Below are 71,404 nucleotides of genomic sequence, written 5' to 3'. Positions count from 1 at the left end.
TCCCTGTCTGGCCGCGGGCAGAATAGGCCAGGCCAAAACTCCTTCAACAGGACAGTGATAACGCCGTTCGGTTTACGGCCCTTTCCGCGAAGGATCCAGTTACTGCAAAAGAATCAAAGGATTGCCATGTGTACAATAAGAAAATGTTGTCTTGTGTTGAAAATATGATTGAGAGGACGAGGTCATGGAATTGTTGCTCACCCTCCGATGTAGAGGATGTAGTCGACCAAAGAAGGGACGATCGTGGACCAACACCTCCAACGTCGACGGTCACTCCACGAAGATGGAACACCACAAATCCTGTTAATTCCACCGAGTGCAAAAAAATAGGTTAAGCATTGACACTTTAAACTATGGAAAAAAATTCATATTTCGTCAAGTGTCAAATTTTGTCCTTCAAAAAAATTTGTTTTGCATGCATATGTGAATAGACTTAGGGGCTGAATACACCATTCTTGAGACTCACACGAGACTCACAAATATAAACTTTTTTTTGTTAATTAATCCCATATGCTTGTGCATGGCAGCACAAAAGAAGATCCGGTTTATGAACATTATATGTCATATTGTCATAATCCATTAATTCCACATGCATATATTGTCATAATCCATTATATATCATATTGGTCCATACATAGTAGTTATCTGCAGCAAATTAACATAAAACTATGAATGTCACAGTAGGAAAAATAAAAAAAGAGCCTAGCTCACCGCGCAGAGGGGCGTCCGGCGGCGTCCGGCTGTGGAGGGAGGTACTCACTGGGGCGGGAGCGAACGACGATGGACGAGCAGGGCCGGCCGAAGCCGCGCCCACACGTGCTCGTCGGGGCGGCTTGCGGGCTCCGGGAGGCCGAGCCAGGGGCGGGGCGGCCTGCGGGCTCCGGGAGGCCGGGCCAGGGGCGGGGAGCCCTGCGGCCGGCGGCGGCGTGAGACGGGGTCGGCGCGGGGCGGGTGCACGACGGCGTTGTGGGGCCGGGGTGGGGTTGGGAGGCCGGCCGGGGCGGGGTCGGGTGGATGGCGGCGCCGCGAGGAGGGGGCCGAGAGGGTCGGGGTGGAGGCGGGAGGGGCGAGGGAAGGGGAGGGGCGCGGGCGGCGCCGGCGGTCGGCGGGGAGCGGCGGCGGGCGGCGGTGCGGGGTCGAGGCGGCGAGTGGATGAGGCTGCGGGTGTGGGAGAGAACGAGTGGAGGAGGGGTGGCCGCGAGTGGATAAGGCGACCTATGCCGACGGCTTAGCCGTCGGCATATATAAATCATGCCACGTGGCATATATGCCGACGCTAAGCCGTAGGCATAGGTATATTTCTTTTTTTATACATTTTAATTACAAACTGGCCGTATACATGTTAATTACACACGTGGCATATATTATTAACTGTCTTCAAATATATTTTTAGTGTATATTATTTTCATATGCATTGAAAAGTTTCGTATACATATAAAATATTTGTATGTACATATTAAATATTTTCAAATACACATTCTTGAATTTTTTTGAATGATACATGGTATATAATTATATTAAAAATGATACATGGTATACATATTTTTGACATGCATGAACATTATTTTTAATTACATGATCCTTTTTTATATTGTACAACAATTTTCTAAAATATCACGTATATTTTTTTCTGAACCGAATTTTTTCTATGGTCAGCAATATTTCTTTATGATATAAACATTTGCTAAATTGTACTAACAAAAAATGTACATTGTGTTAAAATATTTCGAAATAAATTGAGGGGGGCAACATTTCTTTATGATATAAATATTTTCTATGGTCTCGCGAAAGGTGATACATAGGAGAGCAACTGACTGAGGGGTACCGTTACCGAGTGCCTGATCCGGTAACTATGCGAGTGCCTGATCCGTCTACTACCGTGTCATCGCTGTCCGTGAGGGGGGCCACACTCCGGAGACGCGTGCCGCCTCTTCAGACATGCCACCACACCACCCCGCATGTATGAGGGCCCGGCGCGACGCTCCGGTGGCATTGCTACCCCCCAGGGCCCCGTCCCGCCTAACCCTGTAGCGTTTGACCACGGGATTTAGCCCTTTGACTTTGCACGGACAGGCTTTGACCAGTGGACCTCTCCACACGGTTGTGTCAGGTCAGCACAGAGGGACACCTGGGAGCAACATCCGGGCCAAATCCACAGCTACATCCCCTCCGTGTAGACCCGACGCGTCTGTTTCCCCCCTCCAGGTGCCGGCGACGGCGCCGTCCGTTAGGGGGGCCACGCCCCGGAGACGCCTGCCGGGCGTTTGCAACCGCCACACCACCTTCAGACTTGTGAGAAGCCGTGTACGCAAGATTGGCGGCATGCTAGCCCACGGAGGCCGCCGGCCACAGTCGTAGACATACGAAGGGCAATCCGCGTAGAGGGAATTGTTCGGATACTTCTCCATCACCAAAAATTATGAAAAATTACCATCGTTCCTATAGCACATGTGCCCACGTCGTGTAAAAAACTCATGATTTTATCGCGATCCGAGTATTTAATAATATTCACGCCGCACCGTTACCGCAGAACGACTACTACTGTGTCATCGCCCTCCGTGAGGGGGGCCACACCCCGGAGACGCGTGCCGCCTCTTCGGACATGCCACAACACCACCCCCATGTATGAGGGGCCGGTGCGACGCTCCGGTGGCATTGCTACCCCCCCAGGGCCCTCGTCCCGCCTAACCCTGGAACCGTTGACCATGAGATCTAGCCCTTTGACTTCCCACGGGCGGGCTTTGATCAGTGGACCTCTCCACCCGGTTGTGTCAGGTCAGCACAGAGGGACATCTGGGAGCAACATCTGGGCCAAACCCACAGCTACATCCCCTCCGTGTAGACCCGACGCGTCCGTTTCCCCCCTCCAGGTGCCGGCGACGGCACCGTCCGTGAGCTGGGAGGCCACGCCCCGGAGACGCGTGCCGGGCGTTTGCAACCGCCACAGCACCTTCAGACTTGTGAGAAGCCGCGTACGCAAGATTGGCGGCATGCTAGCCCACGGAGGCCGCCGGCCACAGTCGTAGACATGCGAACGGCAATCTGCGTAGAGGGAATTGTTCGGATACTTCTCCATCACCAAAAATTAGGAAAAATTACCCTCGTTCCTATAGCACATGTTCCCACGTCGTGTAAAAACTCATGATTTTATCCCGATCCGAATATTTAATAATATTCACGCCGCACCGTTACCGCAGAACGTCTACTACTGTGTCATCGCCGTCCGTGAGGGGGGCCACACCCCGGAGACGCGTGCCGCCTCTTCGGACATGCCACAACACCACCCCCATTTATGAGGGGCCGGTGCGACGCTCCCGTGGCATTGCTACCCCCCCGGGCCCCCGTCCCGCCTAACCCTGTAGCGGTTGACCACAAGATCTAGCCCTTTGACTTCCCATGGGCGGGCTTTGACCAGTGGACCTCTCCACCCGGTTGTGTCAGGTCAGCACAGAGGGACACCTGGGAGCAACATCCGGGCCAAACCGACAGCTACATCCCCTCCGTGTAGACCCGGTGCGTCCGTTTCCCCCCTCCAGGTGCCGGCGGCGGCGCCGTCCGTTAGGGGGGCCACGCCCCGGAGATGAGTGCCGCCTCTTCGGACATGCCACAAAACCACCCGATTGTGGTAGGTCATCCCATAGAAACACTTGGGAGCAACGTCCCCTCCGTATAGACCCGATGCGGCTGTCCGCCCTCCAGATGCCGGTGGCGGCGCCGTCCGTGAGGGGGGCACACCGCGGACGTGAGGGGGTCACACTCCGGAGACGGGTGCCGGGCGTTTGCAATCGCCACAAAACTTCTGTCGGCATAACTGTTTTTTATTTTAATAAAATATAAGGACCTATATTCAAAAGAACATGACGGCACATTATTAATGTGCTCGAAAAAAATACAAACTATATATATATATATATTCATAATCTATGAAAAAAAATTACAAACTACATATATATTCATATAATACATAAAAAAGCATAAAAACATATGTAAAAAAAGCAGAAAAACAAATGTAAAAAAACACATATAAAAAAATGCCGTCGGCATAGAGACGGCAGGGTTTAGGTGGGCGCCGTGCCGCGGATCAGTGACGTGGCTCCTGGGCGGGGTCGCCGGGCCCATAGGTATGCCGACGGCTGGCTTATGCCGACGGCTGCTGTCGGCGTGTCTGCATCTAGGTCGACGGCCGTTCTCTGCCGACGGCTGCCGTCGGCGTAGATCGGGTAGCCCGACGGCCAGGATAAGCCGACGGCCAGGACTAGGCTGTCGGCATAGCTCCAAGTAGGACCGTTTTCCGGTAGTGTATGACGAGTATGTCTGGGCCGCCGTCTCACTCTACCTTGACGTCATCAATCTGTTCCTGGCCCTGCTGACCCTGTTTAGCGCGGGTGACAGCTAAAGCGCATCGCCCTGCCCCTGTTCACGAGACCTCGAGTTAAATAATTGTATATAGGCTGGTCTTGCTTGCATGGTGAAAATGTTGCTTAATAGTTAATACTGTAGTTTAGTTGAGTTGATCCCTAGAGAGGAAACATAAGAAAACTGCTGTGCGTGGGTTGCATGGATGGTGGATGTGATGTTGACATGCTGGATTGGTGGTGTGCTGATGCGTTTATGATATCATTACAACGGTTTCTGATATGATATCATTTGAATGGCCACGTGATTTCTGGACGAGCACAATATTACTTCCCAGCACCTATGAATTAATTGGTCTCTTGGCCCGCCGTACGTTTGGATGGCGTTTGCCCTGGACTATGAAGTAAACTGACAATCAGACCGATTATCCACCAGAACTAAATCAAAGAGACGCCTGTTCTGATGTACAGTAGTACAAATAACCTGAATGTGTTTTCCCTTTGGTAAAACGTTGATACGGGACAGTTCAATGGCTAGTGACTTGGTAATGTGTGCGTATCTTCAAAGAGGATGGTGCTTGTAGATTTCATCCAGTTAAGTTTGATGTCAGCACTGATTAGAGGGACCGGGGCGCGACCGGTTCACCATTACCGCACGAGAGCAAAACCCCTGTGTGCTCCTCGGCGGCGAGCTCTGCAACTGCTCCGCTAGCTGGGAGCTTCTTGCCAACGGTGGATGAGACGGGGAAGTGGCGGCAGCGCTGATGGGTGGAGATACAGGGGAAATGATGGCAGCTAAGGTTTGAGAGCCGCTGGTCGGCTTTTAATAGCGTGGATGGGGCCGGGTTTGGAGGCCCAAGATAACTCGGGCAAATGGGTTGTGTAGCCAGGGAGGGGGGCGGCGGAGAGCCTTTTTTGTCCAGGATGTCAAACTATGGATTATATTTTAGCGATAATTCATAGTTTTGCTCATCCGAATTGTGAAAGTAAACTTGCCAAGAGAGGAGGGACTGTCCTCTTGTGGAAGGTTTTAGAGAGAATCTTTTTTACCAATCTTGACTCATGAAAAAAATGCACAACTATGTCTGCTACCTAGCAACATGTTGGTAGCTTCTCACTTGGCAATATCATATTTGAATCATTTTTGTTGGTATGGATCTTATCAAGTGTAGTAACTTCTTTTTTTGAAAGTTCACCCGGGGGAGAGATTCCCCACCTGAATTTTTATTTCAAGAAGGGGCAGACCCAAGGATATTGTTACTGAGAAGCGATAAAACAAAACAAAGAGAGGGAGTGGGCTTGGAGGTAGTTACATCAAACACTTGAGGATTTAAATGGAAGCAACCAAGTCATCAGTCGATCTCACCTCGGTGAATGGCTAGCATGCAAGGCCTCCAGAGAACAACGTTGTTGCGACAGTTTTTAGGAGAGGGGGAAGCGGACCCATGAAAGACAACCCTGTTCCGGTGCTTCCAAAGTTTCCAGCTTTACAGGCACACCAGCGCAGAGATACGTCACTAGGGAGACGGTGGCCGAGACATCTAGGATATGGAGCTACCGAATATCGACACCGTCCAGGACGAACATCAAGCACGTCCCAAAAACAACCGGTGAAGGAGCAGGAGAAAATCAGATGGTTTGCCGTCTAAATGACAACAATGCAAATGGTCTACCACCGGTACCATAGACAGATTTTCTTCCGGAAAAGGACATCTCGCATGTGGATTCTAGCCTCGACCAGGAGCCACCCAAAGTAACACACCCGCGAAGGGTTGCGACGGAGCCACACGAAGTCGGCAAATGGTCCGACTTACGCGCCAAAACAACACAGGCCGTAGATGGCAGATGTAGCCAACGCATCCAGCGCAACGAGTGAGGGCGGCACCGGGGGGGGGGGGGGGGGGGGGGGGGGGGGGACAGAGATGGATGGGCAGTGTTAGGTTAGGTTTTTGGCATGGAAGGTGTTAGGCGGGCTTCAGTGGGCTTTTAGGCATGCATTGTTTATCAGTGGTGGGCACATCTTTGCACTCGCCACTAGTAATTGATTATCAGTGAAGGGCGACCCTTCTGAACCGCCACTCGTAATCATTATCAGTTGTGATTACCATTGGCGGGTGTTTTCTAGGGCCCGCCACTATTTTTTGCCATTTTTGCAATGTCAGAATTAGTGTTTAAGGAATAGAACTCTATTCTTTCTATAGTGTAAGTATATCACTAAAAGTTGCATGTAAAATTTTGGCAATATTTATGATTAAGTTTTTGTTGTTAGGGCATTAAATGAATTTGTAGGTATTTAATGGAGGTAAACATTTTTTATTTTGTAAGTGAAAATGAAGTCTGCAAAATACGAAAGTTGGCATGGAGTCGTGGTATGACCTCGAGGCATTGTGTTTAATTTTTTAGTGATTTACAGAAAAGTTGTGATGTACTTCACTTAGAAATAGAAGCATCTCCGGGAAGAAAGTAGGTTTCAAGAGGGAATGAGCAAGTTTACATGTCAAGTGACCGGTGCTTCGCCGGTTGGACTTGAGATTGTTTTCACACTCAACATACACCATTACATGTATCATGTCGAAATTTGGCATTTTTGGGGTCTGTTTGCTATATTTATGCCATTAAATCCATTCATAGGCTTTTAATTGATGCAATTCAAACTTGAACTACAGGTACATGACATAATCGTTAGGAACAGGTTGAAAAAAATCTTATTGGTGATACATAGTGTATTTTTAGGCCTTATGTAATTAAATAGGATGAGTCCCAGACACCAGACCGAGACACACACCAACATGGTGGTTATTTAGATTTCAATTCCAAAAAATTCAAAATCCAGAAAATCATGAAATTTGGAATGGTGTTATGATATGCCCAATGGATGATGCTATAAAATTTTGGGAATGTCTCACAATTATTTCATGTATACTGCTTACAAATTGGAATATAGCAAACAAGTCCCGGGAAGGAACGAGTACGGTTTGCATGTGATGTGACTACTGCCTTGTCGGTTGGCCTTAAATTTTTCTTACATCCCGCATACACCATTACATGTATCATGTCAAAATTTGGCATTTTTAGGGGACTGTTTGTTATATTTAAGCCACCAAATGTATTCGTAGTCATTTTAATGGATATAATTCAGAACTGAATGTATGAAATAATTGTTAAAAATGGGTTGAAAAAAATTATTGGTGGCCTTTAGTGTATGTTTAGCCCTTACGTAAGGAAACAAGAGGAGTCCGAGACACCATGTGGTCGTGACTCAGGCACCAAGATGGTGGTTTTTGACATTTTAATTTGAAAAATTCAAATGAAGCCCAAAAATCATGAAACCTGGCATGGTGTCATGATATGACCACCAAAGGCCGTGATAAAAATTTGAGAATATTTACTCAAATTTGTCACGTAGTCTGCTTACAAACCAGACCATGTGCGAGAGTGGAACCATGTTTTGGAGAAGGAACAGACCATGTTTATATGTGGAGCGACCACTTCTTCCTCAACCGGCCTTAAAACTTTTTTCACAGTCAAAACAGACCATTACAAGTGCCGTGTCAAAATTTGGCATTTTTTCGAGCCCGTTATCTGTAATTAAGCTATTAAGTGCATTACCTCCATTTTATACCTAGAAATCTATTTAATGGCCTAAGAATAGCAAATTAACCTTACAAGCTGCCAACATTTTATATGGAATTTCTAGTGATGCACCTTCCATGTAGAAAAAGGTTTGGACCGTAAGTCTAATAAAAACACTAAGACCTTAAAATTACAAAAAAAAACTAGTGGCGGGCTCGCCAAATTGCTTGCCACTAGTACTTGACACCTACGGGTAAGTCAACCTAAAATTACCAATGGCGTGCACAAACATGCGCCTGATACTTGAGTTATCAGTGGCGGGGGTAGAAATATGTGCCCGCCGCTGGTATTTTTGGCCACTGATAACTCAAGTATCAGTGGTGGAGGTGGGTTTGTGCATGCCACTTGTAATTTTGGCCCATGGCCAATCTGAGCCGATGTTACGAGTGGCAGGCGTGACTTTGCGCCTGCCACTCTGGTACAGGTTCAACTATAAGCAGGTTTCTAGTAGCGTGGGTAGCAGTACCCAGCAGAGCTCGGGGTAGGAAGGGCTCGGCCGCTCAGGTGACCACTAGCGGCGCCGGATGCAGAGGAGGAAAGAGTCGGCGATCTAGTTGTCACCTTCCTTGTGTACCTCGGTGGCTTTGCCCGGTTAGCTACTCTGATGGCAACGTAGGCTAGGACGAGGGAGGAAGAGAGGTTGGCGGCTAGGGCAGGAGTCGTCCGTGAAAAAGAAAGCATGGTACTCGGACTAGGAGTGTGCTTTCCTATAAATTCCGCCCTTGTGGTCTAGCCGCAAATCTAGAGGAAGGAACTAGCTAGCCTTGTGAAGTTCTCATGTTATTTCATTTTGCCAAACGTTGAACCGTGAGATAGAATTTGAAAATCATGCAATCAAATATTTGTATTGGCCATTTGGTGGTTGCTTTTTGAATATGACCTATAGGTTACACTATTAAATATTGCACTTTTTTTTTTACATCGGTATAAAGATTTTGTTTAATGTTCACAAAATTGCACTTTTTTCTTTTCTCATTTGGCAGTTTTAAAGCATTTTTATTTCACAATTGACAACAGCTTCAGGAAGCCGCACAGGCCGACGCGTGGCCCATGTTGAATGTGCATGCAGGTACGCACCCTCCTGAATATGCCTCTCTGGCATGTTGGCGCATCCCAGGTGATCTCTTCCTTTTGCATTGTGGTAAATCCTATTTGGCCCTTATAGTGTCAAATCGAGTTCATTTCGCCCACATCGCTCATACCCCTCGCCATGGCTTCAAGAATGGGCCGGCCCATCACTTCGGTAGTGGTCCGACCCAACAGTGTTTTCTTTTGCACCAGTTTTGGGAAGCGATGGTTTAGTTTGCTTTTTTCCTTGTCGTGGTTTGCCACTCGGTTTCCTCTTCTGTTCGCGCCGGAACTGGAACTGGAGTCCATGCTTCCAAAACCATTACCATCAACCATAGAACATGCCAACTCAGTCCGGTCAAAAGGATGTACGTATATGCTACGTACACTGGAATTCCACGCCGCAGACGACGAAGCACAGCTGTTTCCCCCCAAGTGCTGTGTACGCACTCGCCACGATTGGTGGACGAGCTCGCCGTCGCCGGCGCGGGCGTAGCTTACGGGCGATGTTTTGCGCCGAACCAGATCGTGACCTTGGCGCGTATTCCATTCCACGTACGAGGCCAGACTAGCAAACGTCTACGTGCCGTGCCAGCAGCGCTGGAAAACGGAAGCTGCTGAAGAGCTGGCACCGGCGACCGCGTGCCGTGCCAAACTGCCTAATTACATTGCATCCTAGCTTGTGTTGTGCGTATATAAATAGGGGGTGAAGGTTTGGTTCATTTCATGCAAAACACGCGCACACACGTACGTACGTACCCCTACTGGTGCAGAGTTTGGTTGCACGAAGACGTACTAGCGGAGATGGCAGGGCATCGTGCCTGCATGTTTTCGGTGGCGTTGGCCCTTCTTGGAGTGCTTCTGGCATCCATTCCTGCAGGTAATTCCCTTCCCTTCATATTATCTATCGGGCAGTACGTACGTGCGCTATCGGGCAGTACTAACTCCAGTTGCGCGTTTCACTCTTGGAAACACACAGCGGTGCAGTCCATCGGCGTGTGCTACGGCGTGAACGGCGACGGCCTGCCCTCGGCCAGCGAAGTCGTGCGGCTCTACCAGTCCAACGGCATCACCGGCATGCGCATCTACTTCCCGGACGCCGACGCCCTGCAGGCCCTCAGCGGCAGCAACATCGACCTCATCATCGACGTGGCCAACGAGGACCTCGCCTCCCTCGCCTCCGACCGCGCGGCCGCCACCGCCTGGGTCCAGACCAACGTGCAGGCCCACCAGGGCCTCAACATCAAGTACATCGCCGCCGGCAACGAGGTGGGCGACCAGGGCGGCGACACGGGGAACATCCTCCCGGCCATGCAGAACCTCGACGCCGCACTCTCCGCGGCCGGGCTAGGCGGCATCAAGGTGTCCACGTCGGTGTCGCAGGGCGTGACCGCCGGCTACCCTCCCTCCCAAGGCACCTTCTCCGCCGGCTACATGGGACCCATCGCGCAGTACCTGGCCACCACCGGCGCGCCGCTGCTCGCCAACGTTTACCCCTACTTCTCGTACGTGGACAACCAGGCCCAGATCGACATCAACTACGCGCTCTTCACGTCGCCGGGCACCGTGGTGCAGGACGGCGCCAACGCGTACCAGAACCTGTTCGACGCCCTCGTCGACACGTTCTACTCCGCGCTCGAGAGCGCCGGCGCCGGAAGCGTCAACGTGGTGGTGTCAGAGAGCGGGTGGCCGTCGGCCGGCGGCACGGCGGCGACCACGGACAACGCGCAGACGTACAACCAGAACCTGATCAAACATGTCGGGCAAGGGACGCCCAAGAGGCCCAGCGCCATCGAGGCCTACGTGTTCGCCATGTTCAACGAGGACAAGAAGGGCCCGGCTGAGATCGAGAAGCACTTTGGGCTCTTCAACCCGGACAAATCGCCGGCGTACCCCATCAGTTTCTAGACGGCGGGACACATCTATACGCGTGCGTACGTAGCAAGACAACAAACATTTCCTTTTGCTCAGCTAGAATAAACTACTGCGGGCTTTGTACTTGAATAAGCTGCCTCTACTGTAGAATGCGAACATCGTGCTTTGCATGGATGGTGGAAAAGGTCCCAAATTATTTGCATGACGAAAACGCTCAAGTTATTCAACGGAGACAAAAAATAAGAGGCACACTGGCAATACTGTGATCTTTGTTTTACCACTTCTTTTTGGCGAGCCCTAGGTGCCGGTTGGGTAATAATTTCACTGGATCAACCCCTCCCTTGGCCGTCGGATCTGACATAAGTCACGATCCTAGGACGTCCTGGCAATACAAAACTCCCACATGCAACATATCTCTTTTATGTTCGCCAACATTTTATTTCCGTGGTGATTCTAATCGAGGTATATCGTTATGTGTGTACATTGGGAAGCAGTAATAGCTTTAGAGAATCTCTCACCAGCAAAAAAAGGAAGAAGCTCTAAAGCATGTCTAGCCGATCCCTAAAAAATGAGGAGTATCCGGCCGAGTATATTTACTCCACTAAGTTTTGATCGGACCTAGCCCATCCCCTAAAAAATGAGGCGGCACGCGGGGGTTGTTCCGTTCATGCCGCCTCCTCTCTCTCTCTCTCTCTCTCTCTCTCTCTCTGCAACAACGACTATAAAGGCGGCGCACAAGGTCTCTCCCTTGGCCGAGGTCCAGAGGGATCGGGGGTGCAGAATGAAGGTTGACGGTGGAGGCTGGATAATGGAGAGAGGCAGGATCCACTACCGGAAAACGGTCCTACGCCGACGGCCAAAACTATGCCGACGGCTGCCGTCCGCCTACTTGGAGCTATGCCGACAGCCTAGTCCTGGCCGTCGGCTTATCCTGGCCGTCGGGCTACCCCGATCTACGCCGACGACAGCCGTCGGCACAGAACGGCTGTCGACCTAGATGCAGACACGCCGACAGCAGCCGTCGGCATACCTATGGGCCCGACGACCCCGCCCATGACCAGCGGCTAACGCCGTCACACCTATGCCGACGGTCGGGACGGGCGGCCGTCGGCATATCTCCGCACGCCACGTCACCGATCCGCGGCGTAGATATGCCGACGGCAGCCGTCGGCATAGGCACCACGTCACCGATCCGCGGCACGGCGCCCACCTAAACCCTACCGTCTCTATGCCGACGGCAATGTCGTCGGCATAGTTATTTTTTTTACATGTGTTTTTTTACATATGTTTTTCTGCTTTTTTTACATATGGTTTTATGCTTTTTTATGTATTATATGAATATATATGTAGTTTGTAATTTTTTCCATAGATTATGAATATATATATATATATAGTTTGTATTTTTTCAAGCACATTAATAATGTGCCGTCATGTTCTTTTGAATATAGGTCCTTATATTTTATTAAAATCAAAAACAGCTATGCCGACAGAAGTATTGTGGCGGTTGCAAACGCCCGGCACCCGTCTCCGGAGTGTGAACCCCTCACGTCTGTGGTGTGCCCCCCTCACGGACGGCGCCGCCGCCGGCATCTGGAGGGCGGAAACAGCCGCATCGGGTCTATACGGAGGGGACGTTGCTCCCAAGTGTTTCTATGGGATGACCTACCACAACCGGGTGGTGTTGTGGCATGCCCGAAGAGGCGCCACGCATCTTCGGGGCGTGGCCCCCCCTAACGGACGGCGCCGCCGCCGGCACCTGGAGGGGGGAAACGGACGCATCGGGTCTACACGGAGGGGATGTAGCTGTCGGTTTGGCCCGGATGTTGCTCCCAGGTGTCCCTCTGGGCTGACCTGACACAACCGGGTGGAGAGGTCCACTGTTCAAAGCCCGTCCGTGGAAAGTCAAAAGGCTAGATCTCGTGGCCAACCGCTCCAGGGTTAGGCGGGACGGGGGCCCTGGGGGGGTAGCAATGCCACCGGAGCGTTGCACCGGCACCTCATACATGCGGGGTGGTGTTGTGGCATGTACGAAGAGGCGACACGCGTCTCCAGGACGTGGCCCCCCTCACGGACGGCGTCGTCGCCGGCACCTGGAGGGGGGAAACGGACGCGTCGGGTCTACACGGAGGGGATGTAGCTGTGGGTTCGGCCCGGATGTTGCTCCCAGGTGTGCCTCTGTGCTGACCTGACACAACCGGGTGGAGAGGTCCACTGATCAAAGCTCGCCCGTGGGATGTCAAAGGGCTAGATCTCGTGGTCAACCGCTCCAGGGTTAGGTAGGACGGGGGCCCTGGGGGGTAGCAATGCCACCGGAGCGTCGCACCGGCCCCTCATACATGCGGGGTGGTGTTGTGGCATGTCCGAAGAGGCGGCACGTGTCTCCGGGGTGTGGCCCCCCTCACGGACGACGATGACACAGTAGTAGACGTTCTGCGGTAACGGTGCGGCGTGAATATTATTAAATACTCGAATCGCGATAAAATCATGAGTTTTTTACACGACGTGAGCACATGTGCTATAGGAACGATGGTAATTTTTCATAATTTTTGGTGATGGACAAGTATCCGAACGATTCCCTCTACGCGGATTGCCCTTCGCATGTCTACAACAATGACCGGCGGCCTCCGTGGGCTAGCATGCCGCCAATCTTGCGTACGCGCCTTCTCACAAGTCTGAAGGTGTTGTGGCGGTTGCAAACGCCCGGCACGCGTCTCCGGGGCGTGGCCTCCCAGCTCACGGACGGCGACGCCGTTGGCACCTGGAGGGTTAAACGGACGCGTCGGGTCTACACGGAGGGGATGTAGCTATGGGTTTGGGCCGGATGTTGCTCCCGGCTCTCCCTCTGTACTGACCTGACACAACCGGGTGGAGAGGTCCACTGGTCAAAGCCCGCCCGTGGGAAGTCAAAGGGCTAGATCTCGTGGTCAACCGCTCCAGGGTTAGGCGGGACGGGGGCCCTTGGGGATAGCAATGCCACCGGAGCGTCGCACCGGCCCCTCATACATGCGGGGTGGTGTTGTGGCATGTCCAAAGGGGCGGCACGCATCTCCGGGGTGTGGCCCCCCTCACGGACGGCGATGACACAGTAGTAGACGTTCTGCGGTAATGGTGCGGCGTGAATATTATAAAATAGTCGGATCGCGATAAAATCATGAGTTTTTTACACGACGTGGGCACATGTGCTATAGGAACGATGGTAATTCGGGACAGGGGCCCTGGGGCGGTAGCAATGCCACCGGAGCGTCGCACCGGCCCCTCATACATGCGGGGTGGTGTTGTGGCAGGTCCGAAGAGGCGACACGCGTCTCCAGGACGTGGCCCCCCTCACGGACGGCGTCGTCGCCGGCACCTGGAGGGGGGAAACGGACGCGTCAGGTCTACACGGAGGGGATGTAGCTGTGGGTTCGGCCCGGATGTTGCTCCCAGGTGTGCCTCTGTGCTGACCTGACACAACCGGGTGGAGAGGTCCACTGGTCAAAGCCCGCCCGTGAGATGTCAAAGGGCTAGATCTCGTGGTCAACCGCTACAGGGTTAGGCAGGACGGGGGCCCTGGGGGGTAGCAATGCCACCGGAGCGTCGCACCGGCCCCTCATACATGCGGGGTGGTGTTGTGGCATGTCCGAAGAGGCGGCACACGTCTCCGGGGTGTGGCCCCCCTCACGGACGGCGATGACACGGTAGTAGACGTTCTGCGGCAATAGTGCGGCGTGAATATTATTAAATACTCGAATCGCGATAAAATCATGAGTTTTTTACACGACGTGGGCACATGTGCTATAGGAACGATGGTAATTTTTCATAATTTTTGGTGATGGAGAAGTATCCGAACGATTCCCTCTACGCGGATTGCCCTTCGCATGTCTACAACAGTGACCGGCGGCCTCCGTGGGCTAGCATGCCGCCAATCTTGCGTACGCGGCTTCTCACAAGTCTGAAGGTGTTGTGGCGGTTGCAAACGCCCGGCACGCGTCTCCGGGGCGTGGCCTCCCAGCTCACGGACGGCGACGCCGTTGGCACCTGGAGGGGGAAACGGACGCGTCGGGTCTACACGGAGGGGATGTAGCTGTGGGTTTGGCCCGGATGTTGCTCCCGGGTGTCCCTCTGTACTGACCTGACACAACCGGGTGGAGAGGTCCACTGGTCAAAGCCCGCCCGTGGGAAGTCAAAGGGCTAGATCTCGTGGTCAACCGCTCCAGGGTTAGGCGGGACGGGGGCCTTTGGGGGTAGCAATGCCACCGGAGCATCGCACCGGCCCCTCATACATGCGGGGTGGTGTTGTGGCATGTCCGAAGAGGCGGCACACGTCCCCAGGACGTGGTCCCCCTCACGGACGGCGCCGTCGCCGGCACCTGGAGGGGGGAAACGGACTCGTCAGGTCTACACGGAGGGGATGTAGCTGTGGGTTTGGCCCGGATGTTGCTCCCAGGTGTCCGTCTGTGCTGACCTGACACAACCGGGTGGAGAGGTCCACTGGTCAAAGCCCGCCCCGTGGGAAGTCAAAGGGCTAGATCTGGTGGTCAACCGCTCCAGGGTTAGGCGGGACGGGGCCCCTGCGGGGTAGCAATGCCACCGGAGCGTCGCACCGGCCCCTCATACATGCGGGATGGTGTTGTGGCATGTCCGAAGAGGCGGCACACGTCTCCGGGGTGTGGCCCCCCTCACGGACGGCGATGACACAGTAGTAGACGTTCTGCAGTAACGGTGCGGCGTGAATATTATTAAATACTCGAATCGCGATAAAATCATGAGTTTTTTACACGACGTGGGCACATGTGCTATAGGAAAGATGATAATTTTTCATAATTTTTGGTGATGGAGAAGTATCCGAACGATTCCCTCTACGCGGATTGCCCTTCGCATGTCTACAACAGTGACCGGCGGCCTCCGTGGGCTAGCATGCCGCCAATCTTGCGTACGCGGCTTCTCACAAGTCTGAAGGTGTTGTGGCGGTTGCAAACGCCCGGCACGCGTCTCCGGGGCGTGGCCTCCCAGCTCATGGACGGCGACGCCGTTGGCAACTGGAGTGGGAAACGGACGCGTCGGGTCTACACGGAGGGGATGTAGCTGTGGGTTTGGCCCGGATGTTGCTCCCGGGTGTCCCTCTGTACTGACCTGACACAACCGGGTGGAGAGGTCCATTGGTCAAAGCCCGCCCGTGGGAAGTCAAAGGGCTAGATCTCGTGGTCAACCGCTCCAGGGTTAGGCGGGACGAGGGCCTTTGGGGGTAGCAATGTCACCGGAGCATCGCACCGGCCCCTCATACATGCGGGGTGGTCTTGTGGCATGTCCGAAGAGGCGGCACGCGTCTCCAGGACGTGGCCCCCCTCACGGACGGCGCCGTCGCCGCCACCTGGAGAGGGGAAACGGACGCGTCAGGTCTACACGGAGGGGATGTAGCTGTGGGTTTGGCCCGGATGTTGCTTCCAGGTGTCCCTCTGTGCTGACCTGACACAACTGGGTGGAGAGGTCCACTGGTCAAAGCCCGCCCCGTGGGAAGTCAAAGGGCTAGATCTGGTGGTCAACCGCTCTAGGGTTAGGCGGGACGGGGGCCCTGGGGGTAGCAATGCCACCGGAGCGTCGCACCGGCCCCTCATACATGCGGGATGGTGTTGTGGCATGTCCGAAGAGGCGGCACGCGTCTCCGGGGTGTGGCCCCCCTCACGGACGGCGATGACACAGTAGTAGACGTTATGCGGTAATGGTGCGGCGTGAATATTATAAAATATTCGGATCGCGATAAAATCATGAGTTTTTTACACAACGTGGGCACATGTGCTATAGGAACGATGGTAATTTTTCATAATTTTTGGTGATGGAGAAGTATCCGAACGATTACCTCTACGCGGATTGCCCTTCGCATGTCTACAACGGTGACCGGCGGCCTCCGTGGGCAAGCATGCCGCCAATCTTGCGCACGCGGCTTCTCACAAGTCTGACGGTGTTGTGGCGGTTGCAAACGCCCGGCACGCGTCTCCGGGGTATGGCCTCCCAGCTCACGGACGGCGCCGCCGCCGGCACCTGGAGGGGGGAAACGAACGCATCGGGTCTACACGGAGGGGATGTAGCTGTGGGTTTGGCCCGGATGTTGCTCCCAAGTGTCTCTGTGTGCTGACCTAACACAACCGGGTGGACAGGTCCACTGGTCAAAGCACGCCAGTGGGAAGTCAAATGGCTAGATCTCGTGGTCAACCGCTCCAGGGTTAGGCGGGACGGGGGCCCTGGGGGGAAGCAATGCCACCGGAGCGTCGCACCGGCCCTCATACATGCGGGGTGGTGTTGTGGCATGTCCGAAGAGGCGGCACGCGTCTCCAGGACGTGGCCCCCCTCACGGACGGCGCCGTCACCGGCACCTGGAGGGGGGAAACGGACGCGTCGGATCTACACGGAGGGGATGTAGCTGTGGGTTTGGCCCGGATGTTGCTCCCAGGTGTCCCTCTGTGCTGACCTGACACAACCGGGTGGAGAAGTCCACTGGTCAAAGCCCGCCCGTGGGAAGTCAAAGGGCTAGATCTCGTGGTCAACCGCTCCAGGGTTAGGCGGGACGGGGGCCCTTGGGGGTAGCAATGCCACCGGAGCATCGCACCGGGCCCTCATACATGCGGGGTGGTGTTGTGGCATGTCCGAAGAGGCGGCACGCGTCTCCAGGACGTGGCCCCCCTCACGGACGGCGCCGTCGCCGTCACCTGGAGGGGGGAAACGGACGCGTCAGATCTACACGGAGGGGATGTAGCTGTGGGTTTGGCCCGGATGTTGCTCCCAGGTGTCCCTCTGTGCTGACCTGACACAACCGGGTGGAGAGGTCCACTGGTCAAAGCCCGCCCCGTGGGAAGTCAAAGGGCTATATCTCGTGGTCAACCGCTCGAGGGTTAGGCGGGACGGGGGCCCTGGGGGGTAGCAATGCGACCGGAGCGTCGCACCGGCCCCTCATACATGCGGGGTGGTGTTGTGGCATGTCCGAAGATGCGGCACGCGTCTCCGGGGTGTGGCCCCCCTCACGGACGGTGCCGTCACCGGCACCTGGAGGGGGGAAACGGACGCGTCGGGTCTACACGGAGGGGATGTAGCTGTGGGTTTGGCCTGGATGTTGCTCCCAGGTGTCCCTCTGTGCTGACCTGACACAACCGGGTGGAGAGGTCCACTGGTCAAAGCCCGCCCGTGGGAAGTCAAAGGGCTAGATCTCGTGGTCAACCGCTCCAGGGTTAGGCGGGACGGGGGCCCTTGGGGGTAGCAATGCCACCGGAGCATCGCACCGGCCCCTCATACATGCGGGGTGGTGTTGTGGCATGTCCGAAGAGGCGGCACGCGTCTCCAGGACGTGGCCCCCCTCACGGACGGCGCCGTCGCCGTCACCTGGAAGGGGAAACGGACGTGTCAGGTCTACACGGAGGGGATGTAGCTGTGGGTTTGGCCCGGATGTTGCTCCCAGGTGTCCCTCTGTGCTGACTTGACACAACCGGGTGGAGAGGTCCACTGGTCAAAGCCCGCCCCGTGGGAAGTCAAAGGGCTACATCTCGTGGTAAACCGCTTGAGGGTTAGGCGGGACGGGGGCCCTGGGGGGTAGCAATGCCACCGGAGCGTCGCACCGGCCCCTCATACATGCGGGGTGGTGTTGTGGCATGTCCGAAGAGGCGGCACGCGTCTCCGGGGTGTGGCCCCCCTCACGGACGGCGATGACACAGTAGTAGACGTTCTGCGGTAATGGTGCGGCGTGAATATTATAAAATATTCGGATCGCGATAAAATCATGAGTTTTTTACACGACGTGGGCACATGTGCTATAGGAACGATGGTAATTTTTCATAATTTTTGGTGATGGAGAAGTATCCGAACGATTCCCTCTACGCGGATTGCCCTTCGCATGTCTACAACTGTGACCGGCGGCCTCCGTGGGCAAGCATGCCGCCAATCTTGCGTACGCGGCTTCTCACAAGTCTGAAGTGTTGTGGCGGTTGCAAACGCCCGGCACGCGTCTCCGGGGCGTGGCCTCCCAGCTCACGGACGGCGCCGCCACCGGCACCTGGAGGGGGGAAACGGACGCGTCGGGTCTACACGGAGGGGATGTAGCTGTGGGTTTGGCCCGGATGTTGCTCCCAAGTGTCTCTGTGTGCTGACCTGACACAACCGGGTGGACAGGTCCACTGGTCAAAGCACGCCAGTGGGAAGTCAAATGGCTAGATCTCGTGGTCAACCGCTCCAGGATTAGGCGGGACGGGGGCCCTGGGGGGAAGCAATGCCACCGGAGCGTCGCACCGGCCCTCATACATGCGGGGTGGTGTTGTGGCATGTCCGAAGAGGCGGCACGCGTCTCCAGGACGTGGCCCCCCTCACGGACGGCGCCGTCACCGGCAACTGGAGGGGGGAAACGGACGCGTCGGGTCTACACGGAGGGGATGTAGCTGTGGGTTTTGCCCGGATGTTGCTCCCAGGTGTCCCTCTGTGCTGACCTGACACAACCGGGTGGAGAGGTCCACTGGTCAAAGCCCGCCCGTGGGAAGTCAAAGGGCTAGATCTCGTGGTCAACCGCTCCAGGGTTAGGCGGGACGGGGGCCCTTGGGGGTAGCAATGCCACCGGAGCATCGCACCGGCCCCTCATACATGCGGGGTGGTGTTGTGGCATGTCCGAAGAGGCGGCACGCGTCTCCAGGACGTGGCCCCCCTCACGGACGGCGCCGTCGCCGTCACCTGGAGGGGGGAAACGGACGCGTCAGGTCTACACGGAGGGGATGTAGCTGTGGGTTTGGCCCGGATGTTGCTCCCAGGTGTCCCTCTGTGCTGACCTGACACAACCGGGTGGAGAGGTCCACTGGTCAAAGCCCGCCTCGTGGGAAGTCAAAGGGCTATATCTCGTGGTCAACCGCTCGAGGGTTAGGCGGGACGGGGGCCCTGGGGGGTAGCAATGCCACCGGAGCGTCGCACCGGCCCCTCATACATGCGGGGTGGTGTTGTGGCATGTCCGAAGAGGCGGCACGCGTCTCCAGGACGTGGCCCCCCTCACGGACGGCGCCGTCACCGGCAACTGGAGGGGGGAAACGGACGCGTCGGGTCTACACGGAGGGGATGTAGCTGTGGGTTTGGCCCGGATGTTGCTCCCAGGTGTCCCTCTGTGCTGACCTGACACAACCGGGTGGAGAGGTCCACTGGTCAAAGCCCGCCCGTGGGAAGTCAAAGGGCTAGATCTCGTGGTCAACCGCTCCAGGGTTAGGCGGGACGGGGGCCCTTGGGGGTAGCAATGCCACCGGAGCATCGCACCGGCCCCTCATACATGCGGGGTGGTGTTGTGGCATGTCCGAAGAGGCGGCACGCGTCTCCAGGACGTGGCCCCCCTCACGGACGGCGCCGTCGCCGTCACCTGGAGGGGGGAAACGGACGCGTCAGGTCTACACGGAGGGGATGTAGCTGTGGGTTTGGCCCGGATGTTGCTCCCAGGTGTCCCTCTGTGCTGACCTGACACAACCGGGTGGAGAGGTCCACTGGTCAAAGCCCGCCCCGTGGGAAGTCAAAGGGCTATATCTCGTGGTCAACCGCTCGAGGGTTAGGCGGGACGGGGGCCCTGGGGGGTAGCAATGCCACCGGAGCGTCGCACCGGCCCCTCATACATGCGGGGTGGTGTTGTGGCATGTCCGAAGAGGCGGCACGCGTCTCCGGGGTGTGGCCCCCCTCACGGACGGCGATGACACAGTAGTAGACGTTCTGCGGTAATGGTGCGGCGTGAATATTATAAAATATTCGGATCGCGATAAAATCATGAGTTTTTTACACGACGTGGGCACATGTGCTATAGGAACGATGGTAATTTTTCATAATTTTTGGTGATGGAGAAGTATCCGAACGATTCCCTCTACGCGGATTGCCCTTCGCATGTCTACAACAGTGACCGGCGGCCTCCGTGGGCAAGCATGCCGCCAATCTTGCGTACGCGGCTTCTCACAAGTCTGAAGGTGTTGTGGCGGTTGCAAACGCCCGGCACGCGTCTCCGGGGCATGGCCTCCCAGCTCACGGACGGCGCCGCCACCGGCACCTGGAGGGGGGAAACGGACGCGTCGGGTCTACACGGAGGGGATGTAGCTGTGGGTTTGGCCCGGATGTTGCTCCCAAGTGTCTCTGTGTGCTGACCTGACACAACCGGGTGGACAGGTCCACTGGTCAAAGCACGCCAGTGGGAAGTCAAATGGCTAGATCTCGTGGTCAACCGCTCCAGGGTTAGGCGGGACGGGGGCCCTGGGGGGAAGCAATGCCACCGGAGCATCGCACCGGCCCTCCTACATGCGGGGTGGTGTTGTGGCATGTCCGAAGATGCGGCACGCGTCTCCAGGACGTGGCCCCCCTCACGGACGGTGCCGTCACCGGCACCTGGAGGGGGGAAACGGACGCGTCGGGTCTACACGGAGGGGATGTAGCTGTGGGTTTGGCCTGGATGTTGCTCCCAGGTGTCCCTCTGTGCTGACCTGACACAAACGGGTGGAGAGGTCCACTGGTCAAAGCCCGCCCGTGGGAAGTCAAAGGGCTAGATCTCGTGGTCAACCGCTCCAGGGTTAGGCGGGACGGGGGCCCTTGGGGGTAGCAATGCCACCGGAGCATCGCACCGGCCCCTCATACATGCGGGGTGGTGTTGTGGCATGTCCGAAGAGGCGGCACGCGTCTCCAGGACGTGGCCCCCCTCACGGACGGCGCCGTCGCCGTCACCTGGAAGGGGAAACGGACGTGTCAGGTCTACACGGAGGGGATGTAGCTGTGGGTTTGGCCCGGATGTTGCTCCCAGGTGTCCCTCTGTGCTGACCTGACACAACCGGGTGGAGAGGTCCACTGGTCAAAGCCCGCCCCGTTGGAAGTCAAAGGGCTACATCTCGTGGTAAACCGCTCGAGGGTTAGGCGGGACCGGGGCCCTGGGGGGTAGCAATGCCACCGGAGCGTCGCACCGGCCCCTCATACATGCGGGGTGGTGTTGTGGCATGTCCGAAGAGGCGGCACGCGTCTCCGGGGTGTGGCCCCCCTCACGGACGGCGATGACACAATAGTAGACGTTCTGCGGTAATGGTGCGGCGTGAATATTATAAAATATTCGGATCGCGATAAAATCATGAGTTTTTTACACGACGTGGGCACATGTGCTATAGGAACGATGGTAATTTTTCATAATTTTTGGTGATGGAGAAGTATCCGAACGATTCCCTCTACGCGGATTGCCCTTCGCATGTCTACAACTGTGACCGGCGGCCTCCGTGGGCAAGCATGCCGCCAATCTTGCGTACGCGGCTTCTCACAAGTCTGAAGGTGTTGTGGCGGTTGCAAACGCCCGGCACGCGTCTCCGGGGCGTGGCCTCCCAGCTCACGGACGGCGCCGCCACCGGCACCTGGAGGGGGGAAACGGACGCGTCGGGTCTACACGGAGGGGATGTAGCTGTGGGTTTGGCCCGGATGTTGCTCCCAAGTGTCTCTGTGTGCTGACCTGACACAACCGGGTGGACAGGTCCACTGGTCAAAGCACGCCAGTGGGAAGTCAAATGGCTAGATCTCGTGGTCAACCGCTCCAGGGTTAGGCGGGACGGGGGCCCTGGGGGGAAGCAATGCCACCGGAGCGTCGCACCGGCCCTCATACATGCGGGGTGGTGTTGTGGCATGTCCGAAGAGGCGGCACGCGTCTCCAGGACGTGGCCCCCCTCACGGACGGCGCCGTCACCGGCATATGGAGGGGGGAAACGGACGCGTCGGGTCTACACGGAGGGGATGTAGCTGTGGGTTTTGCCCGGATGTTGCTCCCAGGTGTCCCTCTGTGCCGACCTGACACAACCGGGTGGAGAGGTCCACTGGTCAAAGCCCGCCCGTGGGAAGTCAAAGGGCTAGATCTCGTGGTCAACCGCTCCAGGGTTAGGCGGGACGGGGGCCCTGGGGGGTAGCAATGCCACCGGAGCATCGCACCGGCCCCTCATACATGCGGGGTGGTGTTGTGTCATGTCCGAAGAGGCGGCACGCGTCTCCGGTGTGTGGCCCCCCTCACGAACGGCGATGACACAGTGTGGCCCCCCTCGAGAAATTTTCAGAGCAAAACTCAAATTCCGACAGACAATCAACAGCTAGAGGTCTTAGATATGTTTCCCACGCACAAATCCTCACTCCACCATTTTGGATTAGGGAAGGATTAGAGGTGCAGCAGCACACAGTCATTGAGAGGGAGGAAGTGCAGCAGCTCATAGTTGCTTGGATTTTGGGGTGGTAGGCAACAATTCATGTCGCCATCCCATCAGATCCCAGGGATGTAGGCAATAGTATGCAGTGTTTTTACTTTTTGGCAATAGAAGATTTAAAACTCGGCAATAATAGTGGATTTATAGGCTGTTTTTAGAGTGTGTTTCATGCTGGCAAACAACAACAGCAGATACAAATCAGGCTGTGTATGAAATATTGAAATTAGGTCAAGTGTGGGGTGCATGTTTTTCTATTTTTCCTAATTATGTCCGCTGTGCTTGCCTACATTTTATATCAACTGAAGAAAAACAAAGAGAGCACCTGCCATCTTCTAGGCAATATAATATGTTTTTCCAGGCAATACGATGTGTTCTTCTAGCTTTTTGATCTGTTACTATAAGCGGGAGTTACAAATGATATCTCTACAATATGTGGTAGTACAAGTCTGTATTTTTCTGCAAATCCCCTCATGCTATTCTTAGTGCTGCTAAAAAGTCAGTTAAGTTCAGTCAAAAGTTTGCTCTATTATCTCTGCTGGGATTTGTTCCTACCTTTTTGCTTGAGATATCTGTTGTCGTACAGATTTAGCGAAGGTTTCTTAGATGAAATCATGCAATAGTAGGGTTGCTCTGGTTTTTCTATTTTTTAATCTATTTTTTAATTCAGTAGATGTGCAGATTTAGCAAAGTGCAGTACTTGAGCATAGTCACTTCTCTCTGAGAGTAAATGAGCATGTGTAAGTGTAGGGCTGGCCTTTTCATACCTAGCAGCCTCAGTTTATCTCCAAGGAACTATTGTAGTTCCAGACATTATTGTAGGCATTTTTGGATATATGCAGGCATCTTTTCAACTGCAGATTTTCAGACATTTTTTAGGCATTTTTGGGTGATACGTAGGCATCTTAATTGTACTTTTAGACATTATTGTAGGCATCTTTTCAATTGTAGAATTTCTGACATCTTTTTTGTAGGCATCTTTGGTTAATACGTAGGCATCTTAATTGTAGTTTCAAAGATTATTATAGGCATCTTTAAGTCAAAACAGGGGGTAGGTCCATCATGAGCACTTTTGATATACATGCACTTTTGATAGATGAATGAAATGGAAGAGAGTATAAATGTGAAAAAAATTAAGTGCACAATGTGAGATAGATAGATGTTAGATGAATGGATATTTGTGTAGTTTTACTATGTTTTTAGATACATACTCAATATTATAGATATATGTATTGTGAAGATGAGATGAGAGGGAAGAGTACACTTTTTGTGAAGATAGATAGACGAAAGTTAAAATTTGGATATGATGAGTGGTTACTTCATCATGTTGATCTTGCTAAAAAACGTTTGTGATATGATGTGATGTGTGATGATGCTTTATATGTGATGTGATGACCTAATTTTTTTCATTTGGTGGAATTTAGAGGATTTCTGGTGTTGCCTCCGGTGGAATGATCGTTAACGTTGGAGCTCTTGGTCTTCGATTGTCCCTTCGTTGATCGACTACATCATCTACATCCGAGGGTGAGCTACAAATCCATCACCTCATACGTTCTTTTAATCATGTCACTGGATTAAATTTTCACATCAAGTCGCGTAACCTAGGTCTCCCGTCCGAAGGGTTGCATCGATAAATATGCATTCAATTGCATATTTATCACCGCAGCTCTTTCGGATTGTCCAGCGCTTTCCACGGACAGCCCGAGGATGTGTAGATTGGGTACGTTGTTCATGCTCTACCCCGTTCCGAGACAGGATTTCGGTGGTGCCTCTCTGTTGTTCTCCGGATGCACATTCTCTCGGCATTTTGCCGAGGCATGTATTTGGAGAACAGCGGGGAGGTGCTGCCGAAATTTTGTCTCGGAATGGGGTAGAGCATGGACAACGTACTCAATCTACACATTCTCGGGTGGGATTAGGACCCATCTTTAACTATTACTGACTTTTCATTGTTTCAAGCAGTCAACTATATGTTTCGTGCTCACATGTCATGCTTCCAAAATTTTCATAGGTTGTTCCTCGTTGGTGCTATGGAAGGCATGGCGGATGGGCGGGTTTGGTGGATAGGTGGCTCGGCGATGATGCAGAGTTTGCTGCCAAGAGCATCAAGGGCCGGGCTAACCGTGGAAAAGACGGGACACACGGCCAAACAGGAACCACTGGGGCTTCAAGGCCATGAAGGTATATCTATATGCATGATGCATTTTTGTTCTTCTTTACCGTCATGTTCTTATGTATGGCTAACTTTTGTTTGATGTTGCAGGAGGACAAGTTGAAGAGGCCACTCTCAGACATTGAGTCGTGGAAGCTGGCCCGCGAGCGGAGTGATCGCGAGGATGGCGAGAGCTAGTACTACGGCAAGACCGACGAGCACCTGGAGTCTTACACTCAGAACTATCAAAAGTTGCATCCGGATGTTCCTGTTCCTGAGGTCGCCCAGTCTCAGATCAACGACAAGGCGGTGGTGGCCATCCAGGGGAAGTCACATGGCCGGTATCCGTGTTTCGATGGCCTGATCACTCCTTCGATCTCGTACACACGGCTTCGGGCTACCAACCCGAGCCAGTTAGAGAGTACGATGTTGATGATGATAGCCGTGCATGTGGCCGTCGTGCCATACTTTTATGTTCATGAATGTTTCATGTCTTGCAGTACTTATATGTTCATGAACTTTCGCCGATGATGATCTTTAGATGATGAACTTGACTATGTTTAAATGATGATGATGAACTTGAGTATGTTTAGATGATGAACTGTCATATTTCTGCATAATCCCATATTATTCTGCTTTGAAATGCTGTCAAATGAATTGAAAAAGAGAAAACAGGGGAAAAAAACTATGCCTACGGCAAAGCCGTCGGCATAGATGAGCCAGGGCTTCCCAGGGCTTGCCACGTGGCAGGAATCTATGCCGATGGCTTTGCCGTAGGCATAGCCCTGCCACCAGGAGGCACCACGGAATGCCACGTGGCAGAAGTATGCCGACGGCTTTGCCGTCGGCATACCTCTGCCACGTGGCATTCCGTGAATCGTCAGCGCTTTTGACGGCGCCGTCCGTTGCCGTCAGGCGAAAAACACTGCCGACGGCTAAACTATGCCGACGACTGATGCTCGGCCGTCGGCATAGGCCCCTATGCCGACAGCTATACTATGCCGACGGTCTGACAAGACTACGCTGACGTGATCTAAGCCGACGGGGCTATGCCAACGGCAGCCGTAGGCATAGATCTATGCCGACGGGAAATGACCTATGCCGACGGCCGCAAGTCCGGTAGTGATTAATCCAACCGGTGTAGAGGGGTGCGTATGAGCCAAGGGAGTTGGTGCCAAGCGGCGTTCTCCAATCTTCATCGCGAGAGAGGAGATGTCACTTTTGTGTTTCTTTTCTTTTAGACTTTTTGTAGAACATTTTTTTGATGCCGCTCACGGTACGACAGAGAGCGAGGAAACTAAATGGGCTAGTTGCGGCCCAATTAGCCAGAGAGCTCCGATTTTTCTTTGGGAGTAGCTGCCCTTTAGGACATTTGGTCTATGAATCAGTAGACGTGGCCAACCGGGAGTGAACGCCAGATCTAACTGCCAAAAACGAAAATCAACGGCAGGAAACACATACGACGTGAGAAGACTCAAAAGTGGTTCAGTTTTACTATCATAAATTGCTACTCGGTCCCCGCAAAGGACTCGACGGTGTTTACACTGCTAGTTATGTAAATTAGTGGACCATGGTTGAGTTACAAAACCTATCATTAATTTATACTAAAGTTTTGCACTTCTTTGTAACTACAAAACTGCTAGTTATGTAAATTAGTGGACCATGGTTGAGTTACAAAACCTATCATTAATTTATACAAAAGTTTTGCACTTCTTTGTAACTACAAAATATATTCTCCACGTATGATTTTGCCGCTATAGTTTTCATTGTGGTTAGCAACTGTGTAATTATATTGCTAAATATTAAGGTACACTATTTCTATTAAATCTTTTTAACATTGGTCATGAAATTTTCAATCCACAAAAAATGAAGTATATCTTACAGAGTGCTTGATGTGCTCTCTTTTTCGAGACAATGTATTTTTTTTAATTTAACTAGATTGTTCTAGATTAGAGAAAAGAAATAAGATTGCAGGTCTTCATAGATTAATTGATATTGCACACATATGTTTCCTTTTGTCTATTACAGATGTGTTAAATATTATTATAGAAAGCTATAAATGTGAATGAGGTTTCTAGAATGCACGCATATCTATATTATGTGCAAGTAAATACAGGGGTAATTATCTTCGTAATAAATATAAAATTTTACATTATGAAAATATATATTATTGTTTTGTCTATGAACAGTTGTGTTGCTCGTTTACTAGTTCTCTGGTGTTCAAATATGTCTTTCATGCTCCTCGGTTCTACAATCAACTGACAACATGTGCATACTATGCATTTGGTCTTGGATTAGCATCATTTAGCTCAACTCACATGGAATGCATCTAATTTTTTTGATACGTTTGTATAAAAATGTTTTATTTGTACGTACTTGACAAACATTAGCACTGGTAAGAGGTATGCGTGAAAATTTGCGCATCATCTTTTTTTTCTTGGTTCCATCCACTGTCTATAATTCAACCCCTAAAATAATAGTGACTTGCACAACACACCTTGACTCGCTCAACATGAACCCAAAAAAATCCAAATTTACGCGAAAATCTTTTAGGTTGGAAAAAATGTTACACATAACTTTTTGTATTTGTTGGCTCTAATATTATATATCTGAATATCTTCAATACATACAAACTGGATAACTAATGAGGGCCCCATTATCAATATTGCACTGGTCTAGAGCCGGCTCTATGTTTGTGACTAGTTATCCGACACCTTTTGCACCAATTTGTCGATAAATTAGCTTTGATACCCATCAAGATTTTTGCAATCTCAGAAGTGTAAAAAGTTACAATTCAAGTTTGCGGGCTTGGGAATCAACATTGGTGAGGACCTAGGAGGCACACTTTTCTTTTGGCTGATATCATGTCCGTTGTTATGTATCATTGCATTTTGTGAAAAAAAAAAGTGTAATTGCGTATTTTTTAAATGATGGGGGATAGCCATTTAATTCGTTACATATGTGAGGGTCTAAGTAAGGAGTGATGTTTTTTTACTCTTCAGCTCCAAGCAACACTTTATTTCGAAAATTCAAAAAGTGTAACGGCCCAAACAATAAACAAAGATTCGATAATGTGCATATTAGAATGCAATATATAGTGGAAAAAAGGCACACATAATGACCTAAGATAAACATTGGTTGCACTAGCCGCAGTTGTAGATCACCATGTTATGTTTTTCTATCAAATTCAGAAACAGAACCATTTTCCTGTCAATTTTGCCAATAAATAGGTATGCTTCGGCATCCTCTCCCGAAATCACTTTTTTCATTTAAGTGTTTTTTCTAATTGCTTCAATAAAGTGATAGCTCACTAGAGCTATGGAGACATTATATATTTATTTATAAATTTCTAGGTATAAATAAGTCAGGATACACAACCAATCTCTTAGGCACCATGTCTATAACTTTAGGCAGGTTGTTTTGGATGTTTATAATACATTTGGCTGGCATATATTTTAGTCAAGCTTTTTCTTGCCCATGAGTTGATTAAAATTGGCTAAAATTTAAACTAGAGTTGCCAAATAGTCATGGGCAAATCAATATATTGGCAGCCATCCAAACAAGCACCAAACATTTGGTTATGAGAAAATTAGGAGTGCAGAATGATTTACCCTCAGAAGATTTATTTTATACAGTAGGTATTGGTAACCATCCAAACTCATCAGACTCTTTTCGTAGGTGTGTCCGTGGGACACACCATATGAGGCCGTAAGAGCATCTAGAATCGGATTCCCCTCCCCCCTAAACGCTAGGGCGGACTACCAGGACACCGCCCGGACCAAATACACACCCACTCGGACCATTAAAACCAGCCCATACTTTCGGGCTGTCCAAAATGCTCATGCCTGACCACGGGTGGAGATCGGGCCGGAGATGTGGCCTGTCGAGGAACTTTGCGCCATTGAGGCACGTCGCGTCACTTGTCTTGCACGGAGGAGGAGGACACAGAAGCATGCATGGAGCTTGAGCCCAACAGATTTGGGATGGAGGAGGCATAGGAGCAGTCCACCTCGCCCAAATTGTTGGAAATATGCCCTAGAAGGAATTAATAATGTTATTATTATTTCTATTTCCATTTTTATAATTAAGTTTATATTTTCGTGCCACAATTGCAATAGTTTTTTATTGTGATATTCGTAGAAAAACCTATTTGCATGTGTGAAAAGATAAACACCAATCAGATCCCTAATCAAGCGTCTAGGCTAGATCACGTATTGTTGATGGTTCTATTTTCCTAACCATGAGCATCGTTGATGTAACAAGAATGTGAAAAGCAATTATAACACATTGTTAGAGTAACTATAATGTTGGATAGACCCAACTTACAAAATAGTACGAGATCACGTCGACAATACATTGTCGGTATTTTCGTATGAAGTGTCAACATTTTTATTCTTTTAACGTTTACTTAAGTCCTTAGACTATGAGAATATCATAAACCTGGATGACAGATGATTACATTGGGCTACAAAATGTCACCCCATAACTAGATGGTTATAAAGGTGACTTTCGAGTATACCTAAAAGTATGTTGTGGTGTTTAATACGTCAAGAATGTGATTTGCTCCTATGGCGATGAAGATATATACTCAGGGCCCACTCGGTATTACAATGCCCATCATCGCTTGGCCAAGCATAGTGATTAAGGTGTTAGAAGGGGCACATAGAAATACGGAAACAAGAAAGGTGTACAAACCGGTAACAAGGATAACAAGGTATAGTAATCAAAGTGTTGATCACGTGGATACACTAGAAGTCTCGCCTCGGGTTTTGTAATGTGTCACAAAGAGAAGGCAATTTTTTTTTGTGATATAAAATATTCACTTGATAAATTCGTTGGTAATGCCGGAATCATTATGGGTGTCCAGATCTCAATAATAATTATTGAACAGAAGGTGTTCTGGACTTGTCGGCATATTATCGCACATGTAGGATCACACGCCTAACGACTAGTGGTGATGTTTTAGAACTAGGAGATAATGGAGAATGAGCTCTGGAAGTGTTCCAGATGATACCAGAATTGTTTTGGGAGGTCCTGGGAGTGTCCTAGTAATACCATGAAAGTCCCAGAATATATCAGAATGCCACGAGAGCTTTTGAAAGGTTCTAGATCCTGACGGAATATTCCGGAGGGTCCTTAGAGGGCCGCTCCATGCTGGAGTTGTAGGCAAGCCCCCCCAAGGGCCCAAGTCGGCCAACACCAGGGAAACTTCGGGGCAAGCCATCCGGGATAGAGTCCTAGGAGGACTCCACCACCCAGGTCGGCTGACCCAAGGAGGGCCTCCTCCCAAAGTGGGTTGCCCCCTTCCCCCTATGTGTGTGTTGGGTTGGGTTGGGGGGGGGGGGGGGGGGTTAGAGGCACATTAAAGCACTGGAGGCCGACCCGCCACTACGACGCTCTCTCTCTCTCCTGTCTAGACTTGTTTTAATCAGTACACCGCCAGGGTGCCTCTCTCCCTCTAGTTTTTCCTCTATAGTTCTTTGTGATGTTCCATGAAGTATTGTAGTATCCTTAGACAGGGACGCGTGGATACCTCGCAGGTTGGATCATCCAGAGAAATTCTCGCAGCTGGGTGGTCTAACCTAGTTGTAGGAATCAGTGAGCTTCACCAACTCTTCTTCCTCTACTTCGGTGCGTAGATCATTGTTGAGATAATCATTACTAGTACCTCCATAGTGTTTCTGAGATCTATGTGCGTGATTTTTTTTTCTTATGTAGCATGTTCCCCTACTAAAGCCGTGGAGGTGGAGCACCACATGGTTGAGGCCGAGCACGCGGGCAATGGCACTTTGTCGGGCTTGTTGCTGATCCTGGCCTCATGGCCGAGAACCATGCCATCATGGAGTCGATCCAGTCCCGGCGGGAGGTGGTGGCAAATCGTCGCCTTATCCACCTCGCCAACATGAGGAAGGAGCGGCTATTCGCGGACGCCGACAAGGAGGAGGAGGCGTTGGAGCTTCACCCCGCCGCAAATGACCATGAGGCCGGAGGTCATCAACATTTCCTCGGACGAGGAGTAGCATTAGTGTAGTCTCTATTGAATGTAGCTCGTATTAATCTTTGTATGAAATATCTATGATGAAACCTACGCGTTGGCAGACGTTTAGGGGTCATATTTGTCCAGCCCAATTGTAGATGCTCTAACTTGCTTTCGTTGCCTATTCACAACAACAAAAAGGGGGGGGGGGGGGGGGGGCAAAAACCTTGCTTTGGTTGCCACGATGATCAGGGGCTATGGTAGACTAGTACAGTCGATTCGATCGGGTGTGAACCACCACCATTCTCAGTCCAGGTTGATAACACCCGTGCCACAAGCCTACAAGGTACACACAGACAATTAGCTTAGCTAGGGGGTTAGCGGCAACTGGCAAGGAAGCAACAAAGCACGCACTGTGGAGGCCATCATCAGCCCTTAAGACGGGCCAGGTCAGCGGTCAGCGCGGCGAGGAAATTCCACGAGCCAGCCAAGCTCTGTGTGTCGCCAAGCTCTCTCCCAGCGATGGAATGCGACCTGTGCCGGCACGTCGACGACCTCATCGCTCACGGGCGGGTCGAGTCAATCACCGCAACGCGCGTACGATAAAATATGGTCGGACTGGATGGTGACAACCGTTCAACCGGTTTCCACAGACCAACGAACAAGTTGCCCCGCCGGCCGGTCTCATCTCATGCATGCCAGCACTACACATGCTGTAGGTGCTATGGAAAATGGAAACCGATAAGAAACAAATATTGGTCTATTATTGCGCCAAACTGCCGGGTAGTTCTGAGAATCTTTTGTGTATATAAGAGACGAATGTGCTTGGTACATTGCATATCCAAATAGGGGGGAAGACACCTCAGAGATACACAGACATAAGCGAGGAGGATGGCAAAGCAAGGTGTAGACTTCGGAGTGGCGCTGGTCCTTGTTGCCCTCGCAGCATTTCCAGCAGGTAACATATATGCTTTTACTAAGATGTGTGTACGCATGCATGTATATTTTGTTGGAATCCTTCATACAGAATTAACACACAATATAAAGTGCTTCATTTGTACATAGTATATCTTTGGGCGGTGATTACATGCTGTACTTAACGCAACAAATCAAACTCATTAGCTCTTGCATGCCGCATTTTTTTTTCCAGTGCACTCCATCGGCGTCTGCAACGGCGTGCTCGGCAGCGACCTGCCGGCGCCGAGCGACGTCGTGAAGCTCTACCAATCCAAGGGCATCAACGCCATGCGGATCTACGAGCCGGAGGGCAACGTCCTCAAGGCGCTCAGTGGCACGGGCATCGCCGTCCTCATGGACGTCGGCAAGGCGCTACCCAGCCTCGCCTCCAGCAGCTCCGCTGCGGCCGCCTGGGTAAAGGCCAACGTCTCCTCCTTCCCGGGCGTCTCCTTCCGCTACATCGCCGTCGGCAACGAGGTCATCGACAGCGCCGGCCAGAAGACCATCCTCCCGGCCATGAGGAACGTACAACGGGCGATCGTGGCCGCCGGCCTCGGCGGCAGCGTCAAGGTGTCGACTTCCGTGCGGTTCGACGTGGTCAAGGACACTTCTCCGCCCTCCAACGGTGTGTTCGCGGACACATCATTCATGGGGCCCATCCTTGAGTTCCTGGCGAGCACCGGCGCACCGCTGCTGGTCAACGTCTACCCCTACTTCGCCTACGAGAAGGACCCGAAGAACATCCAGCTCAACTTCGCTACTTTCGTGCCAGGCAGCACCACCGTGAACGACAAGGGGCTGACATACACGAACCTGTTCGACGCCATGGTCGACTCCATCTACGCCGCGCTGGAGAAAGCCGGCAAGCCCGGGGTTAAGGTGGTCATATCCGAGAGCGGGTGGCCGTCGGACGAAGGTTTCGGGGCGACGGCGCAGAACGCGCGGACGTATAACCAGGGGTTGATCAACCACGTCGGCAACGGCACGCCCAAACGACCCGGGCCGTTGGAGACGTACATTTTCGCCATGTTCAACGAGAACCTGAAGGACGGGGAGAAGAGCGAGAAGCATTTTGGGCTGTTCAATCCGGACACCTCGCCGGCCTATTCCATTACTTTCTGAGTGCGACAAGCGTCGGATATTTCGTGTTCGAATAAGCTGCCTGGTAATGCAAACTGCATGCATTTCAGTCAACTACTCGTGTGTCTTATGTTTTATTTTCTTAAAAATGTCCCATAAAACACGTCACAAAGAAAAGAAAAAAAGGATTGAATTCCAGTTTCTTACATGCCATATTTTACTCCCAGTTTTCTGTATCAATTTTGCCCCGTATATACTCCTGCTCCGCATATTCAATTTTTTTAGTTGAGATAGCGCACTTCATTTAATCAACGAGAGTGTTGGGGATACAAAGGTTGCTAGGAGGATCTGAGAGCCACACACGGCGTCCCAAACCCAAGCCAGTAACCATTTTTGCAATGTTGTGAGCTTCAAATTATGCTCACGGCTGCTCGTGGCATATTTCACATGCCAGAAAACTAGACTTGCCAGGGTTAAACTCTCGCAATCATACAATAACCACCTAGATGACGTGTCAGCCGAAGCTTGTTTGCGACTCTCAGACAGTCACTGGCGAAGTAGATCTTGCGCATCGCCAAATCTTCTGCTAAAGCTTGAGCTTCTCTGCGCGCATAGGCTTCGAAAGACCACTGCGGACGCCCCCTGAAAGACCCCTGGTCATCTCCACAATTCACCCCAACCGCACCTCGGTTCTGAGTCTTCGCTACTGCCGCATCGGCATTCACTTTTGCAAACCTATCAGGTGGGGGCTTCCACACAAGAGTTGGTCTGGGAGCCGAAGGGTTACTACTGCATGACATTGCATGGAGAAAAAGCAACAAATCTAAGTCGGAATGTGTCCCCGAGTTGGTTCTCTGGATATATTAAATCATCCAAATAGAACATTGAGATTTTCTCGAATCGAAAAAGAATCGTAGTTTAAATGCTGGTTCAAATCGTAGTTGTAATCCATGTTGAAATCCTTGTTGAACACCCGCAAAAGAAAACAAACTATCCTTGTTGAAATCCATGTCTTTCATTGTTGAGGCGGGAAGGAAGTGGTCTTGTAGCCAATGAAAAAGGGGTCCCACATGAGATATTTTTTTTGGAGGCTACGTCAATAACGATTTTGAGTTTGCGCATCGCCTCGGCAACCTTCATATTATTGTGAAGCGCGCTCCATATGATCGTTGACAATCAATATAATGACGACTCTAATAGAGTTGCTCTTGCAAATACGTATATCGCAGACTATTACAGTCGGCTGTGAAACCACCACCACCACCACCAATGGCGGAGCTATGTGCATCCTTGCAGGTGCCGTGCCCCCCCCCCCCCCCCCCCCCCCCAACCTGGGCAAATTTAATGAAGAAATTTTTTATTGGGATTTTTAGATTGGAAAAAAAATATAGAGATTTTGCCCTCCCTAAAAATTGTATTTTTTAATTGGCCCCCTCAATCTTCCTGGTCTAGCTCCGCGCCTCCGCCACTGACCACCACCCTCAAACCTTGTTGATAGCACCCGTGCCACAACGTACACGCAGACAAGCAGCTTACTTTGAGGAAGAGCAACGTACTCTCAGCCCTTGTTGATAGCACTTGCTTGAGGAAGCAACAAAACGCGCATAGTCGAGGCCACTATCAGTCGCCGAGACGGCCCAGGTTAGCGGTCAGCGCGCCGAGGAAATTCCACGAGCCAGACAAGCTAGCCATGCCGCGGCTCTCGCTGTATAGATATTGCCAAGCTCTGCGAGCGACCGGTACCGGCACGTCGACGACCTCATCGCTCCCGGCCGGGTTGAGTCAATTAATCACCACAACGATCGATATATGGCCGGACAGGATGGTGACACCCGTTCAACCGGTTTCCACAGGCCAACCAACAAGTTGCGCATGCACTTGGCACTTAGCACGTACAGTAGGTGCTATACTAGTGGTGGAAAATGGAAACGGATAAGAAATAAAGAAACTCTGGTGGTGGACTCGGTCGACCTGGAACGAACGTCGGAACGTGTGTTTGCGCCAAACTGCAGGATACCAGTGCTGAGAACTTGCATATAAAGAGACGACTGTGCCTGGTATAGAATACATACACTGCATTGCGTTGCAACACACACACACACCCAGCTAAGATCGTCGATGGCGAGGCAAGGTGTTGCTCCCATGCTTACAGTTGCAGTGGTGCTGGTCGTCCTTGTTGCCTTCGCAGCATTTCCAGCAGGTACTACTATATCCATGATTTTTTAAGATGCATCTATACATTTTGTTGTACATACATGAAAATATATATATTTATAGAGCATAAAAAGAGTGCAGTGCTCACCGGGCAGCTAATCCTCACGGGCGTAAAAAAAAGGCTCATTCCGGCGATAACTAAACATTTATGCCAGGAATCAGATATTACGTACTAATTGCTTCATTATCGTATTTTTGACGTACACAAGAAATCAGACTCATTAACTCTTGCCGCACATTAATCTTTTCAGCGCACTCCGTCGGCGTCTGCAACGGCGTGATCGGCAACAACCTGCCGGCGCCGAGCGACGTCGTGAAGCTCTACAAGTCCAAGGGCATCAACGCCATGCGGATCTACGAGCCGGAGAGCAAGGTCCTCAAGGCGCTCAGCGGCACGGGCATCGCCCTCCTCATGGACGTCGGCAACGGCGCGCTAACCAGCCTCGCCAACGACCCCTCCGCCGCGCCCGCCTGGGTCAAGGCCAACGTCCAGCCCTACCCGGGCGTCTCCTTCCGCTACATCGCCGTGGGCAACGAGGTCATGGACAGCGCCGGCCAGAAGACCATCCTCCCGGCCATGAAGAACGTACAAGCGGCGCTCGCGGCCGCCGGCCTCGGCGGCAGCGTCAAGGTGTCCACGTCGTTGCGGTTCGACGTGGTCACCGACACCTTCCCGCCCTCCAACGGCGTGTTCGCGGACCTTGACTACATGGGGCCAATCCTGGACTTCCTGGCGAGCACCGGCGCGCCGCTTCTGGCCAACGTGTACCCCTACTTCGCCTACAAGGGCGACCCGCAGAACATCAAGCTCAACTACGCCACCTTCGTGCCTGGCACCACCGTGAACGATGACGGCAACGGCCTGACCTACACGAACCTCTTCGACGCCATGGTCGACTCCATCTATGCAGCGCTGGAGGACGCCAACAAACCGGGGGTGAAGGTCGTCGTCTCCGAGAGCGGGTGGCCGTCGGCCAGCGGGTTCGGGGCGACGGAGCAGAACGCGCAGGCGTACAACCAGGGGTTGATCAAACATGTCGGCAATGGCACGCCCAAGAGGTCCGGGCCGTTGGAGACGTACGTGTTCGCCATGTTCAACGAGAACCTGAAGACAGGGGAACCGACAGAGAACCACTTTGGGCTGTTCAATCCGGACAAGTCGCCGGCCTACTCCATTAGTTTTTGAGCACACGACAAACCCTGGATATTTTGCGTCCGAATAAGCTGCGTGCTAATGCAAAATGCATGCACTTCAGTCAACCACTCGTGTGTGTGTGTTCAAAAAATCTCTTAAATCTCCATGAAAACTATAAAAAAGAAAAGAATAGGATTGAATTCCACCTTTTACATGCCATATTTTACTCAATTTTGTGTGTCAATTTTGCTCCATTCTCCCAGTAGGGGCCTCCAAAGGCCAACGAGGACGGTAACTGCGAACCAACCTGTGGTTGGATGGTTGTGGTTGGATGGTTAGAGTGACAGTGGTATTCCTAGCCCATCAGGGTTCAAGTCCTGGTGCTCGCATTATTTCTGGATTTATTTCAGGATTTTCGGCGATGCGCTTTCAGTGGAAGGTGACGTTCCCGTCGACGATGAGGCGCCTATGGTGACTTCGTAAATCTCAAGATGACATGCCGGCTCAGTCTCTCGGAGGTGCTCATAGGGGTAGTGTGTGCGTGTGTGTGCGTTCATAGGGGTGAGTGTATGCGCATATGTATGAGCGCTTGTGTCTGTACCGATGTTCAAAAAAAAACATGGACGGTAACTTAGCTGCCAAACCAACGTGCTGTCATTTTTTCCTCTTCGGTTGTTGGATTGTTTTGATGGTGCTAAATATCTAAAAACCTACTATATTAAAATAAAATACACATTAAACAATTTCAGTTTATATTTAAAAATGTTCATAGATATATAAAAATATTCTTCATATATTCAAAATAATAATCATATAATAAAAAATGCTTACCATATATTTTAATAATATTCACCATGTTTGAATGAATAAAAAGGTGGATTTGTAAAAAGGGAAAAAGGAAATGAAAATAAATATTAAAAAAGAAAGAAAGAAAAGAAAAAACTATCAAAAACATAAAGAAACCAGAGAAAAATAAAAGAGCGTGAAAACCCTTTGGAAACCCAAAACCCTAACGGAATAATGAGAAGAAAAATAAAAAAACAGTAAAACCGGGGTGCACAACTGTACCGGCCCAGGGGCCGGCGCCCGCATGCGTCAGGCGACTAGCTAGTATGTGCGCGATCCTAAAAAAAAGCTAGTATGTGCGCGGTGGCACGCCGCACATTTTTGGTAGGTTTTGGGAATCGTTGTTTTAAACTTTTTTAAAAGCTTTTGTTTTGAGAACTTTAGATATGAGTGCATTTTTGCTTCTGTGATGAAGTGAAAGAAACTAATTTGCCAGTCGTTGGGTACTTAGAGCAACTCTAGCTGATCCCCTAAAAGGCTATAGAGGAGTAAAATGAATAGTGGAGTAAAAAAATTACTCCGCCTCCTGGTGGGAGCCTAAATATGCTTGGCCGCTACCGTGCGGAGTAAAATTCCCGGCCTCTCTCAGACATCCCCATCCCCATTGCTTCTTCGTTGGTGCACCTCCTGACGCCCATCCACCGCCCTTGCCGCTACATCACCACCTCCCTTGGCCCTCGCTGCCCTTCTGCCCGAGTCTGAGCTCTTCTTTGGCCATCGCTGTCGCCGGAATCAAGGTGAAACACCGTCGTCGTCCCCTTAATCGATTCATTGGATCTCTCAAATCTTGTTCCTCGTTGGCGGCCGCCGCATCTGACCGTGGTTAGGCATCGTTGTAGGTCTTCCCATGCATCGCTGCACGCCCGCTAGTTTGTCGTAAATGTCACCAGCCGTCCGGTGCAGCACCACCGCTAGTGTTCGATGGAATCCTAGTTTTTTTTTGTTCTTTCATTTCATTTTGTACAATCAAGTTGAACCGAGCCATTTGAATTGAAGATGAAGAGGTTTAGGGAGATATGGAAAGAGCATTCTTGTGCTTTAAAAGCTTTTTGCAATTGTTCGTGGCCCTACTGAGTATTAGAAGCGCTTTGCAATTGTTCGCCGTTGCCGGATTTCAGAAATCTGGCTCCCTGGCAGATTTGTGGACAATACTAAATGGCCCTCGTATGATGTGCCCGACATCCACACACGTCAAATCCATACCCCTAAATTCATATAAATTCATGCACGTATGTCATACATGTGGACATCACGTAAATAACATTTATTGGTTACGAAATTACATAGTTCGAACATAAAGTTTATTTTAAATGCACAATTCAAACATTAACTCTTTGGTTTTTACTGTGAAGGGAAGCGGCAGAAAATGAAAGGGGAAGCGACTATCTGTACGGTCTCTTGCAAAGCACCCACAAACAAACAAACAAACAAAACAACCAACCGCACAACACACGCCCAAACAAGCAACTGACCGGGACGAGCAACGCCCGCGATAACAATCAAAGCTTTGCGCGAGTTTTACAGCAAAAGAAGATTTGACGGTGACAAACTTAGACGAGACATTGTTAAAAATCATCTAGGTGTGATTTAGTAATTCTGAAACAGAAATTTCCGGTATTTTCCGATAACCGGTTCGGCGAAAAAAATGTGGACCAGAGAAAAATCCTCGTGGAAACCAAAATGTGATCTCCGCATTCACGTGCAGCACCAACAATCGCACCCGACAGAACTAGCTATGATGGGCAGTCTTCAATTGGAAGGAACTATCTATGGTACACCGTACCGTATGGCGACGTGGACTGATCGTGTACCATAGTCCAGTCCCTAAATGGATGTTGGCACTTGGCAAGTTGGCAGAGGCTTTCAACTCTACACCACCATTGGCGGCTGCCACGCTCCTCCACCTCGACCTATTCGGTTGCCGGTGCAGGTGTGAGCGTGCAACGCTGCAGCAATGGCGCCCGTCTCCTTCCTCGGGCTTACTTTCGCCTTGCTCTGCTTCGTCGTCTTCTACTACTTCCACATCAGGTCCAAGCGCAAGAACCCAGCTCTCCCGCTGGACTGGCCGCTCGTGGGCATGCTCCCAGCGCTCCTCGGCAACCTACCGCGCCTCCACGCTCCCAGCGCTCCTCGGCAACCTACCGCGCCTCCACGACTGGGTCACCTCCGTCCTCGTCGCCAGCCCGCTCAGCTTCCGCCTCGCCGGCCCGCCGCGCTCGGGAATGCAGCTCTTCATCACCGCCGATCCGGCCAACGTTCGCCACGTCTTCACCTCCAACTTCCCCAACTACCCCAAGGGCCCCGAGTTCGCCCATATCATGGACATTTTCGGCGGTGGTATCTTCAACGCCGACGGCGACTCCTGGCGCCGTCAGCGTGCCAAGGCGCAGCTGCTTATGTCCGGGCCTCGGTTCCGAGCCTTCGTATCCAGCTGCAGCCGCCGCAAGGTCGAATGCGACCTGCTCCCGCTGCTAGCCCGCATCGCCGGCTCACGTTCGACACCACGACCACGCCGGTCTTAGGAGTTGACCCTGGCTGCCTGGCCGTCGGCTTCCCGGAGGTGCCGTTCGTGCGCGCCATAGATGACGCCATGGATTTTCTCCTCGTCCGCAACTTGCTCCCGCTGTCGTGGTGGAAGCTGGTGCGGCAGCTCGGGCTCGGGTACGAGCGGAAGATGGCGGTGGCGTGGCGCGACATCGACCGGTTCATCGGCGACACGATCGCCAAGCGGCGGGAGGCGGTGAAGGCCACGGGTGGGATCGAGGACTCGGCGGACCTGCTCTCTTCCTACATCGACGACGACGATGGCGACGCCGGCAGCGGCACGGTTGTCGACGTATTCCTCCGCGACACGACCATGAACCTTATGATCGCCGGCCGGGACACGACCGGGTCGGCGCTGACCTGGTTCTTCTACCTCCTCACCAGGAACCCGGGCGTGGTGTCCAAGATCCTCGCAGAGCTCGACACCATCAAGACCACCACCACCACCACCCTGGACGGCATGGTGACCTTCGACCCGGACGAGCTCGGCCGGCTGGTGTACCTGCACGCGGCCCTGTGCGAGTCGCTCCGGCTGTACCCGCCGGTGCCGTTTGAGCACAAGGGCGTGGTGGCCGCCGAGGCGCTGCCGAGCGGGCACGAGGTGCGGCCAGGGGACAAGATCCTTGTGTCGCTGTACGCGATGGGGAGGATGGAGGCCGTCTGGGGCATGGACTGCCGGGAGTTCCGGCCGGAGCGGTGGATCGGGGAGGACGGCAAGCCGCGGTACGTGCCGTCGTACAAGTTCGCCTCCTTCAACGCCGGGCCGCGGACCTGCCTGGGCAAGGACATGGCCTTCGTGCAGCTCAAGGCCGTGGCGGCCGCCGTGGTGAGAAACTTCGAGGTGGAGGCCGTGCCGGGGCACGTCGTCCAGCCCAAGATCTCCATTGTTCTCCACATGAAGAACGGCTTCACGGCCAGGATCAAGAGGAGGCAGGTGATGAACAGCTGATCCAGAGTTAAAGTTAGGCTGGGTGCGCGCTCTCTGTCTCCATCGTAACAGGCTTATGAATGTTTGGAATAAAAATATCAGTTTTGCTACGTCTCAGTCGACTTAGACTTCGTTATGTCTCAGTCGATGTTATATTTCATTGATCTTGCATTAAGATTCGTACAAAAATTTCTTTTCAGTTTTTTCTTTTTCTTCTCATATACTATATCACTTGAGTGAGACTTGGTTAAGTCTCAGTCGACTGAGACCTACACACACCCTAAAAATATACTCCTAGAATATATATATTGCCAAAGTCTGTAAATAATGGTATCCGGTATATTCAGCAAGGTAGCTCCCTTCGTCGAATATTCATTTCCGAACCCGGGTACATCTACTCCTGGTGAACAGTAAATTTCACAAAATAGTAAAATATTAAAAAAAAATTGAGTCTTTTGTTGAAAGATACTCGTGTGTGATATCCATGTCAAATTTCATCGTGCTTAGACATTTGAGGAGCTCGTGGCAAAAACAGTAAAGTTTCTTACACACTCCAAGTTTTTTTTTCTGCGAGCTACTCAGATGTCCAAACATGATAAAATTTGGCACCGACATCACGCACTCACGCATCTTTCACCACAAAAAAAAAGAATTTTTTGAATAGACGAGCCCGGGAGCCAAAACGCCGCTTCCTCCCCCCGTTTCTTTTTTACTCTGCATATAAATTTGTCTTAAGTAAATTTTCATAAAGTCTGACCATTTTTATATTACAATATATCAACATCTATAATACAAAAGATATAAAATATGAAAATTAATTCTGTGACGCAGTAATATTGATATTTTTTTCTCTAATGTAATCAAACTTGACGAAGTTTAACTTAAGACAAAATTTATGTGTAAAGTAAAAATAAATGAAGGGAGTAGTCGACAATAGTGATATTGTTATTACCCTTAGAGAAGAAAAATAATGAAAAGCAAACTAAAAAAATCAAAATAAAGTTTTTTTCCAAAGGAAGAATGAATTAGCTAGTGGCATTGGTATTATCTTTTAAGAAAAATAAAATAACTAAAACAAATAATGACAAAATTACACCAGTTTACAGAAAAATTGTGCTTTCCTATAATATGGAAGTATAAGCATGTAATAATAGAATTTTGCAAGAAAGAAATTTCCTAAGAAAGAATAAATTAGTGGCATTGGTATTACCCTTAAAATAAATACTAAAACAAATAATGATAAAATTTGCACATAATTTACACACAAATGGCAGTTTTTATAATATCAAAGTATAAGGAGATGATAGTCGAAGTTTCATTAAAAAAGAAATTTCCTAAGAAGGAAAGAATTAGTGGCGTTACCTTTAAAGAAGAAAGAAAAAAAAACTAAAAAATCAAAATAATTATTTTTCTATGAAAGAATGAATTTGTGGCAATGATATTAACCTTCAAGAAAAATAAAATCAAAATAAAAATCAAAATAATGAAATTTTCTTAGGATGAATGAATTATTGGCAATAGTATTACTCTTTAAAATGAAACAAAACTAAAAGAAAATCAACATAATGAAGTTTTCTAAGTAAGAATGAATTAGGGTCATTAGTATTACCCTTCAAGAAAAAGAAAAGGAAAAAGAAAAAACATAATGGAAACTTTGCATGCCGTTTACACAGAAATTGCGCATTTTTATAAGGGCAAAACTACACGTCCACCGGTGGATAACTGGAAAAATCCACCGCCGTCAAGATCATCTTCTCCAGCGATGACACCGCCTTCCAGTGCCTCGGCTGCGTCGACTCCGATGTGCAACGCAAAGGCCAGATCCGGCAAGCCGCCACTGCGTGCGACTTGCAAGGAAGCGTTAGGCCTTTCACCAGTGGCGCGGAACTCCGCCCTCCCCCGCGCCATCATTCGTGCCACACTCTTTCTCCCATCCACAGATGACGGCCGCATCCGCCTCTTCCTGCACGAGGACGCAACGCCCCAGGGTCAGCCGTGCCCACGCCAATCTATGTTAGAGAGAGAGAGAGAGAGATGTGGGGAAGAAGATGTTGGAGTTGGGCGTTGTTTCGGAAATTAAGGGAGGTGAAGAGTGCGTGGAACCCACAAGGACACGTGTTGCATAGAGAAGACTTTCAGCCAGTTGAGCGATTTTCATTTTATAATATGCAAGAATAAGCATATATAGATATAGCTCGGCTCGGTGGCATACCTAACTGGGCATCAGCCCATGAAGGAATTGACTGACCCAAAATTTAGCACCTTATTACATCTAACTAAAGTAATTTACTCCATCCGTCTCATAATATAAGAACGTTTTTGACATTAGTGTATATAGTAAACTTGTGTATATAATATAGTAGATATTACAAACATTCTTTTTTTTCCTTGAGCGTAAACGTATGGTATATATACCAGCCTCCTTGTAACATCCCAAATTTTCAATTTGGAATGTTATACATTAGATCATCATTGCATAGCATATTTTATTGCATTTTGGCAAATCCTCGAAATCCTAAGCAACTCAAGGACCCTTGGAGAGAGTTGGGGATTTTCCCGGTTTTCATATTTGATTTTTATCAAATAGTGAAACGAGGATTTTTGGTTTTAATTATTTTTCTCTCCGAAAAAATATTTCATATTAAAATAAATGAGAGGAGAAAATATGACTTCTCCAAAATAATTGAAATATTGGAGGAAAATTATTAAAATCAAATATTTAATTTTATTCGGATTTTATTTGCAATTTTAATTGCATTAGAAAAATTGCACGTTTTCAAAACTACAATTTTGGGCCAAGAAAATGTTCATCTCGTTCTAATTATTTTAATTAGACTGTAAAAATTTGTTTTGACATTTTTGGATTTTTATTTATTTTTCTATGATTTTTTTTGGTTTGGCGATATTAAAAATAAAAAAAATCGGGAGCGCGCCGACTGGGCCGAAGCCCAGCCGACGGCCCAGCTCCCCCGCGCGGCCCAGCCCAGCCCCGGGCCTCCGTCTCCCTCCCGAGCACGCCAGCCGCCGCCGCCCGTGTCCTGGTCGGACACGTCGCCGCCGCCGCCTCCCCAAGGCAGCAGCACCCCCCCTCTTAAATACCCCAGCCCCGCCGCCCTCCCTCACCCCGCCCTCGACCCGAAGCCGCCGACGCCGGAGCCGACCCCGCCGCCCGAAGGAGACGCCGCCCCGGAGCCCGTACGCCGCCGCCGACGTCGCCCCTCGCCGCCCCCGACGACGCCCGCACCCCGCCGCACCTCGCCGCCCCGTCCAGCCCCGCCGGAGCCCATCCCGAGCCTCGCCGAAGGTCAGCCGCCGCCGCCGTCCGAACCGCCCGTTTTTTTTAAAACCGTTCGGTTTATTTATTTTTTTTCAAAACCCTAATTTTTTTTATAGATCGGTTTATTTTTTTCGGTTTAGTTAGTTAGTGAACGTTCACCGATCCGTTCGTTTTAACGAACGTGTTCGTCGGTTAGTCGTAGCTAACGAACGTCCGTTCGTTTAACTGTTCGTCAGTTTTATTTTCGTCGGATTATCCGCGATTTTCCAGAATCGTGATTTCTGATATGTTTTTCGATTTAATTTAACTTTTCGCTCGTTTATCGGAATCAGGCGATTCAAGCGCCTAGAGTTTCGTCTCGAAATTCTCTTTCCGTTTAACCTACTCAAACAAGTTTTTTCTACTGTAAAATTTGACCTAGATCCAGATTAGTAAACGAAGTTTGTTTCTTTCGCCGTTTGACTTTCGTTGCTTCGTTCGATTTGTTTCTTTTTGCAAACTGGAGTTCTTAAGTTGAACTTTCTGGTTAGATCTTTTATTTGAGTTTTTAACTGTGCATTTTATGAGTGCTTATTGTATGCTTGTTTGTTTGCGATAGAGTACCCGGAGTGCGCCGCTTGCTACTTATCTCTAAGTTTCACGGATCATCAGCAAGGCAAGTAACACTTTGATCATACATTTGTACTACCCAGTTTTATGCATTAGATCAACCCTCAAACATTGCATGGTTAGGATCTAATTAAATTGTGGGTATTGGGAAGTAGTTGAGGTAGTACCTATTACCTGTTTTATTATCAATCCTTGGGAGTTACTTCTACGTTTGCTTATATTGCTATGCTATGCTAGTTGACGTGGATTGGGTTTGAGTGTATCCATGACAGATGTGAGATTGTTAATATATGGTTAAACTTAAGGTGGCAACTAAAACTCACATCTGGGTGGATTGAGGTACCTGGGTATTCCAGGATTGCCTGTTTCTTTTTGGACCGCCACCCAGGTTCAAAGGGATCATGAGATTATTCATGCTAGAAACTTCCGTGTGCAGCCGCAAGCTATTATGGGCTCTAGCATAGTCGAGTAAGTTGTGGGAAACCTTTTCATGATGGGCTAGCAGATGTAGGGGATTGTAGGTGTATCGGCCTATCTATCGGTTAAGGGGACCTCTTCGGAAAGACTGTGTCTCGGTCATCCGTTTCTCAAACATCATGTAGTGCGGGAATCAAGCGGAGGTGATCGAGTCTTGTGGGGAAAAGTGCACAAACCTCTGCAGAGTGTACAATCTAATCATGGTTAGCCGTGTCCCCGGTTATGGACGTTTTGAGTATCTAGTATCTGGATTTTCATGTGAATCTCATCACTATGTTACTTTAATTAATTTTGTTGGGTTAATGATGATAACTTAAATGGGATTGAGATGCTGTCAACCATGTTTAACAACCATCATGATAGTTAAATAAAATTTATTCCTTTGCAGTAGGGAAAAATTGGCTTTTTGCAAAACAGTAACCATAGAGCTTTCCACCAGCCAAATATGCATGTAGTGATAGCATCATTCTATTCATTACTCTCTATGTGTTATTTTGCCAGCATATTCCATGTGCTGACCCGTTTCGGGCTGCAACATTTCATGTTGCAGACTTTTCAGACAACGAGTAAGGTGCCTTAGGTCGTGGTCTTATACTCAGTGATGCCGTTGGAGTTGATGGACTCACTTATCTTCCAAGTCTTCCGCTGTTATTGTATTTAGATGGCCTTAAGACATATTTATCATACTTATTTCTCTTTTGAGATACTCGTTGTAATAAGTGTGTGATTGTTACTCTGTTATAAATCCTTCATTTGTACTGTGCGTGTCAGCATTATTGATCCAGGGATGACACTGGTGCACAGAAGCACAGACTCTTTGAGGTCTGGTCACTACACTCCTCCTTCAAATCCCACAAACTAAAGTTGTCACGTATGTATATGTACAAGGATAGTGGGACACGATAAATGATAACACGTACAGTACATAGCTAGCACACGACGAGGACACGCACTGACGCACAAGGGACGTCACAAGGGACGTCTCAGCTATATAGCTTGGCACAACAAATGCATGCATGCATGCATGGACGTGCATGCCTTCCATGGATCATCAAACGCGATCAATCATCGAACTGGACGTCGGAGCTGTACACGGCGTCGGCCTGCCAGTCGGCGGGGATGACCTGGTCGGCGACGAGCGACCTGCCAGAGCCGTTGGTGACGCGCAGCGAGAAGGGCCCCCGCAGCGGGCGGCGCGTGTCCAGGCGCCAGATGGAGCCCCACGAGTGCCTCATCGGCCTCCAGGCCCCCGTCGGCTCGCCGCCGTCCATGAGGTCCACCTGCGCCACGTCGCCGTCGCCGTTCCCGTACTCCACCAGGATGGCCAGGTAGTTCGGGTTCGACCCCTTCTCCACGTGGAACGTCACCGACAGCCCCGGGTACTGGCACGGCACCCTCTTGAACTGCATGTCGATGATGCCGGCGTGGCGGAGCTCGTCGTTGCGGCCGTCCTTGGCCATGGCGCCGAAGGCGGTGCCGCTGAGGTCGAAGTGGTAGCGGGCGACGGGGTAGTAGTTCATGTCTGTGATGATCACTGTCTCGGGGACGCCCGAGCACGCCGGGTGAGCCTTGCCCACGCACCTTATCTGCACGCAAACACAATGCAACACGACGATCAAAGACCCGTCAACACTCTACTGTCAGTGTGAAGCAACTGCAATGCCGGCTATGACTCGGACCTGGTAGCAGGAGCCGCATCCCTTGCCGTCCTTGAAGAGCGGCTCGTTGCCGCACGACGTCATGGCGTTGAACGGAGGCAGGTTCACGTTCTTGAACCCGCACGCGCCACCGTTGTCGTCCGGGCCAGCGCCATCGGGTGCGCCGTACCAGGTGGCCCTCGCGTCCAGCCAGCCGCCGGAGGAGCCGTTGGTGCTGCCGGAGCCGGAGCCGGAGCCTGGGCTAGGGGTAACGGGCGCAGGTGGAGGTGTAACGGGGACGGGGCTGGGGCTAGCGGGGGCAGGTGGAGGTGTAAGTGTGGGGGCAGGTATAGGTGTGGGGGCAGGTGTGGGTCCAGGGCAGCCGCAGGAGCCATCGGCGGCGAGCAGGCAGATGAGAACGACCGCAACGGCGTAGGAGGAGGAGGAGGAGGTCGCTGCCATGGCTGGCTTGCTTGCTGGTCTCGCTGGTTACTGATCGAAGGCCCTACTCTGGTGGTAAATGCCGTTGGGGAGCTTGCGAATTTATAGGCCAGCGGCTTAAGTGCTACAGTACGTAGCGTCTTCTTGGTGTACCACTCGAGATCAAAAGGAAGAAGGAAGGAAGGAAGGAAGGAATGGAGATGATCGACGGGTGGAGAAGCGGACGAGGAGCCGTGATTGGCAACCTAGCTTGGGCCCTACCGGTTCACATGTGGATGGAGGGAGCCACTCAACCGGCTGGTTACACCCTTCCCCGTGGTCACGAGATGCATTTCTCTATGCTTTTAAAAATCATCTTCCCTTCCATCATCAATCAAACATATATACTAATCTAGGTACTTCCTCCATGTACACGCAGATTGCCGACCATATGCAGCCACATGTTGCCTTGTAAGTTGTAACCACCAAATGGTGTCTTTATGTACTGCCAAAGTACCGTGTGCATCAGCAGACGATCAGGACATGCCAAGATAATCAGATAGAGGTTGCATGCTACCCGTGACACGGCATGATGAAACCGAAGCCCGAGTATATATCCATCCGGTGACATAATAACGAAGCATCGAAAGGTACAATGGTACAAATTGTCGGAACGGTAGTACACTTCTCTCCGGCCACGTCATAATCTGCCTCGGTGTAGTACGTGTGCAATCAGTAGAACGGTAGTTGCGGATCATGATTAGCTAAAACTCACACGGAACAGCAAGATTTTCTTTCCCTTTCAGAGCATTTGTCCATATTGAAAGTGGAAAATGTTCAACCAAAAAACATATACTACTTGAGCATCAGCAGATAAGTCATGCTGGATGCAGGGGGCTACAAAAGCTCGTGCGTTGCAGGGATGGAGATCCGGAGTGCTTCGGATTGCTGATCGTTGAAAAAGACTCTGCGCGTCTCCTTCGCTATTGACATTTTCATAGTCGTTCATCCACACCATACCGATGCTCCTTTTTGCATTGTTTTCTTATCCCTTGTAGCTACTCTGTGTTTGAATTGTTATCTTTTAGTTTCTGGTTTGGAATCTAGAGGGTTTCTAGCAGCTGGCTTGGCCTCCTGTTTGATGTTGCATAATCTCGGTTTATGTTGGGTTTGTGTTGGGGATCCTCATATCGCAATGATGTAAGATGGCTATAATTTGAGTTCTTCTGGATTCTTTGCGGCTATAGTTTGAGTCTTCTAACAGACCATTTGATTTCTTTATAAGAAATTGTTGGAAATATGCCCTAGAGGCAATAATAAAATGGTTATTATTATATTTCCTTGTTCATGATAATTGTCTATTGTTCATGCTATAATTGTGTTATCCGGAAATCGTAATACATGTGTGAACACATAGACCATAACATGTCCCTAGTGAGCCTCTAGTTAACTAGCTCGTTGATCAATAGATGGTTACGGTTTCCTGACCATGGACATTGGATGTCATTGATAACGGGATCACATCATTGGGAGAATGATGTGATGGACAAGACCCAATCCTAAGCATAGCACTAGATCGTGTAGTTCGTTTGCTAAAGCTTTTCTAATGTCAAGTATCATTTCCTTAGACCATGAGATCGTGCAACTCCCGGATACCGTAGAAATGCTTTGGGTGTACCAAACGTCACAACGTAACTGGGTGGCTATAAAGGTGCACTACAGGTATCTCCGAAAGTGTCTGTTGGGTTGGCACAAATCGAGACTGGGATTTGTCACTCCGTATGACGGAGAGGTTGGAAACATGGGTATCGATTGACAAAGGGAATTGTATACGGGATTACTTGAATCCTCGACATCGTGGTTCATCCGATGAGATCATCGAGGAGCATCGCATAAATAAGATGATCCCTCGCTAAAATTTCAAGAAAGTGTTCCCCCTAACTGTGCACCGTTGCGAAAGTTTGTTGTTTCGAAGCACCACGTGATGATCGGGTGTGATAGGTTCTAACCTTCGCATACAATGGGTGTAAGCCAGATTTACACACGCAATACACTTAGGTTGACTTGACGAGCCTAGCATGTACAGACATGGCCTCGGAACACAAGAGACCGAAAGGTCGAACGTGAGTCGTATAGCAGATACGATCAACATGAAGATGTTCACCGATGATGACTAGTCTGTCTCACGTGATGATCGGACACGGCCTAGTTGACTCGGATCATGTATCACTTAGATGACTAGAGGGATGTCTGTCTGAGTGGGAGTTCGTTAATAATTTGATTTGATGAACCTAATTATCATGAACTTAGTCTAAAAACCTTTACAATATGTCTTGTAGATCAAATGGCCCACGCTAATGTTGCCCTCAACTTCAACGCGTTCCTAGAGAAAACCAAGCTGAAAGACGATGGTAGCAACTATACGGACTGGGTCCATAACCTGAGGATTATCCTCATAGCTGCCAAGAAAGCATATGTCCTTGAAGCACCGCTAGGTGATGCACCTGTTTTCCCAGTAACTCAAGACGTTCTGAACACCTGGCAGTCGCGTAGTGATGATTAATCCCTGGTTCAGTGCGGCATGCTTTACAGCTTAGAACCGGGGCTCCAAAAGCGTTTTGAGCAGCACGGAGCATATGAGATGTTCCAAGAGCTGAAAATGGTTTTCCAAGCTCATGCCCGGGTCGAGAGATATGAAGTCTCCGACAAGTTCTACAGTTGTAAGATGGAGGAGAATAGTTCCGTCAGCGAGCACATACTCAAAATGTCTGGGTTGCACAACCGCTTGTCTCAGCTGAGAGTTAATCTCCCGGATGACGCGGTCATTGACAGAATCCTTCAGTCGCTCCCACCTAGCTACAAGAGCTTTGTGATGAACTTCAATATGCAGGGGATGGAAAAGACCATTCCTGAGGTATATTCAATGCTGAAATCAGCGGAGGTGGAGATCAAAAAGGAACATCAAGTGTTGATGGTGAATAAAACCACTAAGTTCAAGAAAGGCAAGGGTAAGAAGAACTTCAAGAAAGACGGCAAGGGAGTTGCCGCGCCCGGTAAGCAAGCTGCCAGGAAGAAGACAAAGAATGGACCTAAGCCTGAGACTGAGTGCTTTTATTGCAAGGGAAACGGTCACTGGAAGCGGAACTGCCCCAAGTACTTAGCGGATAAGAAGGCCGGCAATACCAAAGGTATATGTGATATACATGTTATTGATGTGTACCTAACCAGCGCTCGTAGTAGCTCCTGGGTATTTGATACCGGTGCGGTTGCTCATATTTGTAACTCAAAGCAGGAGCTGTGGAATAAGCGGAGACTGGCGAAGGACGAGGTGACGATGCGCGTCGGGAATGGTTCCAAGGTCGATGTGATCGCCGTCGGCACGCTACCTCTACATTTACCTACGGGATTAGTTTTAAACCTCAATAATTGTTATTTAGTGCCAGCTTTGAGCATGAACATTGTATCTGGATCTCGTTTAATGCGAGATGGCTACTCATTTAAATCCGAGAATAATGGTTGTTCTATTTATATGAGAGATATGTTTTATGGTCATGCCCCGCTGGTCAATGGTTTATTCTTAATGAATCTCGAACGTGATGTTACACATATTCATAGTATGAATGCCAAGAAATGTAAGGTTGATAATGATAGTCCCACATACTTGTGGCACTGCCGCCTTGGTCACATTGGTGTCAAACGCATGAAGAAACTCCATGCAGATGGACTTTTGGAGTCTCTTGATTATTAATCATTTGACACGTGCGAACCATGCCTCATTGGCAAAATGACCAAGACTCCGTTCTCCGGAACAATGGAGCGAGCAACCAACTTATTGGAAATCATACATACTGATGTGTGCGGTCCAATGAGCGTTGAGGCTCGCGGTGGCTATCGTTATGTTCTCACCCTCACTGATGACTTGAGTAGATATGGGTATGTCTACTTAATGAAACACAAGTCTGAGACCTTTGAAAAGTTCAAGGAATTTCAGAGTGAGGCTGAGAATCAACGTGACAGGAAAATAAAGTTCTTACAATCAGATCGTGGAGGGGAATATTTGAGTCACGAATTTGGCACACACTTAAGGAAATGTGGAATTGTTTCACAACTCACGCCGCCTAGAACACCTCAGCGTAATGGTGTATCCGAATGTCGTAATCGCACTCTATTGGATATGGTGCGATCTATGATGTCTCTTACCGATCTACCGCTATCATTCTGGGGTTATGCTTTAGAGACTGCCGCATTCACTTTAAATAGGGCTCCGTCGAAATCCGTTGAGACGACACCGTATGAATTATGGTTTGGAAAGAAACCTAAGCTGTCGTTTCTTAAAGTTTGGGGATGCGATGGTTATGTCAAGAAACTTCAACCTGAAAAGCTCGAAACCATTGGGTATACCTTCTACCTCAGATCCGAAGGCAAGATCTTCGTTGCCAAGAACGGGTCCTTTCTGGAGAAAGAGTTTCTCTCGAAAGAAGTAAGTGGGAGGAAAGTGGAACTTGATGAGATGACCCCTCTCGAACCAGAAAGTAGCACAGCACAAGAAAATGTTTCTGTGGTGCCTACACCGACTAGAGAGGAAGTTGATGATGACGATCATGATTAAGTTACCACTGAACTTCGTAGGTCCACAAGGACACGTTCCGCACCAGAGTGGTACGGAAACCCTGTTCTGGAAATCATGTTGTTGGACAACGGTGAACCTTCGAACTATGAAGAAGCAATGGCGGGTCCAGATTCCAACAAATGGCTTGAAGCCATGCAATCCGAGATAGGATCCATGTATGAAAACAAAGTATGGACTTTGACAGACTTGCCCGATGATCGGCGAGCGATAGAAAATAAATGGATCTTTAAGAAGAAGACGGACGCGGATGGAAATGTTACCATCTATAAAGCTCGACTTGTCGCTAAGGGTTATCGACAAGTTCAAGGTGTTGACTACGATGAGACCTTCTCACCCGTAGCGAAGCTGAAGTCCGTTCGAATCATGTTAGCAATTGCCGCATTCTACGATTATGAGATATGGCAAATGGACGTCAAAACGGCATTCCTTAACGGCTTCCTTAAGGAAGAATTGTATATGATGCAGCCGGAAGGTTTTGTCGATCCTAAGAATGCTGAAAAAGTATGCAAGCTCCAGCGCTCAATCTATGGGCTGGTGCAAGCATCTCGGAGTTGGAACATTCGCTTTGATGAGATGATCAAAGCGTTTGGGTTTACGCAGACTTATGGAGAAGCCTGTGTTTACAAGAAAGTGAGTGGGAGCTCTGTAGCATTTCTCTCATTATATGTGGATGACATACTATTGATGGGAAATGATATAGAATTCTTGGAAAGTATAAAGGCCTACCTGAATAAGTGTTTTTCAATGAAGGACCTTGGAGAAGCTGCTTACATATTAGGCATCAAGATCTATAGAGATAGATCGAGACGCCTCATAGGTCTTTCACAAAGCACATACCTTGACAAGATATTGAAGAAGTTCAATATGGATCAGTCCAAGAAGGGGTTCTTGCCTGTATTGCAAGGTGTGAGATTGAGCACGGCTCAATGCCCGACCACGGCAGAAGATAGAGAAAAGATGAGTGTCGTCCCCTATGCCTCGGCCATAGGGTCTATTATGTATGCCATGCTATGTACCAGACCTGATGTAAACCTTGCCGTAAGTTTGGTAGGAAGGTACCAAAGTAATCCCGGCATGGAACACTGGACAGCGGTCAAGAATATCCTGAAGTACCTGAAAAGGACTAAGGATATGTTTCTCGTTTATGGAGGTGACGAAGAGCTCGTCGTAAAGGGTTACGTCGATGCTAGCTTCGACACAGATCTGGATGACTCTAAGTCACAAACCGGATACGTGTATATTTTGAATGGTGGGGCAGTCAGCTGGTGCAGTTGCAAGCAAAGCGTCGTGGCGGGATCTACATGTGAAGCGGAGTACATGGCAGCCTCGGAGGCAGCACATGAAGCAATCTGGATGAAGGAGTTCATTGCCGACCTAGGAGTTATTCCCAATGCATCGGGGCCGATGACTCTCTTCTGTGACAACACTGGAGCTATTGCCCTTGCCAAGGAGCCCAGGTTTCATAAGAAGGCCAGGCACATCAAGCGTCGCTTCAACTCCATTCGTGAAAATGTTCAAAATGGAGACATAGATATTTGTAAAGTGCATACGGATTTGAATGTCGCAGATCCGTTGACTAAACCTCTTCCACGAGCGAAACATGATCAACACCAGAACTCTATGGGCGTACGATTCATCACAATGTAACTAGATTATTGACTCTAGTGCAAGTGGGAGACTATTGGAAATATGCCCTAGAGGCAATAATAAAATGGTTATTATTATATTTCCTTGTTCATGATAATTGTCTATTGTTCATGCTATAATTGTGTTATCCGGAAATCGTAATACATGTGTGAACACATAGAACACATGTCCCTAGTGAGCCTCTAGTTAACTAGCTCGTTGATCAATAGATGGTTACGGTTTCCTGACCATGGACATTGGATGTCATTGATAATGGGATCACATCATTGGGAGAATGATGTGATGCACAAGACCCAATCCTAAGCATAGCACTAGATCGTGTAGTTCGTTTGCTAAAGCTTTTCTAATGTCAAGTATCATTTCCTTAGACCATGAGATCGTGCAACTCCCGGATATCGTAGGAATGCTTTGGGTGTACCAAACGTCACAACGTAACTGGGTGGCTATAAAGGTGCACTACAGGTATCTCCGAAAGTGTCTGTTGGGTTGGCACAGATCGAGACTGGGATTTGTCACTCCGTATGACGGAGAGGTATCTCTGGGCCCACTCGTTAATGCATCATCATAATGAGCTCAATGTGACCAAGTGATTGGTCACGGGATCATGCTTTACGGTACGAGTAAAGTGACTTGCCGGTAACGAGATTGAATGAGGTATTGGGATACCGACGATCGAATCTCGGGCAAGTAAAGTACCGATTGACAAAGGGAATTGTATACGGGATACTTGAATCCTCGACATCGTGGTTCATCCGATGAGATCATCGAGGAGCATGTGGGAGCCAACATGGGTATCCAGATCCCGCTGTTGGTTATTGACCAGAGAGTCGTCTCGGTCATGTCTGCGTGTCTCCCGAACCCGTAGGGTCTACACACTTAAGGTTCGGTGACGCTAGGGTTATAGAGATATTAGTATGCGGTAACCCGAAAGTTGTTCGGAGTCCCGGATGAGATCCCGGACATCACGAGGAGTTCCGGAATGGTCTGGAGGTAAAGATTTGTATATAGGAAGTCCAGTTTCGACCACCGGGAAAGTTTCGGGGGTCACCGGTATTGTACCGGGACCACCGGAAGGGTCCCGGGGGTCCACTGGGTGGGGCCACCTATCCCGGAGGGCCCCATGGGCTGAAGTGGGAAGGGAACCAGCCCCTGGTGGGCTGGTGCGCCCCCCATGGGCCCCCCTGCGCCTAGGGTTGGAAACCCTGGGGGTGGGGGCGCCCCACCTGACTTGGGGGGCAAGTTCCCCCCTTGGCCACCGCCCCCCCTTGAGATTGGATCTCTAGGGGCCGGCGCCCACCCCAGGGCCCCTATATAAAGAGGGGGGAGGGAGGGCTGCGCACCCAAGCCCCTGGCGCCTCCCTCTCCCCCCGTAACACCTCTCCCTCTCACTGAGCTTGGCGAAGCCCTGCCAAGATCCCCGCTGCTTCCACCAGGCCACCACGCCGTCGTGCTGCTGGATCTCCATCAACCTCTCCTTCCCCTTGCTGGATCAAGAAGGAGGAGACGTCTCTCCCAACCGTACGTGTGTTGAACGTGGAGGTGCCGTCCGTTCGGCGCTAGGATCATCGGTGATTTGGATCACGACGAGTACGACTCCATCAACCCCGTTCACTTGAACACTTCCGCTCGCGATCTACAAGGGTATGTAGATGCACTCATCTCTCTCATTGCTAGATGACTTCATAGATTGATCTTGGTGATGCGTAGAAAATTTTAAATTTCTGCTACGATCCCCAACAGAAATCAGAGAGGGCAACCCCTCTCTGATGTAGTGGAAAATGAGCAAGGGTCTTCACATTTGACTCGACGAGTGCGAAGGGTAAGGAAGCTAGCCGAGCCTAGGAGGATTCGCTTAGATAGCTGGAACATAGGGTCTCTGACAGGGAAGCTTCGGAAGCTAGTTGATGCAGCGGTGAGGAGAGGTGTTGATATCCTTTGCGTCCAAGAAACCAAATGGAGAGGACAGAAGGCGAAGGAGGTGAGGATACCGGCTTCAAGCTGTGGTACACGGGGACGACTGCAAACAGAAATGGCGTAGGCATCTTGATCAACAAGAGCCTCAAGTATGGAGTGGTAGACGTCAAGAGACGTGGGGACCGGATTATCCTGGTCAAGTTGGTAGTTGAGGACTTGGTTCTCAATGTTATCAGCGCGTATGCCCTACAAGTAGGCCACAATGAGAACACCAAGAGGGAGTTCTGGGAAGGCCTGGAAGACATGGTTAGGAGTGTACCGATTGGTGAGGAGCTCTTCGTAGGAGGAGACCTCAATGGCCACGTGGGTACATCTAACACAGGTTTTGAAGGGGCGGATGGGGACTTTGGCTATGGCATCAGGAATCAAGAAGGATAAGATGTCTTAAGCTTTGCTCTAGCCTACAACATGATTGTAGCTAACACCCTCTTTAGAAAGAGAGAATCACATCTGGTGACTTTTAGTAGTGGCCAACACTCTAGCCAGATTGATTTCATCCTCTCGAGAAGAGAAGATAGGCGTGCGTGCCTAGACTGTAAGGTGATACCTAGAGAGAGTGTTGTACCCCAGCATAAGCTGGTGGTTGCCGACTTTCGCTTTTGGATTCATGTCCAGCGGGATAAGCGTGCCAAAGTCGCTAGAACGAAGTGGTGGAAGCTCAAGGGGGAGGTAGCTCAGGCGTTCAAGGAGAGGGTCATTAAGGAGGGCCCTTGGGAGGAAGGAAGGGATGCGGACAATATGTGGATGAAGATGGCGACTTGCATTTGTAAGGTGGCCTCGGAGAAGTTTGGATTGTCCAGGGGAAGGAGAAGCGAAGATAAGGATACCTGATGGTGGAATGATGATGTCTAGAAGGCGATTAAAGAGAAGAAAGATTGCTTCAGACGCCTATACCTGGATAGGAGTGCAGACAACATAGAGAAGTACAAGATGGCGAAGAAGGCTACAAAGTGAGCTGTTGGTGAAGCAAGGGGTCGGGCATATGAGGACCTCTACCAACGGTTAGACATGAAAGGAAGGCGAAAGGGACATCTATAAGATGGCCAAGATCCGAGAGAGGAAGACGAGGGACATTGGCCAAGTCAAATGCATCAAGGACGGAGCAGGCCAACTCTTGGTGAAGGACGAGGAGATTAAGCATAGATGGCGGGAGTACTTCGACAAGTTTTTCAATGGGGAGAATGAGAGTTCTACCATTGAACTGGATGACTCCTTTGATGAGACCAGCATGCGTTTTGTGCGGTGAATCCAGGAGTCTGAGGTCAAGGAGGCTTTAAGAAGGGTGAAAGGAGGCAAGGCGATGGGCCCTGATTGTATCCCCATTTAGGTGTGGAAAGGTCTCGGGGACATAGCGATAGTATGACTAACCAAGCTTTTCAACCTCATTTTTCGGGCAAACAAAATGCCAGAAGAATGGAGACGGAGTATATTAGTACCAATCTTCAAGAACAAGGGGGATGTTCAGAGTTGTACTAATTACCGTGGAATTAAGCTGATGAGCCATACAATGAAGCTATGGGAGAGAGTCATTGAGCACCGCTTAAGAAGAATGACAAGCGTGACCAAAAATCAGTTTGGTTTCATGCCTGGGAGGTCGACCATGGAAGCCATTTTCTTGGTACGACAACTTATGGAGAGATATAGGGAGCAAAAGAAGGACTTGCATATGGTGTTCATTGACTTGGAGAAGGCCTATGATAAGATACCACGAAATGTTATGTGGTGGGCCTTGGAGAAACACAAAGTCCCAACAAAGTACATTACCCTCATCAAGGACATGTATGATAATGTTGTGACAAGTGTTCGAATAAGTGATGTCGACACTGACGACTTCCCGATTAAGATAGGACTGCATCAGGGGTCAGCTTTGAGCCCTTATCTTTTTTCATTGGTGATGGATGAGGTCACAAGGGATATACAAGGAGATATCCCATGGTGTATGCTCTTTGCAGATGATGTGGTGCTAGTTGACGATAGTCGGACAGGGGTAACTAGGAAGTTAGAGTTATGGAGACAAACCTTGGAATCGAAAGGGTTTAGGCTTAGTAGAACTAAAACCGAGTACATGATGTGCGGTTTCAGTACTACTAGGTGTGAGGAGGAGGAGGTTAGCCTTGATGGCCAGGTGGTTCCCCAGAAGGACACCTTTCGGTATTTGGGGTCAATGCTGGAGGGGGATGGGGGTATTGATGAAGATGTGAACCATCGAATCAAAGCCAGATGGATGAAGTGGCGCCAAGCTTCTGGCATTCTGTCAGGACCCCGATTCCAAGTCACACCGATCTAGCCTGTAACACCTCATATAACATTGCGGCCTCACGCACGGTACTCCCACGGGTGTCGCCTTACCATGGCCCGGGACCGTTTGCGCCTTTTGGCTCACGTATATGATAATGTCGCTAGCATCCACATGACAGAGAACCCGGGCCGACATGGCTAGTCGTGAACCCAAAGCGGCACTAACGTATGGGGACAGGCATACATGAATCAACATCGAACGTGTCGGTCAGCAGCGTGTGAATCCGGGCTGTAGCACTGGGCTAACAGGACTCCGGGAACCCGGGCTGTAGCAGGCTAGGCAGGACTCCGGATGTCACCGCGTGACATTTCCCCGAAGGGACAGACACAGGAACGATATGAATCACATGCCGGCCAGTCAGGTGTCCAGAGCAGTAGTGCTGGGCTAGCAGGACTCCGGTGAACCGGGCTGTAGCGGACTACTGTGGCTCAAGGAGGCACTAGACTACATTTCCCCATAAGAGAGGCTGCCAAGGATAAACAACTAGATTGTCGGATCCCACACATACCAAGCATTTCAAACATACACACAATACGCTCGATATGTGCAAATACAACATGGCATCACAACAAAACTCTACAACTCAAGTACTTTATTTAAAGGGCTCCGGAGAGCCTTACATAACTTGTTCATACAGATAGGGGTCACATGACCCGACACTCAAGTCATACAATCATACAAGCACATGCGGAAGCAAACAGTCTGGGTACAGACACTAGAAAGAAAGAAGGCTTGACGAAGCCTGTCTATCTACATAGGCCCTTCACAAGCCTAGATCACCACCTGGGTGGCGCGTCACTCGTCGTCGTCGAGTTCTATGTAGAACCCGTCAGAAGGGGCGGTGTTGTCGTCTGAAAACAGTAATTCAAGCAACATGAGTACAAAGGTACTCAGCAAGTCTTACAACAGATCCTACTATACATGTTCATTCTCAAGAAGGTAGTGGGGTTATTGCAGCAAGCCAGCTTTGACTCTTGGCTAAGCTATCCTACGATACACCACTTGTGAAATAGTTTTCGCACACGAGTCCACTAATCACCATCTCAATACTCCACCGTGGATCCTCCCTCGTCATCCAACGAGAGGGCCATCCGCGGTACTCACACTTATCTTGAGGCTTTTAGTAGTATCCATTTACTTGTCTATGAACTGCATAAGCGACCAAGTAGTCCTTTACCGCGGACGCGGCTATTCGAATAGTTTCATACCCTGCAAGGGTGTACTTCGTCACACACGCTCTCACCACATATCGTCGCTACACGACGTGTACTCGGCAACCTTCAAGCGGAAGCCCAACGTGGGTGTCGGCCACAGCCTACCTAAACACTCGAGTCTCTAGTCCAGGTTTATCGCCTATTTAGGTTCCATCCGCAGGGAGTCCGGCCGAGGTTTCCACATACGGCCCCAAACGATGTGTGCAGGGTTCCCGGACACCAAACGGGCGACTCGGTACACCGTGCCACGAGCCTACCGCATCACAGCCCACCCCTTGGTCAGCGCTGTCCACGGCCTCCAGCTTACTACAAACACCAGAAACTACGTGCAACTCCTGGACAGAGGACAAGGGTGATTAAGAAGCCGAGGGGGTCCATTGGTTTCGGGCCCAATGTGTGGTAGTAGCTGAATCTTAAATCACGCATACAGATCTCAGTTCTTAGGGGCGGTCTCAATGAAACAACCCACCATGTACTCCTACATGGCCTCCCATCGATACCTTTACCAAATCGTATTCAACACTTCACTCCCTTTACGACACACACACTTTCACTCTAGTTCATCACCCTGATGAGCCAGACCTGACACAACTCTAAGCATAGCAAGCATAGCATGGTAGGAACACAACATGGCTCAATCAACTCCTACACATGCTAGTGGGTTTCATCTAGTTACTGTGGCAATGACAGGTCATGCAAGGAAAGTGGGTTCAACTACCGCAACACACAGCAGTTTGAATCGCGTTGTCTTAATGCAGTAAACGAGAGCAGAAGCGAGAAGATGGGTTTGTATCGAAATGATCAATGGGTTGCTTGCCTGACGGAGTGGTGGTGGGATACTGCCCTTCAGTTGGATACTCGTGAATATCCTCGGAGGCAGGACCTACCACAATGAACACATCGAAGCACAATCAACACCAAGCAAGTGCAACAATATGATGCATGCATGAGACATGGCAAAATGGATGTATTGGGCTAATGCAACTAAGACCAGATGGGTTTGGACTAATTTGAATCAAAGATTCAAATTCCAAGTTCATAAATGGCCCATATTAGTGCTTTATCTTGTTCTGTATAAAACAGTAGGTTAACTTGCTTAATCATGCATGAAACCAGTACAGATGGATAGAATGGATTTTTCTGATCATTTTTCATATATAAATCTTTTCATTCTGAGCTATAGATTATTTTCTATGATTTTTTGAAGTTTGTGATAATTTCTGGAATTTCTAATATAAGAATAATTCCAGTAAATGCTTTAATGCGTCAGCCTGACGTCAGCAGGTCAACGGGGTCGTCCAGGTCAAACCTGACGTGTGGGTCCCCTGTGTCAGTGTCACTGTTAGGTAATTAGTTAATTAGGATTAGTTTTAATCTCTAACTCAGATTAATTAGCAGGCGGGCCCCACTCGTCAGTGACCCTGGGGGGGTTGACCTGTGGTCAAACCACGTTGACTCGCCGGCGTTTAGCCGCCGGCGACGTCCAGACGCGGCGGTGGTGTGCGGGATCCCCCCTCCGGCGACCAAAAGGACGGCGGAGAGTACCTACGTGTAGCTGGGGGCGAGCCGCGTCGACTGGTGGTGGTAGTGGAGCTCGGGGTCGCCGGAATCGACGCCGGCGACGAGCCATGCGGCTGCCGGGGTACGGGCGTAGTCGAAACCGTAGCTAGAGAGCACGGCGAGGAACGTGCGAGGGTGCTACGGGTTCCTGGCGTTGCGGTGAAGCTAATGGCTACGGTGGTGTGGCCGTTGGATGGCCGGAGCCTCGTCGGCGACGAGCTCGTGCGGCGGCGCGTACGGGTGAGCTTCGTGCGGTAGCTACAGAGCTCGAGAGAGAGAGAGGAGAGGATGGGAAGGTGGCCATGCTCACGGCGGTTGCGACGGAGCAGACGGCGAGGTCGGAGACGAGCTGTAGCAGTGGCGACGGCGGAGGGGATCTCCGACGGTGAGCGGCGAAGGCGAGGTCGGTGACGGAGCTTCGGGGCAAACGAGCGCTTGGGGCTCAGCTTGCTCGAAGGAGTGGGCGACGGCGGTGATGTAGGATACGGTAGTACGGCGCGAGGTCGACGGTGGCCGCGGTTACTCCGATGAGGTGTCTGCGGCGGCGGCGGCCATGGTGGGGAGAAGGCGAGGGAGAGGCGATGGGGGAGAATGGCGATGTCCAGGGGCTCGGGGCGCGTCGAGGGAGGTCGGCCAGCTCATCCGCGGCGAGGGCGGCAAGCTGCTGGCGCCGTGGCGAGCTCACGCTCGCCGGCGTCACCTCTCTGCCTGCTCTGGCGAGAGCAGGCAGCTGATTGGCGCGGGCCAGCACAGTGCTGGGCCGCCAGGTGGGCTGCCAGGTAAGTTTCTCTGCCTTCTGTTCTTTTCTCTTTTTATTTATTTCTGTACTGTGTTTTGAAATAGTAAAAATACTATTTCATTTGGAAAAATCCTGAAAATATTCTGAGGCACCTTTGAGATTATTCCCAACAGCCTAAAAAATACTTTCAAGATTATTTGGGCATTTGAAAATATTTATAGCATTTAAAATGCCCAAATGCAAATACTTATGGCTTGTGCAAAAATCCAAGATGGCCTCCAAAAATATGAAACCATTTTTGGCAGAGGTTTTAACCAAGACCAAAGGTGGTGAACATTTATGGAGGGCATTTCAGGTTCATTGGAAAGAATTTTAGTAAACCCTAGTTGTTCCAGGGAGGTGCTGGGGGTTTCTGGCATCCCCATTTCAGGTTTTCTGTGAAATGTAGACATGATGCAACACTCTAATGCATGAACTAGCTAGGATGTGACAACTCACCCCCACTCAAAAGAATCTCGTCCCGAGATTTAGGATCCGTTGGGAAGAAGGTGGGGTACTCAAGTCGAAGACGATCCTCCCTTTCCCAAGTAGCTTCTTTCTCGGAATGGTGTGACCATTGAACTTTGAGAAACTTGATGTTTCGGCGTCGAGTGGTACGCTCGGCTTGATCAAGGATTCGAACGGGATACTCCCGATATGTGAGATTATCTTGGAGATCAAGCGTTTCGTGGTCCACTCCACGGATAGGATCCGAGAAGCAACGCCTGAGTTGGGAAACGTGGAAGACGTCATGAACCTTGGAAAGATGCGGAGGTAGTTCCAATTGGTAGGCAACTTATCCTCGCTTGGCAAGAATGCGAAAGGGTCCAATGTAGCGAGGGGCCAATTTGCCTTTGATACCGAATCGGTGTGTTCCCTTTAAAGGGGTCACCCGGAGGTAAGCCTTCTCGTCAACCTCAAAAGTCATAGCCTTATGTTTGCGATCATAATGGCTCTTTTGGCGAGATTGGGCTGTTTTCAATTTCTCACGAATAATGTGAACCTGCTCTTCTGCTCCCTGGATCATATCCGGGCCAAAGAGTTGTCTTTCCCCGGTTTCTGACCAGTTAAGAGGCGTTCGACATTTCCGGCCATAGAGAACCTTGAAAGGGGCTTTGCCCAAACTAGCTTGGTAACTATTGTTATAAGCGAACTCGGCGAATGGGAGGCATTTCTCCCAATCCATGCCGAAAGAGATGACAGAAGCTCGGAGCATATCCTCCAGAATTTGATTAACTCGTTCTACCTGACCACTTGATTGAAGGTGAAAGGCGGTGCTAAAAGAGAGACGAGTTCCCATAGCATTTTGGAAACTTTCCCAAAATCGAGAGGTGAAGAGACTTCCGCGGTCTGAGTTAATTTCCAATGGAACACCATGCAGAGACACTATTCGGGAGATGTACAAGTCTGCTAGCTGGCTAGCGGTTATACTCTCACGAATAGGTAGGAAGTGGGCTACTTTGGAAAGACGATCGACAACAACGAAGATAGCATTGTTTCCCCTCTTGGTCCTGGGAAACCCGGTAATGAAATCCATACCGATTTTATCCCATTTCCATTCAGGAATAGCCAGAGGCTGAAGGGTGCCAGCAGGCCGTTGATGCTCTGCTTTAACTCGACGGTAGACGTCCCAATTAGCAATGTATTGAGCAATTTCCCTCTTCATCCTAGTCCACCAAAACCTCTGGCGTAGGTCTTGATACATTTTAGTACTACCGGGATGAATGGTGAGAGGAGATTCATGAGCTTCCTTAAGGATCAATCGCCTCAGGTTGTGTACCTTGGGAACCACTAGGCGGTCTCCAAAGAACACAACACCTTGGTCATCAACGGAGAAACAATCCGCAACTCCTTTCTTGATGTTTCTCTTAATACGGGAGATTCCCGGATCTACCTTCTGAGCTTTGATGATCTGATCCGTAAGGGTAGGTTTCGCCACCAGGGTGGATAGAAATCCTTGAGGAACAATGTGAAGGTTAAGCTTACAGAATTCCTCGTGGAGAAGTGGTTGACTTTGTTGTAACATCAAGTTGTTACAATAGGATTTACGGCTTAGCGCATCAGCCATGACGTTGGCTTTGCCCGGGGTGTAAGTAATTCCTAAGTCGTAGTCTGAGATCAACTCGACCCAACGTCTTTGGCTGAGATTCAAATCCGGTTGGGTGAAGATGTATTTCAGACTCTGGTGGTCTGTGAAAATCTCGCAACGATTACCGAGAAGGTAATGTCGCCATGTTTTGAGTGCATGGACTACGGCTGCAAGCTCTAGATCATGTGTGGGATAATTATCCTCATGTGGACGCAACTGCCGGGAAGCGTAGGCAATCACATGACGGTCTTGCATGAGTATGCAACCTAGTCCTTGTCGCGAGGCGTCGCAATAGATAACAAAGTCCTTCGAAAAATCTGGTGGTACGAGTACGGGAGCAGATGTCAGGCGTCTTTTCAGTTCCTGAAAGCTGAACTCGCACTGTGGGGTCCACTCGAACTTTTTATCTCTCTTGAGGAGTTCGGTTAGAGGTTTAGCAACCTTGGAGAAATTTTCGACGAAGCGGCGGCAGTAGCTCGCTAAGCCAAGGAAACTCCGAACTTGCTTGACCGTTTCAGGGGGAGTCCAGTCAAGGATGGCTTGAACTCGCTCGGGATTGACAGCAATACCCTTACCAGAGATCACGTGGCCTAGGTAGGTCACTTCTAGCAACCAGAATTCACACTTGGAGAATTTGGCATAAAGGCGATGCTCTCGAAGTTTCGTTAGTACTAGCCTTAGATGCTCGGCATGTTCTGCCTCGTTCTTGGAGTAGATGAGTATATCATCGAGGTATACTACGACGAATTTATCCAAATACTCCATGAAGATTGAGTTCATTAATCGAGAGAAGGTGGCTAGAGCATTGGTTAACCCGAAGGACATGACTGTATACTCGTATTGGCCATAACGAGTAACAAAGGCCGTTTTAGGAATGTCCCCATTCTTGATTTTGATTTGATGGTAGCCCAACCTCAAATCCATTTTAGAGAAGACTGAGGATCCAGCGAGCTGATCATACAGGTCGTTGATCCTGGGAAGCAGATACTTGTTCTTGATTGTGACTAGGTTGACGGGTCGGTAATCTACAACCATCCGATCCGTACCATCCTTCTTCTTGATGAAGAGGACGGGGCAAGCCCACGGAGAAGAACTAGGACGGATGAAACCCTTTTTCAAGGACTCATCGAGTTGTTTCTTAAGCTCGGCTAGCTCTAGGGGTGCCATCTTATAGGGTCTTCTAGAGATTGGGACGGTTCCTGGAACAAGGTCTATCACGAACTCAACATCCCTGTCAGGTGGAATACCTGGCAGTTCTTCAGGGAAGACATCCGGAAAGTCACAGACTACCGGCACATCTTCGAGGTCTGGGAGAGGGTTGGCATTTAGTGAGTAGAGCTGACGCTTAGACACTCGGGTCAAAACATTAACTGTCTTGCCCGACGGATGGGTGAGTTGAACAGTTCTAGTAGAGCAATCAATCTTAGCATAATGAGCTGACATCCAGTCCATACCCAAGATGATGTTTATGTCCGAGGACTTGAGAGCTATTAGTGATGCAAGGAAGACCAGTCTGTCAACAAGAATTTCATTTCCATGGCTTATTTTAGAGGTTTGCCACTTAGAACCAGGGGTTTGGATTACCATGGAAGTAGGCATGTCACAGAATGTGGTGTTGTGTAATCGAGCATAGCTCTCAGAGATAAATGAATGAGATGCTCCAGTATCGAAAAGAACAGTTGCCGGATGGCAATTAACAAGGAGCGTACCAAGGACGACGTTGGGATCCTCATGAGTTTCTTCAGCTGAAACATAGTTGACATGGCCACGTGCAGTGGTGGCTGGCTTGGCGTAGTAAGTCTTTCCTGCTGGCTTACCACGGCCAACGGACTGTCAAGGTTGATTGAGGTTGTTTCGGGGGCACTCGCGCAAATAGTGACCCGTTTCTCCACACTTGAAGCATGTCACAATATTGGGGCGTGGAGCAGCATTAGCAGCGGGGCCACCATAAACCTTGGGCGGTGCATGCTGCTGGTTGGGGCGAGGCGCCTCGAAGGATGGCCTCGGAGTGAACCTGGGTGGCAACGCAGTATTTGGAATCCAGACCCGGCGCTTCTGGGATCCGGAGCCAGATGAGGAACCAAAGTCACGAGAGTGCTTGCGTGTAGCGTCATAGTCAGTTTGTCCTGTCTCGGCACTGATGGCCTTATTGACCAACTTCTGGAAAGAGGTGCACTCATGCAGACGGAGATCACGGCGAAGCTCGGGGCTAAGTCCCTTGCGGAACCTTGCCTGCTTCTTGGCGTCGGTGGATACCTCTTTAGGAGCATAGCGTGCTAGATTTCCAAACTCACGACTGTAAGCATCCACGGTCAGTCTGCCTTGGGTGAAGTTGCAGAATTCTTCCCGCTTACGATCTATGAGACCCTCCGGAATGTGATGCTCACGGAAAGCCTCACTGAATTCAGCCCAAGTAGTGATTTGGCCAGCTGGGCGCATAGCCTCAAAGTTCTCCCACCAAAGGCTAGCAGGGCCTTCGAGGTGATAGGCAGCGTAGGTAACCTTATCAGCTTCGGCTACGTTGGCAGAACGTAGCTTATGGGTGATGCTGCGAAGCCAATCATCCGCATCAAGGGGCTCGACGGAGTGGTTGAACTTCGGTGGGTACAGCTTGATAAAGTCATTGATGGACACCAGGTCGTTCCTCTGGTGACGTGCAGTATTCTGCTCAATTCGCTCTAGCAAGCGGTTAGTCTCACGCTTGTTTCTTTCTGCCTCCAGCATAACTTCGGCCAGTGAAGGCGGTTGGGGCAGATCCTCCGCCCTGGCTGCATTGGCTTCGTCCTGCGCCTGGACAGCGGGGTTGTTGCGGGTGTTAACCATCCTAGGAGAAACAAAGCAACGGTTTAGACGAGGATGGCTAAATCTTGATAGGGAAAAAACGGAATGTAATGGATAACACGGAATGTAGAGATGACCATCAGTATGACATGGTAACATAGCTACATACATACACCAACGTTCATACACGTCATACATAGTTTAGTACAAGCCAAGCTAAGGTACAACTACGATGAAAGACGATACATCTCATCAGAGGCATTCCAAGCTCCTATAAATTATTTTTCTACACCTCCGGAACGTGATACACACCAAGTCGTATCCCACAAGACACGCAGGACTGTGGAGATTACAACTGTTACAATACTAGTGGAACCACTACCAACTTAGACGTCTCCGTAGTAATCCTCATAGAAGTCACCACCATGTCCTGGAAGCTGAACATGATCATCTGGAAACAGTCGGTCCTGTGGAGCTTGCGGTCCATAGGGACTCGGGTGTGGCCTTGGTCCAACAAACGGTGGCAGACGGGGTCCACGAGGAGGGGTGATGCCTCCTACATCACGCCATTCCATACATTCTGGCAGACCAGATCGCACGGGGTATATGTCCCTCATGTCCATAAACCCAGCTTGCACGGCAGGTGCAAATCGTGTCAGAGTGGCCCAGTGATCAGCACGAGCATTAAAGAGCTCCATTCGCAAGGCACGATTCTCACGGTCCTTGTCCTCAAGCATCTCGGTGGTGGTACGGAGTAGTGAGTCCTCATGGGTAGAATCACAGTAAGTGGCCTGATAGTACCCCTGTGCCCCAGGGAGTGCTGCTGGCATATAGCAGAAGTCGGTGTTCTGAAACAAGGCAGTTCTGGCTCGCATGATAGTCATCATTGAGTAAGCTGCGTCCTGCACGGACATCTCGATAGTAACCCCAAGTCCATAAGAGCAATGGAGGGGTTCAGTGGCTCCAGGATAGGATGGGTAGATCCTGACTGTGCAAAGATATTGACTTTGATTAAAGTCTCGGAACTGCTCCTCGACGGTGTACTCGGGATACCAACGATAGCCTGTCTCAACCATCACTCGGACCAACATGGCCGTGTGACAGGTACGCCGATGCACCGGGTCAGACGAACCACTTGGTTCTAGGAACGGGTGGCCATCTGAAAGCATGAAATAGTGCAAGGCATTAGTATTTCTAGGAAAATTCGGACAGCATAACGGCTGTAAATGCTCGAAAAAAGGATTTGAGACATTCGCAACAGTTTGCAATACCACTCAACAACATCATGTCAAGGTTCTAGTTCAACCGACAACATACTAGGTTAGTAGAAACTGAACCGAAGCATGGAACCAACAATCCTATAAGTTACTACGGATTAGTAACACGTGAACCTGATAGAGAGGAGAGAGCCTAGTCCTTCACCCGCGTAGAATGAGAAGAGTATGACTCAGATCAGAGGGCATGAGGTAAAGGAGTAAAAGCACTTTACGTTCCCTCCCACAATCAATTCCCCTACATATAACTACAACATTTCTAGACTCGACATCGACCAGTTTGGCTTATCGCACCTACAGGCAGTCCGGCTCTGATGCCAACGCTGTTAGGACCCCGATTCCAAGTCACACCGATCTAGCCTGTAACACCTCATATAACATTGCGGCCTCACGCACGGTACTCCCACGGGTGTCGCCTTACCATGGCCCGGGACCGTTTGCGCCTTTTGGCTCACGTATATGATAATGTCGCTAGCATCCACATGACAGAGAACCCGGGCCGACATGGCTAGTCGTGAACCCAAAGCGGCACTAACGTATGGGGACAGGCATACATGAATCAACATCGAACGTGTCGGTCAGCAGCGTGTGAATCCGGGCTGTAGCACTGGGCTAACAGGACTCCGGGAACCCGGGCTGTAGCAGGCTAGGCAGGACTCCGGATATCACCGCGTGACATTTCCCCGAAGGGACAGACACAGGAACGATATGAATCACATGCCGGCCAGTCAGGTGTCCAGAGTAGTAGTGCTGGGCTAGCAGGACTCCGGTGAACCGGGCTGTAGCGGACTACTGTGGCTCAAGGAGGCACTAGACTACATTTCCCCATAAGAGAGGCTGCCAAGGATAAACAACTAGATTGTCGGATCCCACACATACCAAGCATTTCAAACATACACACAATATGCTCGATATGTGCAAATACAACATGGCATCACAACAAAACTCTACAACTCAAGTACTTTATTTAAAGGGCTCCGGAGAGCCTTACATAACTTGTTCATACAGATAGGGGTCACATGACCCGACACTCAAGTCATACAATCATACAAGCACATGCGGAAGCAAACAGTCTGGGTACAGACACTAGAAAGAAAGAAGGCTTGACGAAGCCTGTCTATCTACATAGGCCCTTCACAAGCCTAGATCACCACCTGGGTGGCGCGTCACTCGTCGTCGTCGAGTTCTACGTAGAACCCGTCAGAAGGGGCGGTGTTGTCGTCTGAAAATAGTAATTAAAGCAACATGAGTACAAAGGTACTCAGCAAGTCTTACAACAGATCCTACTATACATGTTCATTCTCAAGAAGGTAGTGGGGTTATTGCAGCAAGCCAGCTTTGACTCTTGGCTAAGCTATCCTACGATACACCACTTGTGAAATAGTTTTCGCACACGAGTCCACTAATCACCATCTCAATACTCCACCGTGGATCCTCCCTCGTCATCCAACGAGAGGGCCATCCGCGGTACTCACACTTATCTTGAGGCTTTTAGTAGTATCCATTTACTTGTCTATGAACTGCATAAGCGACCAAGTAGTCCTTTACCGTGGACGCGGCTATTCGAATAGTTTCATACCCTGCAGGGGTGTACTTCGTCACACACGCTCTCACCACTTATCGTCGCTACACGACGTGTACTCGGCAACCTTCAAGCGGAAGCCCAACGTGGGTGTCGTCCACAGCCTACCTAAACACTCGAGTCTCTAGTCCAGGTTTATCGCCTATTTAGGTTCCATCCGCAGGGAGTCCGGCCGAGGTTTCCACATACGGCCCCAAACGATGTGTGCAGGGTTCCCGGACACCAAACGGGCGACTCGGTACACCGTGCCACGAGCCTACCGCATCACAGCCCACCCCTTGGTCAGCGCTGTCCACGGCCTCCAGCTTACTACAAACACTAGAAACTACGTGCAACTCCTGGACAGAGGACAAGGGTGATTAAGAAGCCGAGGGGGTCCATTGGTTTCGGGCCCAATGTGTGGTAGTAGCTGAATCTTAAATCACGCATACAGATCTCAGTTCTTAGGGGCGGTCTCAATGAAACAACCCACCATGTACTCCTACATGGCCTCCCATCGATACCTTTACCAAATCGTATTCAACACTTCACTCCCTTTACGACACACACACTTTCACTCTAGTTCATCACCCTGATGAGCCAGACCTGACACAACTCTAAGCATAGCAAGCATAGCATGGTAGGAACACAACATGGCTCAATCAACTCCTACACATGCTAGTGGGTTTCATCTAGTTACTGTGGCAATGACAGGTCATGCAAGGAAAGTGGGTTCAACTACCGCAACACACAGCAGTTTGAATCGCGTTGTCTTAATGCAGTAAACGAGAGCAGAAGCGAGAAGATGGGTTTGTATCGAAATGATCAATGGGTTGCTTGCCTGACGGAGTGGTGGTGGGATACTGCCCTTCAGTTGGATACTCGTGAATATCCTCGGAGGCAGGACCTACCACAATGAACACATCGAAGCACAATCAACACCAAGCAAGTGCAACAATATGATGCATGCATGAGACATGGCAAAATGGATGTATTGGGCTAATGCAACTAAGACCAGATGGGTTTGGACTAATTTGAATCAAAGATTCAAATTCCAAGTTCATAAATGGCCCATATTAGTGCTTTATCTTGTTCTGTATAAAACAGTAGGTTAACTTGCTTAATCATGCATGAAACCAGTACAGATGGATAGAATGGATTTTTCTGATCATTTTTCATATATAAATCTTTTCATTCTGAGCTATAGATTATTTTCTATGATTTTTTGAAGTTTGTGATAATTTCTGGAATTTCTAATATAAGAATAATTCCAGTAAATGCTTTAATGCGTCAGCCTGACGTCAGTGTGACGTCAGCAGGTCAACGGGGTCGTCCAGGTCAAACCTGACGTGTGGGTCCCCTGTGTCAGTGTCACTGTTAGGTAATTAGTTAATTAGGATTAGTTTTAATCTCTAACTCAGATTAATTAGCAGGCGGGCCCCACTCGTCAGTGACCCTGGGGGGGTTGACCTGTGGTCAAACCACGTTGACTCGCCGGCGTTTAGCCGCCGGCGACGTCCAGACGCGGCGGTGGTGTGCGGGATCCCCCCTCCGGCGACCAAAAGGACGGCGGAGAGTACCTACGTGTAGCTGGGGGCGAGCCGCGTCGACTGGTGGTGGTAGTGGAGCTCGGGGTCGCCGGAATCGATGCCGGCGACGAGCCGTGCGGCTGCCGGGGTACGGGCGTAGTCGAAACCGTAGCTAGAGAGCACGGCGAGGAACGTGCGAGGGTGCTACGGGTTCCTGGCGTTGCGGTGAAGCTAATGGCTACGGTGGTGTGGCCGTTGGATGGCCGGAGCCTCGTCGGCGACGAGCTCGTGCGGCGGCGCGTACGGGTGAGCTTCGTGCGGTAGCTACAGAGCTCGAGAGAGAGAGAGAGGAGAGGATGGGAAGGTGGCCATGCTCACGGCGGTTGCGACGGAGCAGACGGCGAGGTCGGAGACGAGCTGTAGCAGTGGCGACGGCGGAGGGGATCTCCGACGGTGAGCGGCGAAGGCGAGGTCGGTGACGGAGCTTTGGGGCAAACGAGCGCTTGGGGCTCAGCTTGCTCGAAGGAGTGGGCGACGGCGGTGCTGTAGGATACGGTAGTACGGCGCGAGGTCGACGGTGGCCGCGGTTACTCCGATGAGGTGTCTGCGGCGGCGTCGGCCATGGTGGGGAGAAGGCGAGGGAGAGGCGATGGGGAGAATGGCGATGTCCAGGGGCTCGGGGCGCGTCGAGGGAGGTCGGCCAGC

The 71,404-nt window shown here is 50.3% G+C and overlaps 3 protein-coding genes, 1 long non-coding RNA gene and 2 pseudogenes across 4 annotated transcripts in view; 5 read left to right on the top strand and 1 right to left on the bottom strand.

The window, feature by feature from the left end:
* Positions 1-4,396, top strand: part of LOC109732335 (protein LIFEGUARD 4-like) — an 8,461-nt gene extending 4,065 nt beyond the window's left edge. Inside the window, exon 4 of the mRNA XM_073495686.1 lies at positions 4,300-4,396. Coding sequence (XP_073351787.1) covers positions 4,300-4,396 — 97 coding nt within the window. The remainder of the gene's footprint in view (positions 1-4,299) is intronic.
* A 5,391-nt stretch (positions 4,397-9,787) lies between these two features.
* Positions 9,788-11,208, top strand: LOC109732349 (glucan endo-1,3-beta-glucosidase, acidic isoform). The gene is made up of 2 exons (XM_020291528.4): positions 9,788-9,936; positions 10,036-11,208. The coding sequence occupies exons 1-2, from the start codon at positions 9,861-9,863 to the stop codon at positions 10,962-10,964; spliced, it is 1,005 nt and encodes a 334-aa protein (XP_020147117.3). The 5' UTR covers positions 9,788-9,860; the 3' UTR covers positions 10,965-11,208.
* An 11,880-nt stretch (positions 11,209-23,088) lies between these two features.
* On the top strand, positions 23,089-25,905 carry LOC120962031 (uncharacterized). Its single transcript, XR_005752772.3, has 3 exons — positions 23,089-24,634; positions 25,122-25,291; positions 25,374-25,905. It is a non-coding gene; the product is annotated as an uncharacterized lncRNA (long non-coding RNA).
* Positions 25,906-32,028: 6,123 nt separating this feature from the next.
* On the top strand, positions 32,029-36,844 carry LOC109732350 (glucan endo-1,3-beta-glucosidase GIII-like; annotated as a pseudogene).
* Positions 36,845-39,618: 2,774 nt separating this feature from the next.
* LOC109732327 (noroxomaritidine synthase 2-like) lies at positions 39,619-41,226 on the top strand (annotated as a pseudogene).
* A 4,903-nt stretch (positions 41,227-46,129) lies between these two features.
* Positions 46,130-47,405, bottom strand: LOC109732351 (expansin-B3). Its single transcript, XM_020291529.3, has 2 exons — positions 46,986-47,405; positions 46,130-46,892 (listed from the first exon to the last, which is right to left on the bottom strand). Exons 1-2 carry the CDS (start codon positions 47,403-47,405, stop codon positions 46,368-46,370), a joined length of 945 nt encoding a protein of 314 aa, XP_020147118.1. The 3' UTR covers positions 46,130-46,367.
* Between the last annotated feature and the right edge of the window lie 23,999 nt (positions 47,406-71,404).

The sequence above is a fragment of the Aegilops tauschii genome, chromosome 3, assembly GCF_002575655.3.
Source record: "Aegilops tauschii subsp. strangulata cultivar AL8/78 chromosome 3, Aet v6.0, whole genome shotgun sequence".
NCBI lineage: Eukaryota > Viridiplantae > Streptophyta > Magnoliopsida > Poales > Poaceae > Aegilops > Aegilops tauschii.
This window is presented reverse-complemented; position numbering and strand designations above follow the sequence as displayed.

What these genes read in the sequence shown, in the direction of transcription:
- LOC109732349 (XM_020291528.4), top strand. Translation starts at nt 9,861, where the DNA reads ATGGCAGGGCATCGTGCCTGCATGTTTTCGGTGGCGTTGGCCCTTCTT. An exon ending in TCTGGCATCCATTCCTGCAG is followed by an intron (nt 9,937 to 10,035) that starts GTAATTCCCTTC and finishes GGAAACACACAG; the next exon opens with CGGTGCAGTCCATCGGCGTG.
- LOC109732351 (XM_020291529.3), bottom strand. Translation starts at nt 47,405, where the DNA reads ATGGCAGCGACCTCCTCCTCCTCCTCCTACGCCGTTGCGGTCGTTCTC. An exon ending in GATGCGGCTCCTGCTACCAG is followed by an intron (nt 46,893 to 46,985) that starts GTCCGAGTCATA and finishes GTTTGCGTGCAG; the next exon opens with ATAAGGTGCGTGGGCAAGGC.